The sequence below is a fragment of the Miscanthus floridulus genome, chromosome 13 (assembly GCF_019320115.1).
Source record: "Miscanthus floridulus cultivar M001 chromosome 13, ASM1932011v1, whole genome shotgun sequence".
Lineage (NCBI taxonomy): Eukaryota > Viridiplantae > Streptophyta > Magnoliopsida > Poales > Poaceae > Miscanthus > Miscanthus floridulus.
Window position 1 is genome coordinate 62,347,520 of NC_089592.1, and position 72,089 is coordinate 62,419,608.

The 72,089-nt window shown below is 44.5% G+C and overlaps 3 protein-coding genes and 1 long non-coding RNA gene across 4 annotated transcripts; 2 read left to right on the plus strand and 2 right to left on the minus strand.

Annotated features, from left to right (window-relative positions):
- Positions 1–22,017: 22,017 nt before the first annotated feature.
- LOC136499908 (NAC transcription factor NAM-B2-like) lies at positions 22,018–45,036 on the plus strand. Its single transcript, XM_066495400.1, has 7 exons — positions 22,018–22,090; positions 22,516–22,607; positions 23,683–23,832; positions 24,807–24,919; positions 43,537–43,723; positions 43,809–44,099; positions 44,226–45,036. The coding sequence occupies exons 1-7, from the start codon at positions 22,018–22,020 to the stop codon at positions 44,760–44,762; spliced, it is 1,443 nt and encodes a 480-aa protein (XP_066351497.1). The 3' UTR covers positions 44,763–45,036.
- An 86-nt stretch (positions 45,037–45,122) lies between these two features.
- On the plus strand, positions 45,123–51,487 carry LOC136501559 (transcription factor MYB106-like). The gene is made up of 3 exons (XM_066497079.1): positions 45,123–49,712; positions 49,789–49,918; positions 50,372–51,487. Exons 1-3 carry the CDS (start codon positions 49,424–49,426, stop codon positions 51,177–51,179), a joined length of 1,227 nt encoding a protein of 408 aa, XP_066353176.1. The 5' UTR covers positions 45,123–49,423; the 3' UTR covers positions 51,180–51,487.
- LOC136501560 (uncharacterized) lies at positions 49,563–54,312 on the minus strand. Its single transcript, XR_010770312.1, has 3 exons — positions 52,593–54,312; positions 49,836–50,119; positions 49,563–49,700 (listed from the first exon to the last, which is right to left on the minus strand). It is a non-coding gene; the product is annotated as an uncharacterized lncRNA (long non-coding RNA).
- Positions 54,313–55,886: 1,574 nt separating this feature from the next.
- On the minus strand, positions 55,887–57,451 carry LOC136501458 (uncharacterized). Its single transcript, XM_066496985.1, has one exon. It carries the CDS (start codon positions 57,366–57,368, stop codon positions 56,277–56,279), a length of 1,092 nt encoding a protein of 363 aa, XP_066353082.1. The 5' UTR covers positions 57,369–57,451; the 3' UTR covers positions 55,887–56,276.
- Between the last annotated feature and the right edge of the window lie 14,638 nt (positions 57,452–72,089).

Consider the following 72,089-nt stretch of genomic DNA (forward strand, 5'->3'; position numbering starts at 1 on the left):
CAAATGAATGCAAGTGGGTAAGGTTGGTCACTAAAACACCTTAGCTATACTTAGGTTAACAAAAGGAACCTTGTTCATGAAGGCCACATTTCATTGATCCAGCACTTAAGTGGTATTTCATGTGTTGACCTGAATAGCTATATGAGTGACTACTACATGAAATGCTTAAATGACCTTGCAAATTGTTTTAACATGCTTAGAGTATCATCATGAACAACTTTGGTATTTAGGACTAGGGCTAGTTTGGTCATTTAGCCATGGTTTGAATGTGCATCATGATTTCAAAGTGACATGTTTGACTAAAGTTGAACTAGGTGTTAGAGACCTTGCATGGAGGAGTTCACTAAAGCAAAGTTGTAGTGCTTGACATAAGGAACAACTTTTATTTTTATGTCATGGACTGATTTAGCTTCTAACATGTTTGAATTGGACTCACAAAAATTAGCTTTTCACTGTTTTCAACACTTCAAAAAAATTTCTAAGTGTTTGCTCACTAACGGTCTGACAGCCGGACTTTGGAACGAAATAACTCGAGTTTGGTTGAGTGTTGAAGCATGATCCTTTAATAACATTTGAAGCTGGTACATGGGTCTACAAATTCTATTCTGTATGTTTGCACGAAGGAGCCACCGATTAGCCGGTAAATCAACTTGAAAACTCGTCGTCAGGCACTGCACCGGTTCACTGACGAACTGAATCGCGAATGTACAGTGGCCGACCGGCTTCAGACACCGCGCGCCGCGTGGAGGTCGCCATGGCCGCGCGTCGCCAGCGCCCTGACCGCGCAGGCCACGCCGCGCCTGGGCGCGCCTTCTTCACGCCAGCGTGCGCCCGCTCCATTTCCACTCGCCCACGCCAGCTCTCTCCCTCTCCAGCGCCCTCCCTTGCTCTCGCCGCAGAACCAAGGTCACACCGCCGAGCACTAGCACCGCCTCCGCCGTCGCCTCGTGTGCGCTACGTCGGACCACCACCGCCTCCATCTCGCCCATAGCTGCGCCACACCTCCCTCCACCCCTCGTCTTGATTGCTGCGGCTGTCACGCTTCGGTGAGGGCGAATTCACCGTTTCCTTTCTCACCGGAGTTCACGGTCGCCATGGCCAGCCTCCACGGCAAGCTGGCCATAGCTCGGCTCATCGGCGCTTTTCCTTCGGTTTTGAGCGTTAGCATTGGGTCAGGACGTGTAGTAGCCGGTGCCAAGACGTTACCGTCGTTAGTGATCCCGCCGGCGTGGAACGCGACGACTAGCGCCACCGCATTCTAACCCCCGCACCACCGCGCCGTGGTCGAGAGTCGTCGGAGCTTTATGTGGAGCTTTTATTGTTGAAATAGAGTCGCTAGGTCACCGCGGTACCATTGCGCGCCTCGCCGGGCTTTCCCGTGGCCGGAGATGGCCGGCACAGCGTCGAGCAGCGCCGCCGTGCCGCCATCACCGACGACGAGCATGCTCCACCCACCCTCACCCGCCACCACCTAGGTCGTTTGACGCGCGCTACTCAGTGGTTGGTGTAGTAAAGACCTCACCGCCGGCAACCTCGCCGTCGGCGAGCTCTGGCCGCGCCAACACCGCGCAGCGCCGCTGCCCTGTTCCATGTCACTGACGCGTGGGGTCCCCTGACCAGCGGGTCCCACCTGTCAGCGACAGCAGTAGTGTAGGCTAACTCATTTTGAATCCAGTTTTTGATTTGTTTTGTTATTTTTGTATCTTTAGTTTGGTAGCTCCTAAAATGATGAAATAAATATGATTGTGTTGCTTAGGAAGTGTAGTATTTAGTAAAAATGTGTTCTTGACTTCAACAGTAGAAATTTCTGGAAATTTAAATAGGGATTTCAAATGTGCTTTTGAATGCATTCAAATTTGTTTATTTTATATCTAGAGTTCCTGTGCTCCAAAAATTATGAAATTTTTGTGGTAGGCTGTTCTTGTCATACCTGAGCTTGGATAAAAATTTGAGAACCAGTGCATTTGTAGATCTATAGTTATAGATTTTTCTTTTATAAATAGTTAATCCTTGCATGAATTTTTATAAATTAATTATAAGTCCAAAATTCATGAAATTTATTGGAGGTGATACTAGTACCATATGGATGTTAGGAAAAATAAGAAATCTATTGCTTGACACTTTTCAATAGGATTTTCCATTTATGCTATTTCAAGCCTTGCTTCCTTATCATTTTTGTATAGGATGTTCTACTTAGCAAAATGACATGAAATTTTTGTAGTAGTCCTTTGATAGCATTATTAAGGCTCTGTAAATTTTTGAGAATTTATTCAGCACATCTGATATATATTTATTATTTAACCTAGATATCTAAATAAAATAATAAAGGCAATTTAATAAATAGTTTGGGCTTTGCCATTATATCATCTTAACTGTATTTGGTATGCTTACACTGTTGGTAGGTTATATGTTGTCAAATTTTGAATGATTACCTGATGTAGAAATATTCTTACTTTATATTGCATGTTAACACATTTCCGGACTGATTCTAGAGTGTAATGAGTTACATGTTGAAACAAGTGTAGACTGTAAAAATGGTTAATAACAAAGTTGTAGAGAATTTGATAAGCTTTCCAGAAAGTCCAGGATCACTATTTTTGAATTTGTAGAACTCCAGTTATGAGTGAAACAAGTAGCTGCTGGTTATGGTGTAGTCGATGCATTGTAGAAATAGTTAAGTAGTAATCGAGAAGAGATATGCACCTACTCAAACAACGCGATGCACTTGTTAACATTATGCATTTGTAATACTCATACCATACTCATGCATCTAGGATCGGAGGAAGAGATCACGTTGCTGGAATTCGAAGAAGTAGAGGAAGGGAAACCGCAGGAGAATCCGCAAGCCGCAGCTCCCGAAGGCGTGGAGCAGAACCCTGAAGAGCTTCCAGAGTGCCCTGACCATCGCCCTACTTCCTTTCTGCGAGGCAAGCCCCGGAGCATTATAAGTCTCCCAGTAATTTACAAATGTTTACTTACGTATTTATGATTGATGCATTAGGTTATAAGAGTTGAATGAAACCACTTGATGCATGTACATTCCTTGTCCAGATATTAACCCTTTAACCGGTATAGGTCCAGGATCGAATATATGCTTAGCCATGCTTAGACCGGTAGAAGTCGGGTGATGTCCTGTCACCTGCGAGATATAGGTGGATACCGGAGCACGGTTGGCTATATCTGCTATCGTGGAACAGAACCATGAGGTAAAAGTAAATTGAGACCGGACGGGAAGTCGATAGGGAAGCAACAAGGCATGGAGGTCTTGGGTGTGGACCTATCCCCGTCTGTGTCGATTAAGGACCGTACCGTTGTTGGCGCTTCTGACAAGATTGAACGCATGCCTCTCACTTAGCTGGCCGGATAACTCGTTCCGATCGCGAAGCCGAGTAATTCAACTCAGGCCGGGACCCGTTTTGTTGTGCGCTCCTTCCGGGGAACGATCAGACTGAGCCCAAGGGCAGGCTTGGCCTGAGCATCCTGGCATCTGGTGTTCCAGATTGTGCGGCGCAGTACGGACCCGCGAAATGTGTACCTGAGTTGTACCAAAGGTGACCTAAGACTATCGTGGCTGATAGATCTGGGTTTGTGTTAGGAATAAATTCCCAGCTGGTTGAAATCGATTCGAATCACCGTCTCTCCCAGATAGTGAGAAACTTGGCTAGTCCCAACATCGTAGTAACTATATTATGAAACGTGATGGTTCAAATGAATATAGAATTACAATACCTGCTATGGTTACTATTGTATGATTCTAAATAATATACCGCATGTTTGGCATAGGATAGTTGCTAATCTAGAAATGGATAGTTATAATTAACTTGATAAAAGAATCACAACTGTACAACGGTTAATTGCCTTTTTCACAAAAATGTTGTCAAGTTACGTCCACTTATACAGCCTTGCATAATCCTTGGAGTCGTTTTATTTCTGGTTCATGACGGGTAAGTCTAGCTGAGTACCTTCTCGTACTCAGGGTTTATTTTCCCATTGTTGCAGATGGCACTGTGTATCATGGTTATTGCAAGAGTTGCTTCTATCCCGCTGTGGATGAGGAGTAAGCCTTGGGCAGGCTTCCCTAGTAATTCCTATCTTTGCTTTTGTGGACCGTGATCTGGTTTGGCACTGTATCAAACTACGTTGGAAACTTATCTTCAAACTTATTTGCTTCCGCTTTAATTATCAAACTCGGTTTGTAATAACTTTCTATTCGTACTCTGATGATGAAAAGTATCTGTGAACTTTATGTAATATGTGGCATGTATGTTGAATCCTGTACGATCTTGGTTGTTGTAAATCGTTTATCGAGACCCGTCGTGGTACTCGATGGACTACCGGGTTTATATGGATTCAAGTATGACAGTGCAACTACTTGCGGATTGCCATTGTACTTGTATTCTTATAAATTGGTCGGTTCTGCGACAAGGATGACGATAGCGAACCGTGATATTATTTATAGCTCTACAGTCAACACACATCCTCCAAGAATCATCCTTTTTTAGGCACTAATATCACAGGAACAACACAAGGACTTAAGCTTTCATGAACAAAACCTTTATCAAGAAGTTCTTGTACTTGCCTTTGTATTTCTTTTGTTTCTTCAGGATTGGTGCGGTATGGTGGACGGTTAGGGAGTGCAGCCCCTGGAATGAGATCAATTTGATGTTCAATTCCACAAATGGGAGGTAGTCTAGCCGGTGTTTCTTTTGGAAAAAAATGTCTTCATAGTCCTGCAAAAGATGAGACACAACACTAGGAAGAGAGGTGATATCATTAGGTGAAATTAAAATGTCTTTGCACATAAGTACAAAGAGCACTTGATCTGGGTTGTTCCTCACTTCTCTCAGCTCAGATTTTGTGGCTAGCATAACTAGATGCTCTCCCTCTCCTTTCTTTTTATCTCTCAAATTTGGCTTGTGGCACTCACTCACCGAATTGTGGATGGCACTCAATTTCTTTTGCTCTTCTCTTCCTTCACTTGCCGGACTAATTTCAGTTTGCTTTTGTAAGTGCTCAGCCATGATTTGTTGAGGCGCCATAGGCTTGAGTACAAACTTCTTTCCTTTCAAATCTAGTGTGTACTGATTTGTTCTCCCACAATGCTGAGTATATCGATCATATTGCCAAGGTCTTCCAAGCAGCAAGTGGCACACAGACATCGGTGCCACATCACACTCTACTGTGTCAACATATTCACCAATTTTGAATGGATCCTTTACTCTATAACCAATCTTAATATCTCCTGAATCATTCAACCATTGGACATGATATGGATGAGGGTGCCGCTGTAGTTTCAAACCAAGCTTATCAACCATCTCACGACTAGCAAGATTATGGCAGCTCCCACCATCAATTATCACCTTGACTACCTTATCTTGCACTTTAGCTCTGGTTTGAAAAAGATTATGTCGCTGTCCATTTTCAGCTTCCTTCATTTGAACGCTCAAAATTTGAGCCACCACAAGAGCAGCACCTTGCTCAAATTCACATCTAGTATGTTCCTCATCTTCATGAGCCTCATCATCATACTCTTCCTCAACTTCCTCTTCACTAGCTGATTCATATTCTCCATTGTCTTTCACAATGATCACACAATTATTCGGACACTCCTTAATTACATGCCCACGACCTCCACACTTGAAGCATTGAATCCCACTACTCTTGGTTGTAGAACCCACTGAAGTAGTGGTGGATGCTGATGGTTTAGAGCTCATGCCTTGGACAACAGCATTCTTCCCTCTAAAAGCACCCTGCACATTAGAACGTAAGTGTCCACTTGAGCTTTTCGCTGATGAGGGTGTAGCAGTAAACCTCGAGATTGACTTGCCTCCTCCTGACATAGTCCTCATGCCATATGACAAGGGCTTGCTATTCTTAGCATCTTGCTGCAATTGACGTTCAGCTTTAGTTGCTTGATGTACCAAATCAATAAGATGACGGTACGGCTGAAACTCAACAATGCACTGGATATTGCGATGTAACCCAGCCATGAAACATGCAATAGTTTGCTCTTCATCTTCATACACATTGGCTCTAATCATAGCCTTCTCCATCTCTTTATGATACTCCTCAATAGAGAGGCTTCCTTGCTTCAGATTCTGCAATTTATCAAAAAGATCACGCCGATAGTGCTTCGGCACAAAACGAATTCTCATTTCTTGCTTCATCTCATCCCATGTTGCAATAGGGTTTTCTCCATCTTCTTCTCGATCACACAGAAGTTGTTCCCACCATATCAGAGCATATCCATCAAACTCAAGAGATGCCATGGCTAATTTCTTCTCCTCTGAATAATTATGCAAGCAAAATATCTTGTCCACCTTCAACTCCCAAGTGAAGTAAGCTTTAGGATAAGATCCTCCATCAAATTTTGGCATGGTAAATTTTAGTTTGCCAAACCTCTCCTCATGGTTGCCTCTTCTATGACGTCGGTGACCACCATGATATTGGGAATGATTATCTTCATCCACATCTTCAGATTCATCATTGTCATCATTTCTTCGACCTCATCCTCTTCCTCTACCATGTGCAACACCTTGGTTTCTCCTTTCTTGTTCTCTTGCTCTTCTAGCAGCAGCTCTTCCATCACTGTCTTCTCCATCTTCACCAACGCCCTCTGATTTCAGTCAAAAGAGCTTGAAGATCTCGGGTCAACCGATCTTGATCTTGCTTCTCTTCCATGCTTTGCTAGAGTTCATTAAATTGTGCCATAGTAACACAATCTTCTATCTCAACATCACCCATCTCCTGTGTAAGGTTAGCTAAATACGAATAATAGGTATTTATGGAATATATAAAAAATTTGGTAGCTCTCACAACCTCACCTCTCGTACCAACCGAAGCTCTTATGAAGTCCCTGCGGGTTCAAGAAAAACAGCATGTGGTGGTAACAAAAGTGATGGCTAGGCGAATACAAGACTAGAGAGTACCGATTATGATGACTTGTATGTGAAGCTTGGTAGGGAGGATACACAAGGAATGCAATCTAAAATCTAGTTGTTGTAAAGTTAAAAAATAATCCAAATTAGAAGTTCTCTGCCTAGTGCTGACCACAGGATATGAATGATGTAAATAGATCAAACACACACGCAAAGAGTTTTTGGATTTGATGCAAACATGGAGTATGATTGGGATGCAAGTGTTGTGATCAGACCCAACCAAAATTTGCACCAAACAAAGATAGCAAACTGGTTACTCACTTGATATGAAAAACTTTCAGCACTTGTGCACATAAACCAACTGAGCTTCAACTTTTCTTTCACAACTTTTCTCAACTCTCTTTTTTTTGTTGCACCTTTTTTTATAGAACTAAACACAAGGATCAGATATAACACTTGCACACTTTATGATAGAAACAAAAGTAACTAGTAGCTATAATTTGACAGGATCAAAGTTTACGCGAAGTAGATGATATGGGTTTTACATTTTTTTGGGAATTTTCAGATATATGAAAGAGGCACAAAGGACACACGAAGGAAAAATATGATCAGCAACTAAAATAAGACTCTAATGGACTAAAACTTAACAAAACTCACTAAAATAACAGATTGAAACAAAGGGCTATGGCAAATAATTTTTTGGCTTTTTAGTGGATAGGACGAACACAAAATATATGTAGCTAAGGGTAAAGAATCCTACCATGGTAATGAAAGCTCTGATACCAGATGATATGATGTGAGGTCCCAATCTTTACGACGTAGGATCAATCACCAGATAACTAGCTGAAGAACAGTCGGATAACTTGCTACAGGCAGCGATAACTAGTGTAACCTAACAAATAAAACTCGAAGCCAACCATCGTCTTTAATCGGCAACCTGAATCAAGGATTCGCCCAACCACACTCTGTTTACACTGGAATTTGGAAGAAGGATCTCAGAAGCTCAGGATCATGATAGTAGGGGATCAGTTGCATGCAGATCAAAACCAGCTGATTCGGATGCAACGCTAGAATTGGCTTTCTTCAGATAGCGCCAGCAGATAACGACGGAGGCTATGATCGGCGCTGAGACAAGACATGTTGGACTCTACAAAAAGGGAAAGATTAGAGTCCAAGTTATCTTAAATTAAAATGTTTTCATTATGCCAAAGATTGTATTAAGTCATACTCAAGTAGGGTTCGTTTTAGGCTCCGGGTATAAATACCAAACCCCGGCTATTGTAAGAAAGCAATCAATCAATCAAATACAAGTCAATTACTTTTTTCGGCTCTGGCCACCCCTTAGGAGTAGGAGTAGAGTAGATCTCGATGAGTTCTTCGGCAAGTATGGCTGCATCGATCTGGTCAACCTCCACTGCTTGTTGTAAGTATCGTCATGGTTTATACCTCTGTTCGTATGGCTGCATTGATCCGATCGACCCCCACTGCGGCTCTAGTATAAGCTAGTTATTGACTCTTGACTAATTCAAGTATTGCCTATATGATTCTGCCTCACACCCCACTGCTTGAATTGGATCAAGGTCAAGTTATCGACTCTATCGTAGAGTGGCAGTCTTTGGTAGATTCATTAAGTTACCGATATTGCTTATCGCTTTCATTGTTTATCTAATTACAGCAATATCACTCTGCCCAATTGAGATTGATCTGGATCAACCTTATATCTTGTTTAACTCATCGTTTGCTAATCTAAAACTGATCTAATCTACATCTTAAGCGATGAGTTATGTTTTTATCAGTTGTTTTGCGTCAATCTTAATCGTGCATAGCGTGCGGTCAAGGCATGTTCGATCTTGAGTAGATCTATCAGTTAGCGAGAGCTGTTTCATGGCCCGTCATCATGGCCTATGGGATTCTGCCTCTCACCCCACTATTGGCACCATGGAGTGGGGATCATTGGTCGATAGATCCATTCCTGAGAAGACATGACCTTAACTGTGCGCTATGCCTGAATCGGCTGTTTAGCCGATATCGGATGCTTTCATGAACAGTTCACATCATGAGATCGTTGAAGTAGAGATAAGTTGAAAGATGTGTTAGCCCCATGATCTTGTTATTATATTACGGCCTACATGATTCTGCCTCATGTCCCACTGATATTAGTAATGAGTTAGGGTCATCGAGTCTATTGTTGTTTCTACGGCCTGCATGATTCTGCCTCATGCCCCACTGGTCATGGTGATAGATGAGATCTAACATGTTCATTAGATTTATCTTTATTAAATGATTAAGTGATGTTGAATTGTTTCTTTATATAAAAAGGAGTTCGATTACTCGTAATCATTGGCTCAGTATGGACCGATCGTCATTGATATCTTATTGCCATTGATTAATATTCGTTTAAATGATGTTTATCATGAATGATAACCAATTCTCCTCACACGACTCCTTGAGCTCTAACTGACTTATTCTCATGAATATACTGGAATCGGCTATTTAGCCGATTTCCTTTCATATCGGCTCTCATAGCTGTACATTCAGGACTGTCTGGCAACACCAGCAAGTTTTGCCCTTAATTACTAATGAACTTTCTCTCCTTGTCAATTGCAGGGTCAAATTGACTGATATGCCTCGGGAGGATTGCGTAGGATCGACCACCCCTGCGCTGAAGCTAGGCGGATCTGCTCCATCGAGTGGACCCTTCCAGCTTGCTGCGTGTGTCCTCGGCATGGGACGAAATTCTATGTCGACACATGTTTCTAGCATGCCCGGTGGGACACCACAATCATCATGGCGGTTCACAACAATGACAGCATCCTTATGGTACATTATGAAGACCTGCCTGATGAAGATAAGGATACCATCAACAAAGCTATGGAAGAATTTCAGAAGAAGTGTTTGTTGTCCTACACCAAAACACGTGATAGCACAATTATTCAGAAATTTCCACTACCAAGAATTCTACTACATGGGTAGACAGATACGGTCAAAGCTGAAGACAGGCGTTTCTTTACGGAAGCCATAGACAAGTCTGTTCGTGATGCCATATCAAGCCACAATGAAGCTTTCGTTGACGCATTTCACAACGCCATGAAAGAGGCGATTCATGGAATTCCAGTTGGTCAGGTTGGATCGACTTGTTATAATATTCTAGATCTGTCGACTCAAGGGACTAATCAAGTTGGTACTAGCCATCAAGAAGCAGCACCAGCTGGTAATGGTGACGTCCAAACACTTCAAGGTTCATCTAAACAAACTCCGGGTACTGCTACAAATCAGATATAGTACAATCTTGGACCGTCAGTACAGCATGTGCAGCAGCCAATGGGGCAAAGTCAAAACCAGATGATCAATTTTGGCACATCAGGCCACATACCATCATCAGCTCAGAAGATAGCACCATCAATTCAAAGGATCCGTAGAGATATAGATCCTTATGTCTATAATCAGAGACTTTAAGCAGCAAGCCAGCAAAGGACCCAACAGATTGAGATTCCATAAGGCTATCACTATGGCATAGATTATAACACCCTCCACATAATACCAAATCTAGGATATCAAGGCACGTGGGATTTTAATCCACAGATGGGTTAGCAAGTACCGAGAAATCCAAATCCGCAGGCTGATGAGTTGCTGCTCAAGGTGACCAAGATGATGAAGAATCAGTTTGGTCTGAAGCCAAAAGGAATGACTTTTTTGTACAAATACCCATATCCAGAATGGTATGATTTGGTCACTCTTCCTGCAAATTACAGGCTCCCAGAGTTCGCCAAGTTCACTAGTCAAGATGGTACAAGCCCAATAGAACATGTCAGTTGGTATCTTACACAATTGGGCGAAGCATCAGTTGAGGATGTCCATCGAGTTTGTTTCTTCTCCTTGTCCCTGTCAGGGCCGGCCGTCACTTGGTTCTCGTCATTACCAGTCAACTCCATTGCCAATTGGGCTGACCTGGAGAAGAGGTTTCATACATATTTTTACACTAGGACTGGAGAGAAGAAAATAACCGATTTGACAACCATGAGACAGAGGACTAATGAATCGAGCACTGAGTTTCTTCAGAGATTCTAAGAGACTAAGAATTTGTGTTTCTCATTGAGCTTGGCCGATGATCAGCTAGCTGCTTTAGCCATCCAAGGAATGTTGTCGATATGGAAAGAGAAACTACTAGGATAGGAATTTGACAACTTGGGTTAATTGGCTCAACCAGTGGCAGCACTTAATAGCTAATTCCAGAGCATACATAGAGATACCCGATTCTAGAAGAGTACCTCAGTGGCCGAAGCTTATGATCCATATTCAGTCGATGATGGCTGTGAAGATGAAGAAGAAGAGGTTGCTGTAGCTGAATAGAATTGGGGCAAGAAGACAGTGATGGTGCCAAATCCTTGGGGAAGAGGAGTTGAGAAGAGTTATGACTTTGATGTTACCAAATTGGACAAGCTCTTCGATTTCTTGCTTGAGAAGGGGCAGATCAAGTTGCCCGATGGTCATGTCATGTTGCTCCCTAATCAGTTGAAGAACAAGAAGTTCTGCAAATTCCATAACGCTACTTCTCATTCCACTAGTGAATGCAGAATCTTCAGGCAACATATACAGAGAGCTATTCAGCAAGGGAGGCTCAAATTCGATACACCTCGGAAGATGAAAGTCGATGATAATCCTTTCCTAGGAGATCAGAGCATGGTTGATGCTGGGCTATTCAAAGGAAAAACCAAGGTCCTAACATTGACCAAATCGAGAGAAGCTAGGACAGTTGATCCCAAAATACAAATATCGGTTGATGAGTACAGAGAGATTAGAAGATGTCGTGCTGAACAAAAGAGCTGATATGAGCAGAGGAAGACATCGAAAGCAGAGACATCAAAGCCACGGGTCACGTCTCAAATTCTATTGAATAAATGGCAGCGGCAGAAGGAAAAGGATTATCAACGTTGGCTAAAAGATCAAGCATACCAGCATCAATTAGAAGAAGAGAGGTGTGAAAGGGAACAAGCTAAATTACATTGGAATTGTCCATTCTTTAGGCATTGCTGGAATGAAGGTTTGAAGTTGCCTACCAGACACGACTGTCCAGAATGTAGCAATCAATATCGGGACTATAGGCAATCTCGAACCAACTGCTAGTCTATCCATGCTCAAGATGCATATCATCATAACAACATGGATCGGCGCTTAAAAAATGAAAGTGTTCATGATCGGTTGGGAAAAAGAGTCATTGGATAGGACTAGGCTAATAATGAAGAGGAAGGCACTGAAAAAAGATACACGTGGCAGGAAGGCCAGTGGTGCCCAGGAGATTTGATGAGAAGCCAAAAGTGGAGGGTGCAGCGCCTAAGGAACAGAGAGATGGAACAGGCTCAGGCACCCAGTAAAACTCAAGTATGGCGTACCAAGCAGATAGCTGATAAGAGGCAACCATCAGCTAATATCCAAATGGCTTTTTTGTTACCATCAGAATTCAGAGCTCTGGCAAATCAGGAAGTTTATTCAGACTTCGACGAGTCAGAGTATGAAGAGATGGTTGCCAAGTTAACAGTTGTGCAGCAAGCAATATTTGATAAGCCAGTCAAGCATCGACACTTAAAGGCTTTATATATGAAAGGTTTAGTTGATGGGAAGCTGATGAACAAGATGTTGGTGGACGGAGGTGCTTCTGTCAATCTTATGCCATACACCACTTTTCATAAGCTTGGCAAGGGACCAGGAGATTTACTTGAGACCGACATGATGCTTAGAGACTTTGGAGGAAATACATCCAAGACCCGGGGGGCAATAAATGTCGAACTAACAATTGAGAGTAAAACTCTGCTCACCACGTTCTTTGTCGTTGATGGGAAAGGATCATACAGTTTACTCCTCGGTCATGAATGGATTCATGCGAATTGCTGCATACCGTCAACCATGCATCAGTGTTTGATTCAATGGCATGGAGATGATGTCGAACTGGTTCGTGCTGATGAGTCCGTAAGCATCGTAATAGCCGATCTAGTCTTTTGGGAACTAGGAGATTTCGAGTGTTTTTCTAACAAGTCATGGGAAGGAGGCTTCATTAAGATCAGCAATGAAAGCCAACAGCCGATGCAAGCGATCGGCTCTGAGAGTTTATTTTAGTAAAAAAGGTTATGGCTTCATATCGGCCATTGGAATAAAGGAAAACAAGTAATAGTTATGAGGGTTAGGCCGATGCATGAATGCTAGATAAGGTGGCAAATTCGGAGTTAATGGATTTGAAGAAGTTATGTTTCACTTAACAGGATGTTCGACCTAGGTTGGTTGCTCGTTCAACTTTTGATGTGAAAGTTTCTATGGTACGTTATCCTAACACCCAAGCAACATTCGATAGTCGATTCATTCTCGGCTCTAATAGCCGGTACCATAAGGGTATCGCCTCTAGTAATAAAAATCTTTAAAAAACTGTAAAAGTTGATACGATATGTATCGCCTATAGAGCAAAAAAAAACAACAACAAAAGATAGAAATAGTCATACACAAGAGCATTGTACCGAGGTGCATCCACGGAAAGAACAGGAGTCTTTGTTCATCAGGGTTACCCTAAGTACAAGCTAATCAAAGACCTTGTTCACCACATCCCGCATGGATGTGATGTCCACTATGGCCTTCGCTGGCATGATGAATTCTTCGAGCAGGTCTTCATGCTCCTTAGGGCCATCACCAATCGGGAAACCAACCTCCATAGTATGAAGATCGTGCCCGATCTAGACTTGCGCTGTAGTTAGAGCCACTGATGCACCGTGGCGAACGCCGTGAAGGGCAACCTCCTGGATACATGCCGGGATATCTTGGAGACGAATGTCGATGGAGGAACCCCGAGCATTGATGACGTCCACGGCTACATTCGCCGCCAGTTGGAGAGATTCCAACTGTGCTATCAGGGCTAACAATCACAAAACAAGAAGAATATCAAAATAAGAGTAATAAAAATCAGAGTAAGAGGCCTTCATGGAATTCATCTTACCTACCACCATGGCGTCTAATTCAGCCAGTCATGCTCGGACGGCGCTGGCCTCCTCCTCGGCCACATGAAGGGTGGCCTGGGAAATCCTGAGGCGAATCTCCAATTGGCCGTTCTCCCAAATCGCCTTAGAATAATGATTCTGGGCCATCCTCCACTCATAAAGGTAGCACCGGGCGTCGTCTCCATTATAGGAGTCGGAAGAATCTGACGACGAAGCCAGGACAGAAGATGTGGTGTCAGAAGGCCCGCCAGCCCTTGAGAAAGGATGAAGGCTATCATTCACAACAAACCTATAGGCGAGTCAGAACTATTCATCATCATGAACAAGAAATGTTGATCTCACCTCATGCGTTAGAGACGCTGGTTCATTGGCATACTCTCCTCTGGGATTTCCTCCACCGTGCGCTTACCTCGGTTATTTTCGCTGGCCATGGAAGAATGATTGGATCTACGAAAGGGAGGAAGAGAACCACTATAGGGTTTTGACAGGTGGAGAAGAGCGGAGAAACAGTTGCGAGTAAGGATGTATTCGAGGCCAAAACCACCAACCAGTATTTGAAGACCTGAAGAGAAGGGATGGGTGCCTCGGGACATGTAAAAGGCAACAGCAATTAATGGAAGGCGAGGGGCCACTTCACTAATGCCAATGGAAATACAGCACTGAGCAACTAAAAGGCAGGAAATCAAAGGGTTCTCTTAATAAAAGCCGTGTTTTCAGACTTGGTTAAACCAAGGGCCTGGATCGGCTATATCAAATCGGCTCTTTAGCCGAAAAAGCAAGCATAAGCAAAAGTAATGCGCATGGTGCCAAGACAGGAAAATTATCTGCTAAATATCGCCTATTACAAACTATGGGCTTAGGAAAACCTTGCCTACTATGTCATCGGCCAAGGTATTAAAAGCTACAGAATTGGCAGCACTCATGAAATCCTCAACCAAGCGCTCCTGCTCCCTAGGGTATGCTGCGTCTAGAAAACCATGGGGAAGAAGCTAAAGATTTTAGCCCGAACGGGCTTGGGCGGTAGCCAACGCCATGGCAGCGCCATGACGAACACCATGGAGAGCAACCTCCCTGACATGATTCGGGATGTCATGCAAATGAACCACCGGAACGGCACCCCTGACATTGACAAATCCCACCGCATGATCCGCAGCTGATCGAAGGCTCTCCAGTTGGGCAGATAGATCTAAAAAATTCAAAGGGGAGGTGATTAGAGTCTCAGAGACAAAATTGAAAAGAAGCAGAGGTTACGACAAGTATCTCACCCACAATTTTGGCCTCGGCCTTGACCAACCTATCCTCCACCGAATCGACCATAGGAGGTGATCGGCATCGAACCATGGCTAGGGCCGATTCTACGAGGGATAAACACTCAGCGAGACTCTAGCCATGTCGATCAATGGAGGCAAGCAGATTGTCATTATCAATCCGCCTCATCTGATGGCAAGGGGGCTGGCGGCAAGCCATCAACGAGGAAGGCCCTGAAGGCTGAACAGAGTCGGCCCTGTTCCTCGAGGCAGCGAAGGCATCATGGGATATACCCTCCTGATGACGAAGGCTCTGACGCAATGATGTAGACCCGATGAAGACCTTCTCAAGAAGCCTCTTGCTGTTCTCCATGATCTCTGACCTATGGAAAAGTAGGGACTATGCTAAGGGTGCAGAAGGTTTGAGGCAAAGTGAGTTATCCTTAGATCAACTGCCGAGGCCCGTTTATATAGCCCAGGGAGGCTAGAAGATAGATTTCGCTAGGGGTGTGAGGTTGGAATCAAAAACAGAAGCGGAATGGTGCTCTAGAAGTTCAGGAGATGGATAACCGAGAGATAACATATTCGAACTTATCGTTTTCCTAAGTTACGAAGCATCATGGGACGGATGCAAAGAATTTGTGTGGATCAGAGATCAACCCCACCAAGGCTTCTTTTGGATTGAAGGGAGTCCGAGTCCCCATAAGGCTGAGGATTGTCATAAGCCAAGTTACATCGGCCCATTAGTAAGATTATGCCAAAGAAAAGGAAAAGCCGCCTGACTAGCAGATGCCCAGCTGATTTCTCTGGGAAACCGCTGGAAAGAAGCTTGTGTTTTTCCCAATAAGCATTTGATGGAACAAACAAGGGAAAAGTGTCCACACATTCTAGCCCTTGCAATCACTAGAACAGCTCTGCGAGCCTGGTAAAAAGACGCATGCAACATCACAAGACTTCTCCTAGCCGCAGCAGCTGATTCTCTTGCCCAACAAGGTGCTAGAATGAGCGACACAATCACCCTACGCACAAGAATTCTTCTAACCACTCAAGATCTTCATAGCAATGAGATGAACCATGGAGGGTCTGGTGAAGTCAGAGCTCGAGAGGGCAGGAAGAAGAGAAACATAGCTGAATAGTTGAGTTGCTCTCGCCGGGGTTGGATAGGCATTTTATAGCTAGCCTGGGAAGATGAATCCAAGTGCCCATGAAACAGTGATGCTCTTGTAAGAAGTTTTGAGGCATGGGCTCGTGAATGGACGCAAGCGGCGACAAACAGTGGACCCGGATCAAGGTTCTCTACCCATGACTATGGACCAATCAGGGATGCAGACATGATAATTTTGGAATAAAATTACTTTTATCCCAAAATTGGGGGGCAACTGTTTACACCGGAATTTGGAAGAAGGATCTTAGAAGCTCGGGAGCTCCCAAGATCATGACATTAGGGGATCAGTTGCGTGTAGATCAAAACCAGCTGATTTAGATGCAATGCTAGAATCAGCTTTCTTCAGATAGCGTCAGCAGATAACGACGGAGGCTATGATCGGCGCTGAGACGAGACATGCTGGACTCTACAAAAAGAGAAAGATTAGAGTTCAAGTTATCTTAAATTAGGAATGTTTTCATTATGCCAAAGATTGTATTAAGTCATACTCGAGTAGGGTTTGTTTTAGGCTCTAGGTATAAATACCAAACCCCAGCTATTGTAAGAAAGCAATCAATCAATCAAATACAAGTCAATTACTTTTTTCGGCTCTAGCCACCCCTTAGGAGTAGGAGTAGAGTAGATCTCGGCGAGTTCTTCGGCAAGTACGACTGCATAGATCTGGTCGACCTCCACTGCTTGTTGTAAGTACCGTCATGGTTTATACCTCTATTCGTATGGCTGCATCGATCCGGTCGACCCCCACTACGGCTCTGGTATAAGCTAGTTATCGACTCTTGCCAAATTCAAGTATGGCCTATGTGATTCTGCCTCACACCCCACTGCTTGAATTGGATCAAGGTCAAGTTATCGGCTCTATCTTAGAGTGGCAGTCTTTGGTAGATTCATTAAGTTACCGATATTGCTTATCGCTTTCATTGTTTATCTAATTACAGCAATATCACTCTGCCTGATTAAGATTGATCTGAATCAGCCTTATATCTTGTTTAACTCATCGTTTGCTAATCTAAAACTGATCTAATCTACATCTTAAGCGATGAGTTATGTTTTTATCGATTGTTTTGCATCAATCTTAATCGTGCATAGCGTGCGGTCAAGGCATATTCGATCTTGAGTAGATCTATCGGTTAGCGAGAGCCATTTCATGGCCCGTCATCATGTCCTGTGGGATTTTGCCTCTCACCCCACTGTTGGCACCATGGAGTGGGGATCGTTGGTCGATAGATCCGCTCCTAAGAAGACATGACCTTAATTGTGCGCTATGCCTAAATCGGTTGTTTAGCCAATATCGAATGCTTTCACAAACAGTTCACATCATGAGATCGTTGAAGTAGAGATAAGTTGAAAGATGTGTTAGCCCCATGATCTTGTTATTGTATTACGGCCTGCATGATTCTGCCTCATGCCCCACTGATATTAGTAATGAGTTAGGGTCATCGAGTCTATTGTTGTTTTATAGCCTGCATGATTCTGCCTCATGCCCCACTGGTCATGGCGATAGATGAGATCTAACATGTTCATTAGATTTATCTTTATTAAATGATTAAGTGATGTTGAATTGTTTCTTTATATAAAAAGGAGTTCGGTTACTCGTAATCATTGGCTCAGTATGGACCGATCATCATTGATATCTTATTGCTATTGATTAATATTCATTTAAATGATGTTTATCCTGAATGATAACCGATTCTCCTCACACGACCCCATGAGCTCTAACTGACTTATTCTCATGAATATACTGGAATCGGCTATTTAGCCGATTTCCTTACATATCGGCTCTCATAGCCGTACATTCGGGACTGTCTGGCAACACCAGCAAGTTTTGCCCTTAATTACTAATGAACTTTCTCTCCTTGTCAATTGTAGGGTCAAATTGACTAGCACGCCTCGGGAGGATTGCGTAGGATCAACCACCCCTGCGCTGAAGCTAGGCAGATCTGCTCCATCGAGCGGACCCTTCCGGCTTGCTGCGTGTGTCCTCGGCACGGGACGAAATCCTGTGTTGACACACTCTCAAGAAACCAACCAACTCAACCTACAATCAACAAGGTAAACCTCGAATGGAGTAGGAGCACCAATTGGGAGCGGATGAAACCGCCACTTCTGTAAATCCCGCAAAGGAAATCACAAGAGCAAATGGGTAGAGATCTCTCTCAATATTTGTTAGCACACAGCTGAACAAAGGGGGGTTCTGTATTTCGATTATCAAAAGTCTATTTTTTTGCTTAGGAGTACATGGATATTTATACTAGGAATAGCCCTCCTAGATAGGTATAAACACGAAAAGGAAAAGAATTGGTTGGCTATGTGAACAAGCTTCCACAAAATGAGTTTTTGAGTAGTTTATGTGTGTCTGTTGGTCTTCTACGCAGTCTTTAGTGTTTTGGCAATAACTCCATCTTGAAAAATCCAAATGATGTGTTGTAGGTTGCGTTGGAAAGCTAACTTGATAAGATTTCACACCATGTATAGCATGCACCACGAAACATTGTAGAATTGTATAGTTTAATATTAGAAGTTATACCAATATCTTGTCCCGAGAAGACTGTTAACCCTCTGAGCAGTCTACACTAAAACTGGTCAGATCTGCACTAAAACTGGTTGGATCTGGTTTGCCTTGAAGCATTAGAAACTAGATTTCACAAGCTTTCCAAAAAGTCCTCATTGACCTCCATAGCCTTCGGGAATAAAAAGTTATGATATTTTCTTCTTTACAGTTCTGTCAGTTTCAAAAGGTCTGACCAGTATGTACTAAGCTGGTCAGATTTCATTAGTTAGAAATCCAAACTAGTCAATGTTAGCATCATTGGAAAGTAGACTCGACAAGCTTTCGAAAATGTGCTCATTCACCTTCATAGCCTCTGGAAATCAAAAGTTATGAATATTTCTTTCCGACTGTTCTGTAGGACTGGTCTCGTTCAAATGTGGTTCTTCTCTGTGGTCATCATCTTATGTGTTCTTGCCATTCTCTTTAGTGAACCTGAGCAACAACAACGTGCATGACTTAGGCAGTATATAATTCTCATTAATATTAAATTGAACTTCATAAAGTAGTGCGTTCACCTCTTGTTGTAGCTTCTTTGCTCGACTACGTGTAATTGGCGATGTCATCGTCCTTCGATCTCAATGAAAAACCCTACTTCACCACCTAGACGTTCACCGCTACACCAATCTAAAGCTGGGCAGCAGCCTGCACCATGGTAGCCCCCTGATGAACGGCTTCAGTCACCATGGCTCGAAGGTGGACCGACAGAGCTCGGAGATGCTCGTCTGTGGTGACCAAATTGTCCATTGTTTCCATGGGGAAGGCCGCGTCACAGGTGGCTTGCACACATAGCTATAGGGTCTAGACCCACGTCCTCAGTTCCATAAGAAGGTTCATCATGTTATGCGCCTACTCCTTGACCATCACCTAGTCGGCTCGTGCCTGGGAGGCCTCATTCTAAAAAACTTGAAGTGCGTTGCTCGTGGCATCTAGCTCACCGCATAGCATCGTGGCGTTTAGCTTGGATGATGACAACAACGCTTGGACCTTGCGGTAATCCTTCAATAATTGATGATAGTTTGTGTCGTCTAAGTATTCATGCTCTTCTGATAATTCGCCCACTTCAGAACCAGAGGGTTGTGCAGGGACACATGGGCTCGGTGGCGGTGAGCGGCGATAGGACCACTCTCCGGCAACACCAGGGGAAAGCCCCACAATCGGGGATGGCGCTGTCATGGAGAAAGCGCTGCACAATACAAGCCTCATTCAAGCCCATATAGGATAAGGGGGAGAGCGATTGGATTGAGAATGCAAATGACTTATACCGAATAGACAAGCGCAGCATGGCATGGAATCACGGGTGGCTACCCCATCGATGGATGCCTCACGGGGACGCTTTCCAAACGTGACCATGGATGAAGAACCGGGCTTTAGGGCCAATGAGGCTTGGGATGTCGTCACACCCACGTTCACCTATTGAGAAAGTAGGCACATTCCAAATATTAGTTAAATTAAACAACATGAACACATACTAGCTAGTGTGAGCATTGCTCGCATATTCTAGTTAAATGAAGATAAGCAACATGAACAATGATACGATGATGATCCACCTTCAAAGGGGGATTTGGTGGTGGGTCAGAGACCATGCTGACGAGAGGTCCATCTGTCAGAGGAGGATTGCCGACGTGGAAGGTATCTAGGGCCTCCCCATCGCCATGATCCTACGTGGACACTCCAATAGCTATCATCATCAGATCGTATACCTTCGTCGTGCCCTAGAACTCCCACTGGGGGTGGCCCCTCATCTTCAAGGGGAGGACCCAATGGCTGAAGAAGGTATGGATCACCCTCGGTGCCGTCAGTCCCCAGTCCTTCAGATCCTCGATTGCATCCAGCAATAAGTGCAAATGCTATTGTTCCGATAGGGTTTGCGGCCTCGACCACAATTCCAGCATGTCAGGACGTAGCCGATCATGAGAAAAATTTGATAGCGGTGGCTGCTCATTATTGCGGACGTAGAGCCACCCATGCTCCCATTCTAGGTCTGTGGCATAGTGGCGGTCAAGGCTTAGGTAGCGCTCCTCCAATCTAGGACGAACTTCGATCGAGGCGCCCCCCATTGGACAATGACGATGCCAAGAGGATGCTAATGGAACCACATAGAAAGGAAACCACCATAGATCATAATGGGTAGGTATTCCCAGGAAGCCCTCACACAACATGATGAAGACCGAGAGGTGGAGGATCTCCTCTGGGGTCAAGTCGTGGAGGCGGAGCCCATAGTAGTAGAGCAACCACCTCAGTAAGGGGTGTGCCGGTAGCCCAAACCCAAGAAGGTGGAAAGGGATGAAAGAGATGACCTCATTTTCCTTAAGCCTTGGCTCCACTTCGCTTCTCACCAGGACTCTCCACCCGACCTCCTCGGTGGCCTCCAGGATCACCCCCCTCTCTCGCAACTGGTCGAACTCAGCCCGGTCAATAGACGACCTCATCCACTCCACCATGGTCCTAGCAGGAGGCATCGGTGGTGCAGTAGGGTGGAAGGCAAAAGCTTTGGGATGGAATTAGGAGCTCTGGAGAGAGTAGGCAGTAGGTATAACCTTTCCTCTCACGCCCTTGTCTCTACTGCTATAGTTTGGGGGCTATCGACCACCCCACGACCGAGACATTTGTGTGGGCGGGCGGTGGGGCTTCACCCCATCCCGTCAATGTGATGGGCCATGAGGCGACATCCCCTGCCATAACAAGCTGCTGACGCCACCCACGTGCGTGCGCCTATGTAGGAATGTAGGAGCACGTCGTCCGGGTAGTCAAGATTTCAGATGGTCAGACCTTGTGTGATCCTGTGAAGTAGACAGTGCGATCTAATCCACGCAGTGATGATAGTCAAGGGGCAAACTGAGGGATTATTTCAATTTCTCTTGGTTTGCAGAGGCACGCACTAGATTATAAAATCCAAATTCTAATTAAAATTATCTTTGATGCATGGTTCTTGCAAGTTCAACAAATCTTATCAAATAAACAAAAATAAGATGAGGTGGCTTCAACACAAATCAAAGCCACTCATGACTACAACTACTAATACAATGTTGTGACTGAGTACACTCCGTAGGCAATAGTTTTACTCATAACTCTATACTGTATATTGTCCGACGAGATGAAATGTGCCGCATTTGGACTTTCTTGCGAGTGCAGTAAAATATGAACAGTGCCCTTGCTGCTCCTTTTTGGTGGCTCGTTTCTCGACGTGTATTTCTTGGAAGGCATGCTCCTCAAAGATTGTGGAGATGTGGCCTCGCCTTACCTCCCGCTATTGCCCAACATCTGCTGGAATTCAGGTCCATCGGCTGTGCGCGTCCCTTGCTATAAAAATTGAGGAAAAATAGGGGAGTCATTATAGTTGCCTTATAACCTTGCGAACTCACCTTTCCTACTCGTCGCCTCCTCCCTAGCACCTCATTCTTCAAGCTTGAACCATGGCGGTGGAGAAGCATCCAAGGGAGGAGACGATGGTGCGACACCTGGACGTGACTAGGCAGGCTCTCCGCATGGAAAACTAGGAGGTGGAGCGGTTGCGGTCGTGCTTCTTCACTATGGAGACAACACTCGCCACAACCGATAGGGAGATGGCCATGACTAAAGCCTTAGCGGGTTAAGCGTAGGCGCCGCTCACTGATAAGGCATTGTCATTACCATATCATCTTGTTTTGTGTGGCACCGCACCTTATTAATTGGTACAGTTTTCTCGTTCTTGCTCTTTCAGTCATCATGGAGCAGTTGAATGTCGTGTCCGTGCTGCCGATGGGGCCGAACTTCCTTGAGCGCGTCCATGCTCTGCTGGCGCGGATCCAAGAGGTAGTGACACATGGCCTTCGCCATGGGGCTGCATCAGCCCTAGCCGCCGCCCACCTCCATTTAGACATGGACTTGCGTGCGATGGAACTGGGGTTCCCACCTGAGCTGTCGGTCTAAAGGGCTTCTTAGGATTTTTTTCTAAAGGATTTGGATCCTTCAAAATTCATGTTTCTCTTTTATTCCAAAGGAGCCATAAGTTTTTGAGTTTCTTTTGTCCATTTCTTCTGATTCCATTTTGTTGTGTTGGTGGCCCCAAACAGACAGGGAGATCTGCCGGCGAGAAAATTTGATTTTCGGTGAAAAAATCGCACTGCGCCGAGTAGTGCCGCCAACACGCAACGAAAATTAGACAAGGGCATTTGTGGTACTATGATGGCCACATAAAAGCATAAGGACTCGTCGTATCCACCTTCGTCTCTACCCTCTAGCCACCACTGTCACTCTTCCCACTCCAAATCCTAGCCCCATGGCCTTCCTCTCCACTCTCCAGCCACCCCTCTCCAAACCCTATGCGCCATCGGCATAGCAGCTCAACTCATCGATCTGCACTCTCCAACCGCACCCTCTCTCATAGCTTTCTAAACCCTAGCCAGAGCCAGATCCCCTTCAATTCATCGATAGCAGGTCAGCTGATGGTGGAAGGACCACCTCAACAATGGTATAGGCCGGATCTAGATCCCCAACTTCGGCACCTATCATGACTAGCCGGATTCAAACCCTAGCCGGTGTCAGATCTTGTACCCCTTCATCAACGTCGGCCGCATTAGTTCCGCAACCACGATGACAAGATGGTTGTGCCAACGACGAAGCGTAGCTAGGGTACATGGAGGAAGAGGAACCCAAATTCCTTTTATGATGTGTGCTGTATTGTGGTGTTTCAACCAGGGATATGTAGATAGCGATGGGGTTGTATATTTCTATAGTTGAGTGTAGCTGATATGTGCTTTATTGGATTAATGACTTCTGTATAAGCTGTAGTTACAAGTTAGGCGCTTATTTACATATTCTTGCTATGTTGTATTGACATTCGCTAGAAGCTTTAGTTAATAAATACCTTTGTAATCTACATGAATAGCCACTAAATGCCTTTGAAAGAGAGCGGGAGGCACAAGTCACAAAGAATCATAGGAAGATGGAAGAACCAGGGGTGGTTGTTGAGGGATTTGGTGATATAGATGAAACATATTTAGATTTACAAGATGAGCCAGTGGCCCTTGCAGTTGAGGTGCTTGTTCTACCTTGTATTGAGTTCGGGCAAGAGGGGCCCAGGGGGGTGCAGATATTAATGCAATGCTTTGCTGTCTGGATAGCAATGCAATTTGTACATGCTTCCTGCTTAAATTTGCTTCTCCAATTTCAGCGTCCGGTTCGAAGAAGCTGTAGAGGAGGCTCCGCCAACAGGACAAAAGACAGCGCTGATATCAGTCCTAGAGGAAGGTAGTCCAAGAGAGTGAAGTCAACATGACCTAGAGAGTTGACTCATGGATCTGAGAAGAACAAGCAAAACAGTGCAAAAGCGAAGTGCCACTAGGCTATAGGATCTCGCTCCTATGTTGTGCAGCTGCAATCATTTATAAGTGATGATTGTGTTTTATTATTACTCTAGCCTTTGTATAAAAAGAAACTCATGTGCACTGTTAATAGAAGCAATAGTGGTAGGAGCCTAAGGCTCCCTTTGGAACGCAGGATCGGAAAAATGTAGAAACAAAAAAAAATATAGGAATATGATTGGAATGCATGTGAAAAGCAGAGGAATTTTGTTAGAAGGGGTGTTTGGTTTTGTACAAGAAAAACATAGGAAACCAAGGCCTCTATGGTGCTGATTCCATAGGATGGTTTTTCTTCCCCCATTTCTTCCTATGAACCCAAGGCCTCTATGGTGCTGATTCCATAGGATTACTGATTTCTACATTTTTTCTTTGGAAATACTATGAACCAAAGGGGCCCTAAATTTGGCATCATCATTTAATTTTGAGTTCCAATACTTATGCATTGTGCTTATGTAATCCATATCTGTAACCTATTGTTTATTGCTTGAATTTCGTAGTATGTAATCCATATCAGTACATGTGTGTTGTGCTTATGTAATCCATATCGATATAAAACCTGTGTTACTTGTTATGAACTAATCTCTTGGGTTTTCAATTAAAGTCATCTTCCACTATCTGTAAGCTAATGTTTACTGCTTGAATTTCATAGGAAGCTATGGAAACTATACGAGCAGAACTTATTGCTGATGGGCATGAACCAATGACAAGTGCTGATGTTGTTCCCATGGTCTTTGCTTCTTCCATGGCCAGGTCCACTCCTAGGTCAGCAGCAATACCCTTTTTTGAAGAATGATGATATCCCAACAAGCTCCGCCAGAACAGAGACATCGACGGAGCGAATGCTTCAGGAACAACTTGTTGCTGAATAGGAAAGTTCCGCTAACCTCATCGATCAAGTGAATGAACTGAAGAGGAAGATAGAAAAGACTAAAAGGGAGTTTGAGGAGTTCAAGATACAGCAATAGGAGGAGTACAATAAGCTACATGAGGATATCATGTGCTTTAGCTCTTCTTTTGGTAACTCTCAGTCATCAACTCTGTTGGCTTGATGTAGTGAACATTTGTGGTTTGATGTGTGTACTCGTGTGCTAGTTTGATGTGGTGAAACTGTCAGCGGGCTGCTGATGTGTAAGTAGTAATTTATTGTATTTGATTATCATGCTAAAAATTATGTAGACATCGTCGAATAATTATGTAGTCAATCTGTGCAGCAGTGATGATCTTGAATTACTTTTATGATGAATTTATTGTTGGGCATGTAGTAGAACCTGGGTAGGCCATGTGATCAAATAAAAATGCAACACATGAATAACCAGTGCATGACACGTCAAATAGCCATGGCACGACACGTGGGCTAATAAAAATCTGATACGTGGAAGGAAGCCCTCAAGCCACATGGACAAATAAAAAAATGAAACATGGACGGACAGCACCGTGACACGTGGTTGAATACAAAATGGCCATGTGGACCAATAAAAATACGACACATGGTCCAATAAAGAAATGACATGTGACCCAACCGCAACATGACATGTGTGCCAATAGAAAATAGACATGTGGAACAACAGGGGCCTGACACGTGGTCCATTAAGAACCTGAAATGTGCAAGAACCAGAGATGGCCACATTATCCAATAGCAAGGTGACACATACCCGAACCATCCCAATGCAACCGGCTATAGCAGGTACACGTGGAAAGCATCTCCAACGGAAGCAACCGCCAGCATGGATGCCCCTACCACGCATGCCAAAATAGTTCTATAATGTTCTATTTTCACCATACATCTATCCACATCTATGACAAATTTCTAGAATCGTCATAGAAGTTAAGGAATGACGCTGTAACACCCTAGGTGTTAGCCTTGCATAACTTGACTTGCATAGCATGAGCATGATCATCAAGCATTCATATATAAGCATTTACACTTGAAACATTTGATTGAAACATATGCAACATTTCTTATTATTTCATGTTTCCATGTGTATATACATATGATCATGAATGAATACAGGTAATTGGTTGATATGAGCCACAGAAACATGTTAGCAACACTTAGGTTAGCAAATGGAACATTGTTCATGAATGTCACCTTTCATGATCAAGCACTTAAGGTTATGTGTTGACCTGGATAGCCCTATGAGTGACCAATACATAAAATGATGGTGTGACCTTGCAATTAGCTTAAACATGTCTAGAGTATCATTATGAACAACTTTGATATTCATGGTTAGGGGTAAATAGGTCATTAAGCCCTAGTTTGAAGGTATACCATCATTTAAATGTGGCATGTTTGACCAAGTTTGAACTATGTGCTAGAGACCTTGCATGGAGGTGGTCACTAAAGCGAAGTTGTAGTGTTTGGCAAGAGGAATAACTTTTATTTTTGGGTCATTGACTGATTTAGCTCCTAACATGCTTGAATTAGGCTCACAAAAATCAGCAAATCCACATTTTCCACACTTCGCAATTTTCGCTAAGTCTCTTGGAACTGACAGACTGACGAGCCGACTTTGGGGATGATGTAACTCGGTTTTGGTTGCGAATTAGCACATGATTCTTTAAGAACAAATGGAGCTGGTCCTTAGGGCTACGAGTTCTGTTTAGGTTGTTGCACTAACAAGCTACAGATTAGGAGATTTAATTGCTTCAAATTGCGTTGTCGGGCTCGGTTTGGGGCTCTGAAGGCCAACCCGTTCGGTCTTCAGTGGCCGACCGGCAACAGAGCATGGCCGCCGTGTGGGGGGGAATGAAGTCGTGCGTCACCACTAGTCTGAGCAGCCAGGCCACGTTGAGCCACAGCGCGGCTGTGTCGGGCCAGAGCTCACTTTATCATCCCCAGCACTCGCCCGCTCCGTCCCCGCGCTCTCATTTCGCTCTCTGCCTTTTTCCTTTGCCCACCCACAGCAACCGCAGCCGCTGTAGCAGTGGACAACACCGCCGTCACCATTGCTGGCCACCTCGTTTGCCTTGCGCCGCGTCACGTTGCTCCTTCGCCACCGCAGTAGTGCCATTGCACCTCTGCCGAGCACCGCGCCAACTCTGCCGAGCACCGTGCCACCTCTGCCGAGCACCACGTCAACTCCGCCGAGCACCGCAGCCACTCCACCGTCATCCCAAAGTCTCACCGCGCCCACATTTGCTTACTAACCGCGCCTGGTAAGTTGTCGTGGCCGCACCGCCTCTGACCGCCTTTCGCCATAATGGTTGGTATTCTAGAACCGCTGTCGCGTGCAACAACTCGTAGACTCATTAGATCCAGTCATAGCAGTCACCGATGGTGTGGCGCCGTCATCCTGCTCTGCCGCCACCAGAGAGGGTCACCGTCGGCGAACTTCAATTGTTCCGCGCCGAGCTCTGTATTGACGTGTGGGATCGACTGAACCAAGGGCTCCAGCTGTCTGTGACTCGATGGAGAATGCTAGTTCATCTGTTTTCAGTTTCGTTGCAAACTTTGAAAACAATGATAAGTAGGGTGTAGAGATCCAAATATTGTGAACCAAATTTTGTAGTATTCCTTAGGAAGTGTAGTATTTATGAACAATATAAAATCTGTTGCTTGACAACTTTTTGTAGGGTTTTCCGTTTCCACAAAAATAACCCTTGCTAGCTTGTCATTTTTGCCTAGGATGTTTTACTTTATCAAATGGCATGAAACTTTTATATAGTCTATCGGTAGCACTAGTAGGCCACTATAAATTTCTGAGAATTTATTATGTATATTTAGTATATGTTTATTATTTAACCTAAGTATCTAAATAAAATAATAAAGGCATTTAAATAAATAGTTTGGGCTTTACCATTATGTTTTCTTGAGTGTATTTGGTATGCTTGAACTGTTGATAGACTTTATGTTGTCAAAATTTGAATGCTTACATAAAGTAAAAGTATTATTGCTTTATAATTCGAGTTGGGAGGGTATTCGGATAGATTCTATAGTTTGGTGTGTTGAATAGTGAAAATGATGTTTTCTGTAAAAATGGTTAATAACAAAGTTGTAGATAACTTCTTCATATATCTTGTGTAAAAATTTCAGGACCATAGGCAAAAGGGTTTAGGAGTTATAGCTGTTTAAAGTTAGTATTTCCGAATTGCTTGCTCTCTGGAATTTCTGAACAGCATTGGGTTGCTTGTCTATTTTGGCTAAGATAAATTGTGAATTAGCTTTTGGTGATTAAATAAGAGTTGTAGGCAATTTTATAAGATTTCCAGAAAGTTCAAGATCACCACATTTGGATAAGTAGAACTGCAGTTATGAGTAAAATAAGTATCTGTTGTTTTGTAGTGTGGTACATGAAGTGTTGAAGTAGTTAATTAAATAATCAAGAAGAGATATGCACATGCTCAGCAAAACACAATGCACTTGTTATTACTTCAGCACCATGATGTTAAGAATACTTACAAGAGTGCATTCATCATGTATCATCATATTATACTTGTCGGCATGCATACATTCGCAATACCTTATGCCATATTCATGCATCTAGGACCGGAGGAAGAAATAACGTTGCTGGAGTTCGACGAAGTAGAGGAAGGGGACCAGCAGGAGAATCCTCAAGCCGCAGCTCCTAAAGGCGAGGAGCAAAACCCTGAAGAGCTTCCAGAGTGTCCTGATCACTGCCCCACGTCCTTTCTGAAAGGCAAGCCCCGGAGCATTTTAAGTCTCCCAGTATTTTACAAATGATTACTTAAGTCCTTATGATTGATGCATTAGATTATAAGAGTTGAATGGAACCACTTGATGCATATAAATTCCTTGTCCAGATATATACATTGCTAACCCTATGTAGGTCTAGAATCGAATATATGCTTAGCCATGCTTAGACCGGTAGAAGTCGGGTGATTTCCTGTCATCTACGAAATATAGGTGGGTACCGGAGCACGGTTGGCTATATTTGCTATCGTGGAACAGAACCATGGGGTGATGTAAATTGAGGCCGGGCGGATGAAAGGGTCGAGATGGTGACTAGAGGGGGGGTGAATAGTCTTTTCTAAAACTTAATCGCGTCGACTAACCGAAACAAGTGCGGAATTATAACTATCGGTCTAGCCAAGACTACACCCCTACTATATTCACTAGCACCTTTCAAAGATACTAATTAAGCAACAAAGGTGCTGGGCTTGCTAGAGCTCTCCTAACCAATTCTAGAAGCAAGGTCACACAAACCTATGCCACTAGTACTTTAAGCGACAAGGGAGCTCCTACACATGCTAGTAAGCAAAAGCACAAAGCCACCTAAGCTCACTAGCAATGCTCAATAACAAGGCAACTAATGCCAAATTAGAGAGCGCAATTACTTAGCTACACAAACTAAGCAATGTGACTAACAAGGTTACACAAACCAAATTAGCCACGCAAGGAGCTACTTCTATGCTACACAAGCAAGAAGGTAACTAGTAAGCTACACAAGCTAACTAATTACAAGAGCAACAACACAAGCTTAATGTATATGGAAGTAATCGCAAGCTTGTGTAACGGGGATGCAAACCAACAGGAAGAACAAGGTTGACACGATGATTTTTCTCCCAAGGTTCACGTGTTTGCCAACATGCTAGTCCCTGTTGTGTCAACCGCTCACTTGGTGGTTCGACGGCTAATTAGCATCACCCGCTAAGCCCGCACGTCGGGCGCCGCAAGAACCTACCCCTTCAGTGAAGATAGCTAAATGACATGCTTTACTAAAGTTGCTCTTCGTGACTCCCATGGGGCGAGCACAATGCCCCTCACAAAGCACTTCTCTGGAGCGCCGCACAAGCTTCTTGCGGGCTTCAACGGAGACCACCACCAAGCCGTCAAGGAGGTGGCAACCTCCAAGAGTAACAAGCACCACCAGCTTGCAACTCGATCACCTAGTGCCACTCGATACAACCTCATGATGCAATCGCACTAGAATCGCTCACTCACACAATCGGATGATCACTATCAAGTATGTGTGAGATGGAGGGCTCCTAAGCACTCTCAAGCATGGACACAAAGTCCCCCAAGGTGCTCAGCACTAGCCATGGCTGAAGGCCACTTCTATTTATAGCCCCAAGGGCTAAACTAGCCGTTACCCCTTCAATGGGCAACTGTCGGGTCGACCGGACGCTCCGGTCGTGTTGACCGGACGCTGGACCTCAGCGTTCGGTCACCCACAGACGGCCACGTATCCCGATTCCAATGGTCACTTGACCTGACCGGACGCAGCAGCTTCATTTGACCGGACGCTGGACCTCAGCGTCCGGTCGTTTATAGTACGGTACCGACCTTGGCCGGACGCATCCGGTCGCACTTGATCGGACGCAGCCTAGTGTCCGGTCACACTCCAGCTCCTGCGTCACCATGCGTCAGCCTGACCAGACACGCCCTGCCAGTGTCCGGTCACTTCTAGTGCCAGCGTCCGGTGTACCCAGTGAGACTCTGTCTTTTCTGTGTAGGGCGCCGGTGGCACCGTCGGACTGTCCGCACTCTACGGGCGGACACTCCACTGGTGGAGTTTCTTCACCAAGTTGATCCACATCAACTCCAACTCCATCTCCTTTGAAAATGTGCCAACACCACCATGTGTATGTGTGTTAGCTTTTCACAATCATTTCCCAAAGGATGTTAGCCACTCAACTTGCCATGCCACTCGATCCTAGCGACGATGCAAAGTTAGATCACTCAAGTGACACTAGATGACCGATATGCAAACAAGTTTGCCCCTCTTGATAGTACGGCCATCTATCCTAAATCCGGTCATAAACTTCTCTACACACCTATGACTGGTGAAATGAAATGCCCTAGGTTATACCTTTGCCTTGCGCATTCCATTCCATCTCCTCCAATGTTGATGCAACACATGCACCAACATGATCAACAATGATATGATCCACTTCATATCATCACGTGATCATATTGGTTCATCGATCCTGACATCACTTGCTTTTCACCGTTGCCTTCGTCCATCGGCGCCAAGTCTTGCTCAAGCTTCACCGCCACACGGTCCATCACTCCAAAGCCTTCGACTTGCCCTTCACGCTTGCAACCGGTCCATCAAGCCAAGTCTTGTCTTGATCTTCTCCACCTTGATCATATGACTCAATGTCATGTCTCATGTGCATTTAAGCTCCTTCATCATCACATGTGTGAGCTTTGCAACATCTCCAAGCCATTTTCACCTTCATGGCATATGTTGCTCACACACATGTACCTGTGGACTAATCACCTGTGTATCTCACATAAACACAATTAGTCCACTTAAGTTGTCACTCAATTACCAAAACCACACAAGGACCTTTCAATCTCCCCCTTTTTGGTAATTGATGACAACTCTACAAAGATATGGAAATTAAGCTCTTTTGGATTCATGTTGCTTGCCCAAGCAATTTTACCATGTGAAAATGATTTTGAACAAGTACCACAAACCTGAAATGGTAGTATTAGCTCCCCCTACATATGTGCTAGAGTGTTTGACTTTAAGTTTGCACATATGCATAGATTTAAATTATAGGAGAGTAATTACTACAAAATGATGCTGAGGTGTATAGAATAAACCTTTGAAGCGTGATACCAATCAGAGTTGCACCTTTAAGTTCATCCTTAGCACCATGGTTAGCTAGATATCACTTGGAAATGAAAGCACTAGATACCTCATGAGATCATCATTAAAAACAAGGTACTAGCATTACTTTGAAAAACATACCAAGTGTCTAGCTATCATCCTATGCATGCTAGTTATCAAATCATCATTCAAGTTCTATAACTAGCATACACCACACAAGCATGCATTTTGAATTTAAGAACTTATGCCATGCAAGCAAGCACATGAATATGTACATATCAATTGCAATCAATCAAAGTTCATGAGCTTGCTCCCCCTATTTGTGTGCTTCTCTTGCCCAAGAATTTTGATCCTTCTCTTTTCTCCAATGTTGCTCCCTCTTTGTTCATGTCCATGCCCTATCTCTTCCCTTTGTATTTATGTTTGTACAATCTCTCCCCCATATCTTTCATATCTTTGTACAATTTCTCCCCCTTTGTCATCAATTTTCATAAAAGGTATGCTTCTTATTGATGCAAAGGTATGCACTTTGGGGTAGATGGTTGAGACTTGAATCTTGCATTTTTTTATGGACATTACTTGATTGTTGGAATGACACTACTTGTAGATACCATTTACAACTTGTAACTTGCACTACTTGTATCTTATCATTATATGCATGGGTCATCCATTTTATTGCACTTAAGCTCTTGTAGGTGAGGGATGCATTCTTTATTTGAGGATCACTTAAAGTTGAAGATCACTTGTGGAACCATCTTTTGCATGATAGATATCACTTGTATAATTGATACTATATGTAGATGTGATATCATTTGAAATAACTTTCTATTTTGGAACCACTAGTTGGATTTATCAATTTTGATCATTTTCTTGAACATTTGTTATCTTTATGAGTACCACCTATAGGATATCACTTATGGGTTGATCTAGACATTACTTATGAATTCTTAATGAAATACTTAAGTCTAGATACCACTTGAAACATACAAATTAGATATCCATTTGCATTGTTGTCTTGTGCTTGTACTCTTATCATTATCATGAACTTCTTATGTGACTTGAACTAAATTGATTTGCTTAAGCTTTCAAGTCCGGTTTGAACCAATGACAAGCTTCTTCACACCTCATGTAAGGGTTATCTTGCCAATGTTGTACTTGTTACTTGTTTAGCAATTCAAATTGAGTCAAGTACTTGGGTTCACTCGCTCATGAACAAATTCTCATAGTAACCACTAGATCAAGTAATCATTCAAACAATAGTGGTAGGCTATGAATTTAAACATTTCATTTGTTATGCATGATCCTATGAAGCATGTACTATATGCACTAACCGCATACTAGTAAGGGATGAAATGATCATGCACATTACAATGATACCTTTGCAATGTTGGAGTAGAGGATAGTCATATAGATTCCAATTCATTTACTCCAATAGCAATGTGAAGTCCAATTTATAGGCTTGGTGAAGACCAATAGATACTAATTTGAATTTCATTCTTCACCCATATGACATGAATACCACTTATGATCAAGTGCACTTTCTTGTTGTGGTTGACTTGCTTCATCTTTTGATTCTTGCTTGCATGAGAGAACTATTTGGAATACCACTTGAAATAACTAGCTCTCTGTTGGGAGTTGCTTGCTTTTCTTGATCAATCCTTTTGATTGCTTCAACTAAGCATCTTAAATGTCCCTTGGATCACCACTTCCATGTTAGCCTTCCAAGTACCACACTTGGTTTACCTACACATAGGCGGCAAGCCCCTACACTAGGGAGAAGTGACCTCTTTCTAAGAACCATTATTGACACTCACTTGAAATAACTTGATTGATTGATCCAAGTGATGGACTTACTTGATGAGTAACCTTGATTCCTTCTTTAAGTCCTTTTCTTTCTTCTTGTTTAAGTTCTTTTTCTTTCTACCAAATGATTTCCAATAGTCACTAGAACTTAAACTTCAACTTCATCTTGAGTTTGATCTTGATCTTCCAATTTGAGTACCGAATGTGTGCAGAGTACACTCCACAATCAAATAGCCTTGTACTCATATCTTGTCATGCTTCTAGATCATTTCAAAACCAAACTTAGGTACCTCAAACACTTGTAAACATGTTTCCAACTTGAGGACCTTTCAATCAAAGTGACTCCAGATCAATCCAACATTTGTCACTTTTCTAACAGATTTTGTACCCTTCAACGAAATAAGCATATCTCCCAAAGTACAAATCCAAATACCACTAAATTTGGTGGAGATGTTATTTACTAAGTTATTTAGCAGATGTAAAAATTTGAGCTTCATTTGACTTCTAGATTGCTGCCATATTTCAATTCTTCCACCACTGCTACATGCTGAAAACTGCTGCACTATAGCTGACAAGATCCACTCCAAAACCGAAGCATTTCTTATCCAATTTTCATGAAATTTCTACAGCATCTTATACCATAAGTCTAGAGCATGTACACCAATTTTCATGCCAATCCAATAAGTTTTGATCACTCAAACATGGCTAAGATCACAGCTAGCTCAGATTTTGCAATATACGGCAGATTTCAACAATTGAGCTATACTTCATCAAATGTGACTCAAACTTGATACTAACTTGTTTGAATACTTCCATAAGACATATATCCATTCAAATCAGTTACTAAATGTCATCTCATGAATTTATCCAACACAAATAAATCCAAACTTGATTACTAAGCAATTATCCATTCAATCATCTTATAGCAAGCAACATTGCATATTTATCCAATTCAATCAACTCATATGCACCCAAATGAAATGATCAACAAGAGATATACCTTGGTTAGCTCATGATCATCCAACTAGCAGGCTTCAACTCAATTAATTGCAGGTCATCAAATATATCCAATGAATCACCAACAACTTGAATTATAGCACTTGTATATTGATAGCACTTGGACTTCACTCAATTTTTACTTGGCATTGGGTTTGTATGTGCACTAGGCTTCATAACTTGTTTCAACATATGATGAACAATGTGAGATCAATTGAATCAAGTTTCCAATGCTGATGGTACCTACAAACAATCATCCACTTTTTGATGGTACCCAAACAAGTTTGGGTCCTCTCAAGTTAGGAGCAACATACTTAGGCAATACCTTAGTATGAGTAGCGGGATGTTTTACAATTGCAACCAATGAGGTACCATTGCCATCCTTCCTAAGCATATCATTATTATCAATTGAAATAGGCTTAGAAATTTTACCTAGGGGACATGAATGTGCCATGTGTCCCCTTTCCCGGCATGAGTAGCACTTTCTCTTTGCTTGAGCCTTCTCTTCTTTGCTCATGTGGTGCTTCTCATTGCCTTTCCTCTCATGGATTGCTTGAGCCTTCTTCTCAAGCTTGGTAGGACACTTAGAGGCAAAGTGTCCCACACTACCACACTTGAAGCACTTGATGTGAGCATGATCTTTCTTCTCATCTTCATTCTTGCTCATCATCTTGGCATCTTGAGTTTGCATTGGATGCCTTTCCTTTCCACCCCTTCTTGTTTTCTTCTTCTTTATCATCAAATTACCACCATCTTCATGGTTGATCTTGATTTGAACTTGGGGTGTCTTCTCTTGCTCAACTTGTGGCTTTGGTTGAGGCTTCACTTGTTGCTTCACCAATTGCTTGGTTGGGCACATTGAGGTAAGATGACCCCAAGTGCGGCACTTGAAGCACTTGACATGCTTTAGCCTCTCTTCTTCTTTTATATTCTTGAGCTTCTCAATGTTAGGGCAACCACTTGCAAAGTGTCCCGCTTCATGACACCGGTAGCACATGGTATGAGAGAGCTTTCTTTGTTGTAGCTTCTTCATCTTTCTTTCTCTCTTTCTTTCGCCCTTTGTCATCTTCTTCTTGAAGCCAAGGCCACACTTGTCACCATAGTTTCTTTGAGTCTTCAACATGTGCTCAAAGGTGACTTTTGAGTTGTAGCACCTCTCTAACTTGTTGCTCAATTTCTTCACTTCACTTTTAAGCTCAATGTTCTCCTTCAAAATGTTAGTCTCACAAGACAGAAGTAGAACAAGCATCTATTTGTGAAGAACATGGCATTTCTAATAAATCATCACAAGAGGTGGATACATGCTTCTTGCCTACATCACAAGGGTTAGCAACATTTTGCAATTTATCATTTGATCCATGTGATGAGCTCTCATTATTTTTAAGTTTCTTTATAAATACTTTAATGAGAGAAGCATGTTGTTCTAATAATTCATCATGAGATGCAAGTAGTATCTCATGATTCAATTTTAGCTCATCATGTGAAGATTTATAAGCATCAAGTAATTTCTTATGTTCTTCACAAGAGTTCTTTAGAAATGAGTTTTCATTTTCTAATTTCAATGTTTTAGCTTTCTCATTTTCTAAAGACATGGTCATGCTAGCAAGTCTACTAATAAGCTCATCATATGAATCAACATGATCAACCACATTATCATTTGATACCTTGGTGTCACCTTGTAACATGAAGCAATGTGGTGATGTAGTCGGAGAGCTTGAAGTAGCATCTTCATCATGGCATGAGCATGAACCATCATCACCATCAAGTGTGCATGGGGTAGCATCATCACTTGCAACACTTGTGGCATCATCATCAACCTTGTCAAGTGAACTTGTGGTAGATCGATCGTCATCATCATCACTTGACCATGAGGTGGAGCAATCTTCCACAATCACGTAATTGTGGTTATGCTCAACACACTCATGCGCCTCCTTCTTTGGTTCATCCTCCTTCTTGAATTTACCATCATCCCATGTGGAGGAGTCACCGTAAAAGGCTTGGAGTGCTAGCCACATATCATGAGCACTCTCCAAGTCCCACACATGTCTAAAAATATCATCATGTATAGCACACATTAGATAATAAAGAGCACAATGATCAAGTTGTAAGCAATCCTCTTGCGCTTGGGTGAGGTTATCCTTATCCAAGGCATCACGAGAAAAACCAACAACAATGATCCACCATGCCTTGGGACCCAATTCACGGAAATGATCAAGCATATGACGTTTCCACCGTGCATAGTGTGTGCCATCAAAAATGTGTGTGTCACAAACAACTTCTAGCCCAAAGTTCGCCATCCTCTCGGGTCGGTGAAGACCACAAATGAGAGACCTAGCTCTGATACCAATTGAAAGGGTCGAGATGGCAACTAGAGGGGGTGAATAGTCTTTTCTAAAACTTAATCGCGTCGGCTAACCGAAACAAGTGCGGAATTATAACTATCGGTCTAGCCAAGACTACACACCTCTAACTATATTCACTAGCACCTTTCAAAGATACTAATTAAGCAACAAAGGTGTCGGGCTTGCTAGAGCTCTCCTAACCAATTCTGGAAGCAAGGTCACACAAACCTATGCCACTAGTACTTTAAGCGACAAGGGAGCTCCTACACATGCTAGTAAGCAAAAGCACAAAGCCACCTAAGCTCACTAGCAATGCTCAATAACAAGGCAACTAATGCCAAATTAGAGAGCGCAATTACTTAGCTACACAAACTAAGCAATGTGACTAATAAGGTTACACAAACCAAATTAGCCACGCAAGGAGCTACTTCTATGCTACACAAGCAAGAAGGTAACTAGTAAGCTACACAAGCTAACTAATTACAAGAGCAACAACACAAGCTTAATGTATATGGAAGTAATCGCAAGCTTGTGTAACGGGGATGCAAACCAATAGGAAGAACAAGGTTAACACGATGATTTTTCTCCTGAGGTTCACGTGATTGCCAACACGCTAGTCTCCGTTGTGTCGACCGCTCACTTGGTGGTTCGGTGGCTAATTAGCATCACCCGCTAAGCCCACACGTCGGGCGCCGCAAGAACCTACCCCTTGAGTGAGGGTAGCTCAATGACACGCTTTACTAAAGTTGCTATTCATGACTCCCGCGGGGCGAGCACAATGCCCCTCACAAAGCACTTCTCCAGAGCGCCGCACAAGCTTCTTGTGGGCTTCAACGGAGACCACCACCAAGCCATCAAGGAGGTGGCAACCTCCAAGAGTAACAAGCACCACCAGCTTGCAACTCGATCACCTAGTGCCACTCGATGCAACCTTACGATGCAATCGCACTAGAATCGCTCACTCACACAATCGGATGATCACTATCAAGTATGTGTGAGATGGAGGGCTCCTAAGCACTCTCAAGCATGGACACAAAGTCCCCCAAGGTGCTCAGCACCAGCCATGGCTGAAGGCCACTTCTATTTGTAGCCCCAAGGGCTAAACTAGTCGTTACCCCTTCAATGGGCAACTGTCGGGTCGATCGGACGCTGGACCTCAGCGTCCAGTCGCCCGTAGACAGCCACATATCCCGATTCCAACGGTCACTTGACCTGACTGGATGCAGCAGCTTCAACTAACCGGACGCTGGACCTCAGCGTCTAGTCGTTTACAGTAAGGTACTGACCTTGACCGGACACGTCCGGTCGCACTTGATCAGACGGAGCCCAGCGTCCGGTCACACTCCAGCTCCTGCGTCACCATGCGTCAGCCTGACCAGACGCGCCTTGCCAGCGTCCAGTCACTTCTAGTGCCAGCGTCCGGTGCACCCAGTGACACTCTATCTTTTCTGTGTAGGGCGTCGGTGGAGTTTCTTCACCAAGTTGATCCACATCAACTCCAACTCCATCTCCTTTGAAAATGTGCCAACACCACCATGTGTATGTGTGTTAGCTTTTCACAATCATTTCCCAAAGGATGTTAGCCACTCAACTTGCCACGCCACTCGATCCTAGCGACGATGCAAAGTTAGATCACTCAAGTGGCACTAGATGACCGATATGCAAACAAGTTTGCCCCTCTTGATAGTACGGCCATCTATCCTAAACCCGGTCATAAACTTCTCTACACACCTATGACCGGTGAAATGAAATGCCCTAGGTTATACCTTTGCCTTGCGCATTCCATTCCATCTCCTCCAATGTTGATGCAACACATGCACCAACATGATCAACAATGATATGATCCACTTCATATCATCACGTGATCATATTGGTTCATCGATCCTGACATCACTTGCTTTTCACCATTGCCTTCGTCCATCGGTGCCAAGTCTTTCTCAAGCTTCACCGCCACGCGGTCCATCACTCCAAAGCCTTCGACTTGCCCTTCACGCTTGCAACCGGTCCATCAAGCCAAGTCTTATCTTGATCTTCTCCACCTTGATCACATGACTCAATGTCATGTCTCATGTGCATTTAAGCTCCTTCATCATCACATGTGTGAGCTTTGCAACATCTCTAAGCCATTTTCACCTTCATGGCATATGTTGCTCACACACATGTACCTATGGACTAATCACCTGTGTATCTCACATAAACACAATTAGTCCACTTAAGTTGTCACTCAATTACCAAAACCACACAAGGACCTTTCAGCGGAGTCTATGCGTAGGTTGACTCATGTGATTCCGTCTGTGCCGATTAAGGACCGTACCGTTGTTGGTGCTTCTGACAAGATTGAACGCATGCCTATCACTTAGCTGGCCGGATAACTCGTTCTGACCGCGAAGCCAAGTAGCTCAACTTAGGCTGGGCCCCATTCTGTTGTGCGCTCCTTGTAGGGAACCAAACTGAGCCCAAGGGCAGGGTAGTCCTGAACGTCCTGGCATTTGGTGTTCCTGATTGTGCGGCGCGGTATGAACCCGCGAAATGTGTACCTGAGTTGTACCAAAGGTGACCTAAGGCGACTAATGATCTGGTCTGTCGGGGTTTGTGTTAGGAATAAATTCCCAGCTGGTTGAAATCGATTCGAATCGCCGTCTCTCCCGGATATTGAGAAACTTGGCTAGTCCCAGCATCATAGTAACTGTGTTATGGAACATGATGGTTCGAATGAATATGGAATTACAATACCGGCTATGGTTACTATTGTATGCTTCTAAAATGATATACCACATGTTTGGCATAGGTTAGTTGCTAATTTAGAGATGGATAGTATAATTAACTTGATAACAGAATCATAATTGTATAACTGAGTTAATCGCTTTTATGCAAAATGTGGTCAAGCTATCTCCACTTATACAGCCTTGCATGATCCTTAGAGTCGTTTTATTTCTGGTTTATGATGGGTAAGTCTAGCTGAGTACCTTCTCGTACTCAGGGTTTTATTTCCCATTGTTGCAGATGGCACTGTGTATCATGGTTATTGCAAGAGTTGCTTCTATCCCATTGTGGATGAGGAGTAAGCCTTGGGCAAGCTTCTTTATTAATCCCTCTACTTGCTTTTGTGGACTGTGATCCTATTTCGGCACTGTACTAAACTATGTTGGAAACTTTACTTTCAAACTTAATTGCTTCTGCTTTTATCTATCAAACTCGGTTTGTAATAACTTTGTTTCATACTCTGATGATGAAAAATGTATCTGTGAAATTTATATAATATGTGACATGTATGTTGAATCATGTACGGTCTTGGTTGTTGTAAATCGTTTATCGAGACCCATCGTGGTACTCGATGGACTACCGGGTTTATATGGGTTCAAGTATGACAGTGCGACCGCTTGTGGGCTGTCATTGTACTTGTACTCTTATAAATTGGTCGGTTCTACGACAGATGCGACTACTATGACGAACCGGTTTTCGTCATACAATTGAAATTATGACGAATTTGGCTCCTTGAGTGATGAAAGTTGATAGTCATAGAAGTGGATATTCCTAGTAGTGGAGCTTGCTATATAGATAGAAATCCTGCTTAGGTTTTGATAACTAGAATAGAGGCCAAGTAGCTTTTAGAAGCCTAATTCAACCCCCCTCTTAGGCATCTTGTCCCTTCACATCTATCCAAACACCAATTAATCCCTAAGCCAAACCAAAGCCAGAATGCCTTAATTCTTATTCTGTTCTGGTACTCGTAGAGAAGTTCTGCGCCATGGAACTTTGGTGTTTGAGTGTGGAAGTTCCGCACTTACAATTTTGACCGTTTGAAAGGGGGAGGGACATAAATACCCCTTCTATTTCTTATCCAACATTGATCTTCTGCATTAACTCACTCACCAGCCCAAGAACAACTCTCTCTCACATGCACACAGCCCATTGAAGGCTCCCCAATCTTTTCCTTTGATTCTTGGTGAAATTTCTTGAGAGAGATTGGGATTAGGAGTGAGTTAGAGAGCTTGAAGCATAGCGCTTGACTCCTAGATGGCTAGATGTCGCCCAGGAGCTCCCAACATTGTGGTTGAGCACCGAGAGGTTTGTATCACCCTCTTGAAGCTAATGGAACCCTCAAGCATGATCTTTGGTGACTCACTTGAGAAGAGGATATGGTTGTGTAACACCACACGTCCAAAATCTGCTAATGGCCTAGCTTCTCAAGTGGAACATGCCTGCATACGTGTAACACATCTCTTACATTTTTATCATCTATTCGTTTAAAAGGGTTAACGCAGAGGTATGGTGTTAGATGCGTCGATGGTAGAAAGCGGTAGGTAGCCATCGGCACACGCAGCAAGCTGAGAGAAATCACGTGGAGTAGATCCCGAGCTCTCTCCGGATTTAGGAAGGGCGTTAGACTGGATGGTCGTGACCGAGGATGTGCTAGTCAATTTGACCCTGCAATTGACAAGGAGAGAAAATTGATCAGTAATTTAAGGTGGAACATGCCGGTGTTTGTCCAGATAGTTCCAAATATATGGCCAAGTGGCCAGCACGATAAGGCTATCGACTAGAGAGTCGATATCCAGCATGTTCATGATGTAATATAGACAAAACAAGCATATTGGCAATTATTAATTACTCAACTACCTGAATCTAACTTAGTCGATGATCATAAAAACATGCGAAAGATGTAAGGGTAGACGTGTAAGCATACATGTGAGACATACTAGCTTTTAACCAGGATAAAAATAAGTAAAAGCATATAAATAGCCAATACATCCTCAACAAAGTGGGCTATCGGGTAAAACAACCGATTCTAGTGATCGTGTCGCACGACATACGATCACTCATCCGTTGGATACAAATAAATCTACAAACCACTAGACTAAATCTATTGTACCGCCAACAGGTCAAGTCATCTGATGCAGCATTGACAGTAGGACCCTAGATTAGAGACCAGCGGTCGATAGATCTACTTGTATCGCAAAGGAATCATGAAAGCATGTTATGCGCATGGAAGTTCAGACCATCGGCTAAATAGCCGATGGAGACATAGCGGGTGGCTGACGCCATGCTCTTCTTAATAGATAGATCTATTAACCGACAGTGTCCAATTTGACACGCTATCAACAAGTCGAGTCGGCTGATGCAACATTGATAGTGGAGTCATACCGGATACTGGCGATCAATGAATCTATCTCTTAATAGAACACGACTTTAAACACCCGCCATATGCGATCAAGGCTGAGATAGATTGGTCGTTAAAACATGATCTAATATCAAGAATTGAATTCAACTGTGATAGTAATCAGCAGACGATAGATCAAAATAGATAAGACCAATGAATCTCAATCTAGATTAGGCAATTGGTGATATTATATTAAATAGTAAACTATTTAACACAATACCGATAACTTTGATTAATATCAATGTTTACAAGAGATCAGTCGTCTGTTGCAGCCTTGTAAAAGAAGATACAAATCGATAACTAATCTATACCGCGATTTGTAAGAGATCAGTCATCTGTTGCAGCCTTACAAATAACGATATAGATCGATAACTAACTTATACCCCGACTCGCAAGAGATCCGTCGTCTGTTGCAGCCTTGCAAGTAACAATATAAGTCGTAACGGATACTCACAAACAAGCCGGAGGTCAGGTCGTCCGATGCAGTCCTGCTTGCCCAAAGAACTCGTTGAAATCTACTTTACTCCTACTCCTAAGGGGTGGCCTAAGCCGAAAAGTAAAGGTACTTGTTTTGGTTGATCGATGAGAGATGTCTATTACAATAACCGAGGTTCAATATTTATACCCAAGGCTTGACTACGAGTCCTGATCCAACAAGACCGATCACAAAATTTGGAAAAGAAATAAGAACTTCCTAATTTAGGATAACTTGGACTCCAATCTTTCCTTTCTACGGAGTCAGACGCGCCTTCTCGCTTTATGTCTTGCTGCTTCTGCCGAATAGGGTCCATCCCCTTGGAATGATGACACCATCCTGATCTTGCTGGCAATTCGGTTAGCCGACTTGTTTGAATATTTCGGCTTTCCTTGATAATTTCTTGTCCTTGGGAACTTTCCATCTCGAACCAAATTTCGGTGTCAACAAGATGCATGCGCATGGACACGTGTCATGAATCTACAGCAGGTGCCCATGGTTGCTCCATGGGGATCACCCCCACTGAATTTATTTTCATGTAATCAAGTATTCGAGTTTGATTGTATTTTTTAAAAAAAATCAGGAACAACTTCAGGGGGTAAATCGGACATTATTCTTAAAAAAACCGTAAGTATGCAAAATTATTCTGATGATTATGAAATATTTTACCCATCCATAGGAATGAGAGATGGTTGCACATGCGCAGGAGACGTCCCCGTCAACCCCAACTACCTGCACGCTCTAGGCAAAACACGCCTTCTGTCGCCACTATAAAACGAAGGGCATATAGCTTTGCTTCTGCTGGTCACATCTATCTCTGGTCAGCATCGCCAAATAACACCCCGCTGTGTGTGCGTCACCTTCGTGCACTACGTACGTTCCTGCAATTTCCCATCGCTCTCTCTTGCCACCAGTTCATGCTCATGCATGTGCGTACGTGCAAGATTGAAATGGTTGACCCGTGCTTATTGCATTGATCTTTGTGCGAGTGCGATCAAACACACGGAGGCGTGAGTCAGCGCGTGTTTCTTCCTGATGATGATCATCTAACTAGTTTATTGGTTGTTTGCGATGCATAACAGGATGCAAGGGGAGCAACAGCAGCGGATTGAGCTCGTCCTGCCGCCGGGCTTCCGCTTCTTCCCGACGGACGAGGAGCTCGTCACCTGCTACCTCGCCAGGAAGGCCATGGACGGCAGCTTCACCACGCCAGCCATCCGCGACGTGGACCTCTACAAGACAGAGCCATGGGACCTGCCATGTACGTGCGTTGCAGCATGCATATGCACGCCTGTTCATCATCGAGTGCGAGCTGCTTGCTCATGTCGCTGATGTTCACATGCATGCAGGCGAGCAGCAGGCGGCGGCGGCCGGAGGAGACCTGCAGGAGGGCTACTTCTTCTGCACGAGGGGCAGCAAGTCCCCGTCCGGCGTTCGCGCCCGCCGCGCGACACAGCTGGGCTACTGGAAGTCCACGGGGAAGGACAAGCCCGTGCACAGCAGGTCCGGCCGCCTCGTCGTCGGGACGAGGAAGACGCTGGTGTTCTACCGCGGCAGGGCCCCGAGAGGGGAGAAGACCGACTGGGTCATGCACGAGTACGCCATGGGCGAGAGGAGGAGCAGCGCCCTCCTCAGAGGAGCACAGGTACACGTATATACGTGCAATAGTCACATATGTCAGCATATATGCAGCCATATATGCTTCTGTAGTGTCTGATTAATTACATATGATGGGTGTGCTCCGTTTTGGTCACGTACTACGTATGTGCAGAGTGAGTGGGTCATTTGCAGGGTGTTCACGAGGAAGCAGCATCCGATGATCAGCGACGACAGGAAGCTGGAAACGGAGGACGCTGTCGTGCATGACCACCCATCTCCTGGTTATCATCTCCTTGCCATGGATCAGGCAGACGACGGTTTTGACAGCGAGCAGGAGGCGGCGCCACCGGTGGTCGTCGCCGAAACCCAGCATACAGCAGGAAGCCACCTCGGTGCCCAACAAGACATGGAGGGTGATCATCAGCAGCAGCACCGCCGTCAAATGGCCCATGAGGAGCTACTGACGATGCACCAACATGGTTCCAGTTGGCTCAGCCAGCATGACGACCAGCTGGGACTGGGAGCGCATTGCTCCGCGTTGCTGCCAATCATGCAGATGCAGTCCGGCGACGATGCAGATTATTATCTACCAGAGTTGCTGGACATCGGTGGTGAGGAGGACTGCCGTCGCCGTGCTGAGACTGAGTTCACCTGCGTTATTGGCTCCTCTGACGACCTCAACGGGCTCTACTGGGACAGTGGCTTCTGAAAGCATATATTCCTTGGATGTTGGCGACCTCACCTGCATGTGTGTATATCCCTAGACAGATAGATCAAATTGTCAATGCGTGTATGTTTCAAAAAAAAAGAGTGATGCGTGTAAGCAACACTAGGGTTGGCACAAATACAGTAGCTTATGCTAGAAACGGTGCTTGTACATACCATGGGCTTCTGATCTACTGTACACCTTTTTGTGATATGTACATACATATATATACCTTGGGTCAGTCAGTACAATACTCTGCTCCCCGTGAGTTCATATCAAATCTTTTTTTTTAAACTATATATAAGCAGGCATAAGTGAGACAGAAATGGTTACTGCCTTACCGGTGACACCATCAGTGATAGGCAGGTCTGTTTAGTCCATATGCTCCCTTCATTTCTGATTCAATCAATTCCTAGATGACTGAGAATTTGTCTCAGTGATAAGCAGGCCCTGTTCGTTTCGCTGAAATTTGGCTTATGCTGATTTGTCATGAGAGGAAAACACTGTTCGTTCGCTGAAAAATATCGCTCGAGTAGTGAAGCAGAACAGGAGCAATTGGTTAGCAATCAGCACAGTGATCCATTTTTCTTCAAAGCCACCATGAATTGGTCAGCAATCAGCACACTCCAGGAAGCCACACCGGCGTTAACTCCTGGAGCAAGTTTGAAGCACTTCGAGAAGAGAGGAAAAAAAAGTCAAGTTATAAAAGAATAAGAACTGGATTTAGCTACCAGGAATCTCGTCAGCAATCAGGATTGCATGAACCATTGTGTCATGGGGAAGAGATACGATCCACGTCACATGCTGATATGGCATTCCATGACTCATTCCAATCTCGCTAAGCTACGAGCTAGCTAGTGTATCGTGCAAGCAGCGTGTGGATCTCAACGACCATATGAGTAGTTAACATCTCCAATGATTGATGCCTAGTTGCTCCTAAACTGGAATTAAAAGGACAGCTCTTATGTTGTTAAAGCACATTAATTTTCCATTAATGATTGGGCCGGGCATGTCAACTTTTACTTATGACCCAGGGCAACTGACGTCAGGTTGGACATGCCGCCCTGTGGCTATATACTACTAGTTAATTCTGGACGTTATGGTATGCATGCAAGTGGCTACCTGCAACAACAAATAAACACTAGGTCTTGACCTTAAATGAATCAAGTGGCTACCTGCAACAACAAATATACTACTTTTTTTTATGTCTTGACCTTAAATGAATCAAGTGGCACACTTTGTTATGAGCCTAAGAAGATTAACCTTAGGAAACCAAGGTGTCAAAATGACTGAAATAAATTTGGTTCGCTTGATTCCATTTGAATATCCTAGAAAAAAGAATGGCATGCGAACTGTCCTGCGTTCAGTTTTAGTATAAAAGACTACAATGGAAAAGGAGTGCTGTGCGATCACAGACCTAGTCCAAAGCATATAGTAGTAGTAAAATAAACATTGTATACCTGTCATGCAAAACACACCAATTAATCAGTAGCATGCATGCATGGCTAAGATGGTTGTAGAAAAAGGACAGGCGATCGATCAGGCACATTGATATCTTCTTCATGACATGCTGACCAATTGCATTCGAACAAAAAAGACAACCATAGCAATCGAACGCTACATGACGAAGAAACAAAGCAAAAACAAGCATAGCATTGGAGCACTTCTTCTGTCAGCTTTTGCTTCTCCAAAAAGCTCAAAAAGCTAAAAGCTCTTCTAATCAGGATAGCTTCTTCAGAAAATAATTGTTTTTAGGCCTTCGGAAAGTAAACTTTTAAGTTGGTAAAAGCTTCAAAAGCTACACTTTGTACTAAATACAGAAAAACTCCCTCAGAGAAGCTTCCCGAGCTTTTCTAAAACGCTTCTGCAGGTAGTGCTTCCGGAGAAGCTACAGCTCCCCCCCAAACAGAGCCAAAACCATATTTACGGCTTTGACCCACATTTCATTCGCCTATCATGTGGAGAAGGCGAAAAGCCCAGCGGTTAATTTAGGAAAATGATTCAGCGCTGTACTTAGATGTGCTTAATCTCCTGTTGCTGACAGTGTGTAGGAATAATTTAGGAGAACGATGAGGACTAATCTTCATGTCGACGTTGCTTGAAGAGTGACGCCTTAAGGTTATTGGACCAAATGCCAGGATTCAACATTCCAAGTTAGGTCAGATTGATTGTGCCTGACAACAGTACAGTGGTATAACTTGCATGTGCAGGTTTTACTCTCTCTCTCTATGACTCGATATGTTATCTGACCCAAACTTTGTTGCCTCAAATTCGTAGAGAAGACTCAAGACAGGTTATATAATACATACCTAATGTATAGAGAAGTAATGAATCATATACCTACACGAGAACTTAGATCACTGAAAGGTACAAGGGTCTAAGCACAAGAAAAGAATCAAGTCTAGTAGTGAGCAATTAGGACAGGCAACTTCAAAGTGCAGGCTCTTTTGCATGATCAATCATAAACGAGTCAATGATACGTCTAGTATTTAAGTGGAACCAATCGATCATCGAGGAAGTACTGACTATTTTCAGGAGCTCACTATGGACAAATAACAAATTTTCCATTACCTATGGTTGTTCATCCAACTATGGGAGTAACACACATATTCTCACCTACCATCATACTCCAATCCATGGACAGCTCAAACATATTTGTTGCATTGTTAATTGAGCCTGACGCCATAGGGTAATTTTCAGTTCATCAGTGGGGATGCTGAACAGCTTGTGTAGTTTGGCCCACTTCCAATATAGGCCCAGAGTAATTATATGAGTGACTTAATGTGCTGTCTGAGTTGCACAAGAGGTACATAAAGTAAAGGAAATTAGAGGAGGCAATCCATTTTTGTGCCATTGAGAAGCTGTGAATCGTCATAATATAAGGGCTCAGGATATATTATCGGCCACTGCTCTGAGTTTGACTTTTGAGATATCTGCCAGTTAGTTTGTTCCTGCGTCTTCCATAGCCTTCCACATTTTCCTGCTGCAGTGCAGTGATGTGAGAAACTCTTACGCTTTCTGCAGTAAGATCCGTTAAATATGCTGTTAGAACCTTTGTCTAAGCACACAAGGATATCACAAACTAAAACAGTTACACTAGCCCCAAAGCATTATTAATCTCTCATTCCAGCCCTGTAATATCAACATAAGCTATTTTGACCTAATATTAGCTCCTTGTGCCACCAAATACTGTTTGTTTCAACATTGGCTAGGGACAAGTAATTCCAAATTATGTTGTTTTAGTTATTGTAGCACAATCAGTTTCTGAACTCTGTCGCTGCGGGTGTTTAGAACTTTGGAAAACACTCCTCGTTTTTTACTGCTCTGTTGAACACTACCTGCAAACAGTATCATTAGCACAGTTCTTCGGGAAAGGCTGCAATCATATTCATTTCTCTTCCTTTCCTTTATTCTGAAAAGTGATACTGTAATGATCTGACGCCTCCTGCAGTCCTGCATCCACAGAAGCAATGGCTTCGGTACCCTACTGCCCCGTTCGCTTCGCTGAAAAAACAAGCCGAAACACTATTTCGGCTGATTTGTTGTAAGAGAGAAACACTATTTCGGCTGATTTGTTGTAAGAGAGAAACAACAATCTGAAAAGTACGGATTATAAGACAAGCGAACAGGGCCGAGTTCTGAAGTTGTTCCCCACTCTAGGTTGGGTCATTTCGTCCATTCAGCTCAGCCTTAAACCAAGACAAGATGGCAAGCATATGCCACAGGCAAAATGGGATTAATGAAACGAAATGATTATATAGCTAAAAATACTTCGACCCCAACTATAGCTGCTCACCAAAACTGTACGAGTACATGACATTGTCATGATGAAATCCTCAGTCAGAATCATTTTTAGGCATTACACCTTGTCACACCAGACTCCAAATCGAAGCATAGCAGGAGAGTTGCTATATATTACCTCTCCACTAGACTAAATAACTGATCTTGAAAACATAAATACCACTATATGTACTGGAAACATTCAAGCCTAAGTCCAAATGACTTCAATATGGTGCGGTGCCTCAATCAAGCTACAGAGCATAGCCTTGACCCATCTCACCTCAAGAAAATGAATCATTTCTTTGCCTTACCCCAACACTAACCTGGACTTGGTGTCACCTGTGGGACCCAATCACCATGGAGTTATTGCAGTTTTAAATTCATGGGCCATAGCAAACTGGACCTCTGTGTTAGGGGGTGTTTGGATCCAGCTACTAAAATTTAGGTGTGTCGGGAGAATGTTGCATAAGGTGTTCGGATACTAATAAAAAAAAATTACATAATCCGTCAGTACTCCACGAGACGAATTTTTTAAGCCTAATTAATCTGTCATTAGCACATGTTTACTGTAGCAAACCGTTGTCAAATCATGGACTAATTAGGCTCAAAAGATTTGTCTCGCAAATTAGTCGTAAACTATATAATTAGTTTCGTAATTAGTCTATATTTAATACTCCATGCATGTGTCCAAACATCCGATGAGACAGCGCCTAAAATTTAGGAGGGGCAACCAAACACCCCCTTAAACTGACCCTCAAATGAAGACATTTGTTTGTTACTGTATTTTTACGTTCAGTAGATCAATGAGGAAATGTACGACTACTTGTACCTCGTAAACAAAACTGAAGCAACCCAACACAAGCGCATTTATGTCACGATAAGGCATGGAAAATTCAGAGCTCATACCTCCTGTCATGCTAATGATTTATTGCAGTGGCAGTGTAGCTTGTCGTCTTCTCATCCTGCTCTATTTATCCTTCAGCCCCTCTGGACTCAGCTGTCAGTTCGACTTAAGAAAAATAACACACCACACTGCTTTTATGGGGCGATCACCATGCTGTGAGAAGATTGGACTGAAGAAAGGTCCATGGACGCCGGAGGAGGATCAGAAGCTGCTTGCCTTCATTGAGGAGCACGGACATGGGAGTTGGCGAGCATTGCCTGCGAAGGCAGGTGAGTATGGACAAACCTGAATTCTACCATCTTCCAAATGAACAAAGTTTGTGAGATCTCAACCAACATCCTGCAGGCTTGCAGAGGTGTGGGAAGAGCTGCAGATTGAGGTGGACAAACTACCTGAGGCCGGACATCAAGAGGGGCATGTTCAGCTTGCAAGAAGAGCAGACCATCATCCAGCTTCATGCTCTTTTAGGCAACAGGTGAGTACCAGTGAAATTAGTCAACTCCAGATCGTTACAGTAGTGATATCCTCTGAAGTGCTCAGAGCTGATCCTTTGGCTTATGTATCTTATCTGGCATCTTTCTGCAAAGGCGAAGTGCACCGTCTGTTCCTGTCAGACTGCTGCCTGCCATTTAGTGACAATTCACAAAGCATATATATACGTGAGCTTCTGTCACACCTGAAACCAAAGAGAAGGATTGTCAGTGTATTTATACTGAATTAGAAAGGATTTTCTAGTGCATTTTCTGTATGCAGGCATCTAAGTGCATCAATCTATCCTTCTGCATGTACCGAGTTATGGCATGGTGTTTGTACTTTTTAATTTGCCATCTCATCTCTCCTTCCCTCAGAACATAGAATTTTGGCATACATGGTAGATGAAAACAAGATGTTAATTTTAAATCATAGGTTTGTTCATGGCACTGTTCAGGTGGTCGGCCATTGCAACACATCTACCAAATCGCACAGACAATGAGATCAAGAACTACTGGAACACACACCTCAAGAAAAGGCTGGCCAAGATGGGGATCGATCCTGTCACCCACAAATCTATCAGTGGCACTCTCACTGGCACCACAAACAACAAATCAGCCAAGGCCGCGGCAAGCCTCAGCCACATGGCACAATGGGAGAGTGCCCGCCTTGAGGCTGAGGCACGGCTGGCTCGAGAATCGAAGATTCGAACAGCAATGCCAACACCAACTGCACTACATGCGCAGCCAACGAATGTACCTGCCTCTGCTGCTTCTCCATGCCTTAACGTGCTGCATGCATGGCAGGGTGCAAAGATAGACCTGGAGTCACCTACCTCCACACTGACGTTTACAGGGAGCAATAGGGGCATGCTGCCAACCCCCAGGACCAACAGACTAGAGGTATCAGAAAGCAACTCTGTGATGTGGCATCAGAGGAGTGATGAGTTGGAGGGTGAAGAAAACGATTGGCAGATCTTCAGCAAGCACCAAGTGCTGGAACTGGACAGCAAGGAGAGGGAAGATGACTTCATTGGCTGTGAGGAACCGTGGTTCTCAGGGATGGCTGGGGTTGGATCTGGCTTCACTGGCATGCTGTTTGATGTATCCAATGAGCATGACGCATCAGAATGCTGGGGTGAGTCCAACAATGGCCAAACTGAGCACAGCAATCAAGCATCAGATGAGGAGGATAAGAATTATTGGAATGGTGTCCTTGACATGGTAAACTCAGAGCTGACACCCCAGTCACCTCCATTGGTCTAGAATAAAGTCCCCTCCAGTTTTTTCAAGGACTTCTGAGCAAAATCTATTGGATCATCTTAAGTCAAAAGAGAAACAGAACGAGCACTACAAATAAACGCTACAACTGCTACAGCAGTATGTATTTTTTTGTCCATGCATGTGAAAGTGAAACAATTAGCTGTTGTGAGGATGTAGTAATAATTTTTTTTTCTCAGTTTCTTTTCTGTTGGCCTAGTGCTAGAAATAACTGTATGTTAAGCCACCAGGACCACAGCAGGAGCACTACATTAATGATCCAAGGACTTTACAGTTGTTAGTTCAATGCTCAAGTTGTCTTGTCTCCCTCTCTTTGGAATCCAACCCAGAATGATTAAGCAGCACTATTCCGATCAAGTAAGAATATCACAAATTCAAAACTGAAATTTACATGTGCAAATAAGTCCATTTTGGTATTTATGTTCCTTCATTCGAATAAAGAAAAGAAAATAGCAAAACCCACCCCATATGTCACTTAGATTTGATATTCAACCCATAAGGTGTTTTGTTGCAAATGCCCACCCCTTAGTTGGCTCTATTGCAAAAAAACACCCCACCGAGCATGTGCTCCACCGATTCCACCCATTCTCTCAAGTCTGGAGCCACTGCAGGCCATGCTAGACGAGCAATACTTGTTCCGATGCTTGTATGTTTATTCATCATGTTGCGGTGAAGAAATATTGTAGATAGCAAAAACCAGTGTGACCAAGCTTAAGTGTTTTTTTTTTCTCAAATATACAGGACACGGGAGCATGTTTAAGCTTTTCATCAGTGATTGTTTTGCTGCAAGCTCTAAAAAATGTTGGATTCTTTTAGAGTATCTAACTTTAATAATGAATACACCAATTGCTCTAGGATGGCAAAAATGGGTGAAATCAGTTCAGTGCATATACGGTGGGGTGGTTTTTAGCAACAAAAGGTGTTATGGGGTGGAATCTCAAAACCAAAGTGACACATGGGGTGATTTTGCAATTTTTCCATAAAGAAATTTATAAAGTGACTCAACAGCAGATACAAAACATATCCTCCATTTAGAATGTCAACAAAGATGTAGATAGTGTCCACTAGACTGTCGAGAAAATTTAAAAATATTATGATCTTTAGTTACTACAAACCAGTCCAGGTTACCAGAAGCATGTCAGGGAAAAAACAGATAAAGGTAAACATTATTCGAGAGAACAGGTTACCAGAAAACTAGTGACCAAACAATTATATGACACAGAAGTACCGCGGTTACTGGGGCACGAAAAAAAGATACTGGAACTGTTTCATGAGAGGCTGGGAAGAAACATTGTGGTATATTCAGTATTGACACTGTCGATTTATTATGGGGTCGTGTAAAATTCAAAACATGTGGACGCACCAACTGGACAGGAAGGCAAAAGACAAAACACTGACCTCTCAACGAAGGAAGAAAGGACAACCATGACCCAATGAAATAACTATGATTGCATTATTGGACCATAGTACAGATTCTTCCCTCTGCACATGGCCTTTCAAAACAGATCAACCTCTTGTGCCAGTGGAAGACACTACCACTTTCTTTGACAGCTTGTTGCATCTGAAAAGAAAACTTTGGTAGCCATCATAATTCTGCAAAACTGCCTTTTATCTCAGGAACCATTATGTTTAGAATTCCACATTCCAGATTTCAAGCAGTGTTTTTAATTGGGATAATTTATCTTACCTTTGTTTCAAAGAAATTGCCATCTGTACTTCTAAGTTTGTAAACTGGTTATCTGTAATTTTGAAGCAAGTGAAAATATACTAATGTAGCCACAATGAAATCACAAATTACATAAGACATGAAACTCAGTACAGTGCAGGTCTTCTATGATCAATCAGACACTCCGCATGCCTATTGCTTTGTAAACGTGAGCAACTTTATAGAAGCACACAGATTAATTATCAATAGTATCAAATGTGTTTAAGTGGCAATTTGCATGAATTTGGAAGTACATGTCCTACAGTGTTGAAACAGAAGGGCAGGATTATACCAACATATATAAGTATGCTAAGAAAAATTCAAATTATAAAATTAGGTTCCTTTAATAATCATCATGCAATCTACTTTTTCAAAGGAAATACACTTGGCTGAAAGATAAATTGTCAGCTAATAGTCCATGCAAAATAGAAGACATAAGCAAACAAACAAATAGCTAACAAAAACTCTAAGACAAAGGTGAATAAGATGAGAAATGACAAAAGACACCTAACACATGAATACCACTGTGCACACAACCATATTAGATGTTGGTACAATTCTACCAAAATATGTTGAGTGCGCCAGGAGGAATTAAAATTACATTACAAAATAGACATTGGTGCACCAAAATTAGCTGCCATAACCACTGTATTTTATATTAGAAAAAACTGTTACCAAACTTTGAGTATAGACTAAGACACTTTTAGTGGAACCAACTGCTACCCATCGTTGATGGTATAATCAGTAATAGACACTACTCACGAGAAATCCATGATACTCAACAGTCCTAACTCCTACCCATAACTGCTTGCATATGCGACAAGTTCACATGATTAAAACTTTGTTTTTCCCTTTCTCAGGAATTCAAGGTGGAAAATCACCATTGCTAATGTGAAAAAACATCAGCTATGAACTATTGGATTTGGTGCTAAAGAGCCAGCAAAAACTACTTAATAGAAAACTAATAAGGGTACAACCTGTTGATACAAGCAGTGCTGCTACGGAAACCATACATACATCACCCTGCCAGATTAGATACATAAGAGTCCTAGCAGGTTAGATTTGTTTAGAAAGTCCAGATATTGTCACTCCAGTCAAAAAAAATGTTGCATTTGACTTTACAGGATCTTCAATGCATATCTTTGACACTAATTTCTTTTAGAATATATTCTTAAAAAGTTAAATTCTTCAATCTTATGAGATTTTGCAGATATTTTTCAATACAATGCTACAAATTTAACTTACATATTATAAACTAAATAATTTAAAAGTTTTTTATGTTTGTAGTTTTTACGGTTTGACTAAATCTTATCATAAACATGTTTATCTGACTGGAGGGAGTATTATATTATTGGTATGTCATCTCTTGCTATCTTTAGGGCTAATTTGGAAGCAAGGGAAGCCACACCCAGGGATGGAAAAACCCTCCATGATGAACTAAATAATTATTCAAATTATTTCCCCATGGATTTCCCACCCTGGGAAAAGTCAGGGATCCCAAGGGGATTTGAGTTTCCAAATTAGCCCTTAGGAAGTCTAGGGTTCCTAGACTCCTAGTCAGTTTGTTAGTCCATGATGTGTTAGCCAGCTGGTGCCTAAAAACTATTAAGGCATTCCGAGGGTTCATGCACAGGAATCAATGTAGTAAAGGGCTTTCGGCTTTGCCCACCAAACTTTGGCTAAGATCAAAGCATCTTCTCAATAGGACATGACTGGATCTATGCCAAGACAATGGCACACGGCTGCCAAGTTTATTGGCAAATTTGTGCAGGAGATGCTTTAGTACAGTAATTATGCAGGATGACGTGTATCACATAAACTAAAAGGATAGCTACCATATTGTAGCTATGAGCATATGACACTATTAAAAGCTTCCTATTTTGTACATAACAAACTTAATTGAATACAAAATTTGACACTAGATTTGGTGGGCAAGAAGAGATAAATTTTAAACATATACATGGCGTGGAGATGAGAGTTAGAAAGTAACGCATGCACATATCTTGGCTCATGGAGTTTTAGATTAAGATGAACGGAGGCCAGTTAATTCAAAATTCATGCTCGAAATAAAAACAGATATAATGGAGACATATATAAAAGAGCATATAAAAAGTAACTTGAAGAGATAGAGCCATATGTAGAGGCTGAAACACAGAATATGACTGAGCTAAAGTTGTCAAACAAAAACCAAATTCATACATATGTAGCATAGATAGGGATAAGAGAGTTCTGAATTTAAGACAGACAGCAGATCAAATACAACTTTAAGTACAGAAGTACAAATGCAGCTAAATCAAATCATATAGTTTGTGAATAAGCATCTCCTTGTTACACAAATGCAGCAACATATGTATTTATGAATAAGAAAACCAGATCTTGGCAGGGCAGATGACCTGACAAGATCATTATCCGTTTCTAGCCATGAACCTATACATCTAGTGACAAAGACAGAAAAACTCATAAGGAAAACAATGGCATACAGCTATTCCAATCTCTGCATCTGATTCATGCTAAGTTCTGATTACTTCATGCTTCATGGACCTGACTACACTAAAAGGTAGCAACCAAGCGTGATTTTTCAGGATATTCATATCCAGGGAGGCAGAAAAGTAATTCATTTATTTGATTTTGTTATATGATGTTCAGACATACTGGAACTCTTGGTCCATTATGTTTGCTGCACATGCTACAGTATGTGCCTTTTTGCATTACTACTCTAGAAACTCTATGACAAGTGGCAGATACACCCCCGAGTAATATTTCTAGATCCACTTGTGATTATCATCATGGAACCAAATATCATCATACTCCCTCCGTCCACAAAAGAATACAATTCTAGCACGGCACCAAATTAAAGTATCTTGAGTTTGTCTAACTACATATAAAAAAGTATCAATATTTATGATATTAAATAAGTATCATTAGATCTGTCATGAGATATATTTTCATAGTATAACTATTTTATGTCATAAATATTAATATTTTTATCTATATATTTGGTCAAACTTTAGATACTTAAACAAAGAATGTGCCTACAGTTGCATTCTTTTTGGGACGGAGGTAGTAAAACTTCATGAGTCAGAATCTACATTCAGTAGTCATACAGTTTTCATTTGTTCTCCCTAACAAACTTACTGATCCAAAGATTTTTTTTTATAACCACCATTTATCAACTAATGGACTTCAACAGGACCACCTTTTTATGAAAGATGCAAATATAGCAAATAAGAACAGTACAATACTAATTCAATAAGCTGAGGTAAAAGTTTTTAAATCTTAACATTTTGTTTTGTCTCAAGTGAATTGAACACCCCGAGAAAGGCCAGAACAAATCCACATGTACATCCCCTAAAACTACTAAGATCTCACCTTACATCTTACATGAGAACAGCATCACACTTCTCGAATTTCAGAAGAGCCTGACCCTCTGAATACGCCATCCCAATGGAAGCCTCCCCGTCCCCCCCAACACCCATGTAATACAGCCTCCAATCATAGGCCCCATCCATCTGTACCAAGCACGGTGAACCAACCCCAGCACCATCCCACCCATCATCATCGTCAGAAGGGCACAGCACTGGCATCTCGCTGGACCGCCTCCAGTCTTTCAGCCCGTCCTCTGATACGGCCATTCCAATGCTCACTCTCCCATCTGCATCGACACCCTCAAACACCATGACATACCGCCCGGCAGCACGGTCACGGACCACATGTCCATGTCGTACCCCACATTCGTCAAAGGATCCAGCACGCCCCGCCTCAAGCACCTTCCCCGTCTTCTTCCACCGGATGCCATCCCTGGACCTGGCCAAACCGATCGCATGCCTCTGCGATGTTTCGTCGAACGAGTGGTAGTACATCCGCAGATCCCCGTCTGCGTGCGTCACCACCTTGGGTGCGACAATGCCGCGCGCCTCCCACCCTCGGGGTTCCTCCCCATCCTCCGCGACGCTGAACAGCGCGCCGGTGTGGTGGTCCCCCTCGATGCGCGCCCAGTGGCGGCCGTCCTGGCTGATAGCGAGGCCGGGAAGAGCGGGGACGTCCGCGTCCGGAAACGGGGAGCCGAACCGCTCGTCGGTGGAGCCCGTGTAGTAGAGCCAGTACACGGCGGAGGACGGGAAGCGGCGGGATGACGCCGCGGGGCCGGAGATGAGGAGGACGTCGGAGGGGCGAACAAAGGCGGTGTCGAACGCCCACCAGTCCTCTGAGGGCAGCAGTGGGTCGGGAGATACGGGGGCGCTCCAGCGGAGGCCGTCCATAGAGGTGGAGAGCGCGATGCGGGGACCGGACTGGTGCCAGAGGAGCCACCCGCCACCGTCCGGGACGCGCTTGACGACCGGGGAGCGCGCGCCGCGGAGGAGGCCGCGGGCGGCGGCGGTAGAGGGCTGCTGGGTCGGAGCGTGGCAGCGGAGAGGGATGGAAGCGCGGAGGCACCCCGGCGGAGAGGGTAGGAGGACGGCGGGGAGCATGGCGGCGAGTGTACCGTGCCGGATTGGGACGGGGGTTCTTCGCGTGGTGTTGAGCACTTCTTCTTTGAAACTGGAGTGTTGAGCACTTCTGCACTTGGCACTTGGGGGCCAATTTTGGGGAGATTTAACTTTTTACTATTATAGTAAATGGCACATTTTTAAATAGCACTTTAACATATACTGATACATTTTCATCAGCACAGAGAGAAAATAGCTACAAATTTACTACTTTTTCTTGAGTGGCAGACCAGCTCCTTGTGCCAGCGTGGATTCGAGTCTGCAGGACTTGTGAAATGTCCCTCCTGCCCTTTTTCTCTCCACCCACGCGGCTGGCATTTTCGTACAGTGCTCCTGGCAGCCGCGGCAACTCGCGCGCCGAGCGTTGGCCACGCTGGTAGCCCCAGGCACCTGCAGTGCGACACCTCATGCCCGGCGGTGGCGGTGCTCCGGCTAGGTGGTGGCGCGCTGTTGCCCGCGCCCTGGCCTAGCGACGGTGCGCGCTCTCGCGCCGTGCCTCAGCAGCTCATGCCCTGGCGGTGCCTGCGCTCGCAGCCCAGAACACGGCAGCTCGTGCCCGGCGGCGGCAGCGCTTCGGCCAGGCGGCGGTGCCCGCGCCCTGGCCCGACGACGCCCGCACCTGGCACGACGCCTACAACAAGCAGCTCTCCGGGCGGGTGCCCGACGCCATGCGCGCCATGTTCGGCCTTGCCTCCTTCGCCGGCAACACTAGCTTCCAGAGGTTGGCGAGGTCTGCGAGACTGCGACCAAGCGCCAGAGCGCGTACTCGTGCGCGTAGAAGGAGCCGCGAGTGACGCGCACGCCGCGAATGGCCCTAGGGTGCATGGCCACGCAGCACGCGAGCGCGCACACTACGGGGACGTCGGAGGTCCCACCGGCGTCGTAAATCAACCTACTGTCGGCTTTGCCGCGGTCACGGTCGCAACACGTGAGCGTTGTAGTAGTTGGGCATCAGCTTCGTCGTGGTCACGGTCGCAGCCACGGCGAGGAGGAAGAGCGGCAACGAGCGCGTGCCTCGTGCGCAGGCCGTACGGCGACGACCAAATCACCATACTAGTAGGTTTGCTGCTTGCCACCCAGGCACAATGGATGAGTGCCTTGCCTACGGCCGCAACAAAGGATGCAAGGAGAAACTGACCACGGTTACCTGTGCGGGAGCAGCAAGCGGCCGACGAACACACAGGTGTGTGGGGAGGTGGGGTGGAAGTGGCACGCGGTGCCCGCGGCCGGCTAGCACCAGGACGGTCACCGCCGCTGAGCACAAGTGCGGGGGCAACACGCGGCCAGCGATTGCGGCACCGTTCGAGTGTCCCGCCTGCACACCGCGCTCCCGCACGCGGCCACGGCCCACGGCGCCCCGCACAACCTCAACATCTCCATCTCGGCGCGGGACCTAGTGGCATCGGCGCCGCCCGTGCTAGACGCGCTGACATCCGCATTACGGTCCGGCGACGCCGTGCAACACGCGATGGCCGTGGTCCACAGCCTCCTCTGTGGGGAGGAGGCGCACCGCATGGTCGTGGGCGACTTGCGGCCACTCCTGGCGGCGCTGGTGGCGCTCCTCCGTGCGTCGGCCAGGGCCAGCACGCACGCCGCCAGGGACACGCTCAGCCGCGCGCGCTGGGCACCGTGCAGGCGCTCTTCGCAGTACGGATGCGCACAGGCTGCCGCGGCGCTCGTCGCTCTCACCGCTGCTCCGCTCGCGCGCAGGCCGCCTTGGGCGCTCGTGGCGCTCTCCGCTGCTCCGCTCACACGCAGGCCGCCACGAGCGAGCGTTAGCGACCTCAAGCCGCGTGGGCAGAGAGGAAGAGGCGGAGAAGGAGAGAGCAGGGGCAGGAGAGACATTTGACGTTCGTACGCTGACTTGGCTGGCGTGAGAGTTGGCGTGCCGCGTGAGCAAAAGTGGTATTTTGTATCTATTTTCCGTCTTGGCTTGTAAAAATGTAGCGGCAACCATTGAGATGCTATCTGAGGAGTGGTCGATCTTTATAATGATAAAAAGTTAAATCTCCCCCAATTTTGTAAACCAGAAGGCCACACGGTTGCTGCATATAATTTAGGTAAGTTATTTAAGATTACTTATATTTATTTACTATATATGAATGGATAACTAACGTGATGTCTAGTTAGCAAATAAACCATCAGTCATCTTCTCCCTACAGTGCCTTCTCCGTGGTCGACGGCCCACCTCCCACGCCGTTGCCGTTGCCGCCGGTTAGCTCGCGTATCGTCCGCCCTGCCTCGTCGACCCCGCCCTCTCCTAAAGAGAAGGAAGTTCACCATAGCTCCGCCATCTTCCTCACGCCCTGCCCCCGCCCCCTCGACCCCACCCACCCTAACCCTACGGCAGCGCACAGGCAAAGCTCGCTGTGACACCCGCGCCCCCTGGCCAGGCCACCTCCACTGCCGCCAGGGCCCCTAATCGCCCGACTACTGCCCCTACCGCCTGGTCGGCCTGCCTCCTCCCGAGCCTCTTCTTCTAAGCCCATTGGAGTTAGAGATTTACTAACCCTAGTCATCGTCGCCGCTTCTTCTCCGTCTCCGGTAGCCGCTACCGTCTCTTCTTCTCCGTTTGGCGGTGGATGCGGGCGAATCGAACGGTTGGGGATTAGGCACGCACGAATCGGACGGACGAGGCAGTTGCCTGACGGATTTGCAGCGCAGCGGGCGACTGTGAACGGGCAGATCTGTGTTTTTTAAGATGGGATGATTTTGGTATCTGTTTGACTGACGAAATATGACCACTCCTTGTTCTGTGTTTGATATGTGGGGCGAAAACAATGACGATGCATATCATTTTCGGTAATGCTCCCACGTGGGCATCCGTCCGTCCAGACGCCGCGCCCCCACACCGCATTGCTGCTGCCGCCTCTTCCCCGCCGCGTGCGCCTAGCTTGCACCGCTCGTTTCTCTCTCCTACCCATCAAGCGCGCCCATTCTGTGCTAGTCGGGACGCACGCTAATCGGGCGCGCCATAAGCTCCCGCACCGCCCGCCTTTGCTGGTGTTGCTGTTGCGCGCGCCTAGCCAGCGCCGCTCGCTCCTCTCTCTTGCTCGTCGTGCGCACCCTCCTCTACTAGCCGGGTCACTTGCCTCCACTCACGTCGGGTGCGTCGCCCACCTCTATTGGTGTCGGTGGTGCTGCTGTTGCACGCCTCAGGTCATTTCTGGCCGAGCCAAAGGCACCCACGAGTGTGGCCCGTGGTGGTGGTGCTCGCATGCCGCCACTCGCCGTCGGCTCCCACCCCAAGGCCGGAATCAACCGGCCTCAGGCCCCTCCCCTATGTTGTAAATGTATATTTCAAGTCTTTCCGATGTTTCAGAGGTATGTTCAAGTGTTTTGTATGGACGTTGTAAAAGTAGCTCTGAATGATGTATATGTGCAAGTGTTTTAGAGGCATGTCGGAAGTGTGTTTTGAGGCATGTTGTAAGCGTTTGTTCAAAATATTTCATCTATTTCAAACGTATGTTGCAATCATTTTGATCTGGATGTTGCATATGTTTTATACATATGTTGCAAGAGTATGTTCAAAATGTTTCAGCCATTTCAGTCTTATATTGCAATAAGTGTTTTCATATTGGAAGTTGCAAGTGTTTTATCTGATGTTGCATATGTTTCACACACATGTTTCAAATGCATATTCTAAATGTTTCATCTGCTTCAGACGTATGTTGCATCTATGTGTTTCATATTTAAGAGGTAGAGAGTCATGGGGGCACACCTTGGGTGTCAGGGGATGGGCGCGACGGGCCAAGGCCCGCAAATGGGGCATGCCGAGGGCCGGCGGGCAGAGTGCGCGGTGCACCTAGGGTCATGCGAATGGGGCGCGATCGTCCTTGTTCCAGCTCCCGGGTCCCACCCGTGCGGAGAGAGAAGAGGGAGTCAGGGGGAAGGAATGGCGAGCGCGGGGAGGAGACGCGGGCGTCCGGACTCACAGAGAGAGGAGGGTCAATGGGAAGGAGCGGCGGGCTCAGTGTTTTCCATGGACGCGCGTGACAGAGGAGGCACGGCCGTCTGAATGCGCGTTTTGTCCGGCGCGCTAGTATCTCCCTATCATTTTTCATTTGTAATTAGATAGCCGACAAGTGAGGCCTAGATGTCAGCCTCTTCCACGTTCTTCTTCCTCCTCTTCCACACCAGGTCGTGGCCTTCTACTAGTGCGATTGGCGTAGTTTGGGGTCGTCTCGTCTGGTCGTAGAAGGTCGTGAAAGATGTGAGCTGCTGCATGTTCGAGCTGGCCTAAATGCCTGATTGAAGACCATCGTGTTGTTGCTGATGTGCACGATACAGACTGCTGTGGGCGCGGCTGCTGCAGCAAGTGCACCAGCACATCGCTAAGTACCTACTAGTAGTTTACAGTTCTAAAGTTCGCAGCACAGTAAAAAGAATCTGCAGCAAGCACATTCAGGAGGATTCAGAGGCTGTTTTTCAATTTTTAAAAGTAACACCTAAATTTTGCAATTATTTTTTTAAATATATTATCTATATATCTTATATTTTAATCCCTACTAGCACTGTATCTCACCATGTAAATTGTTCACGTCACATGATTATAACAGTCTATTAGCATATACAATTATATCTTCATTTAAACTAACACTTTTTGCCGTGCCTATTGCCCTGGCGCAGCTAAATACTTGTGCCGCGCCATGCATGGTGGCGCGACAGAGGGCTGACATGGCGGCGACCGGAATCGCTGACAGCTGACGGGGCAGGGCCTGCCGCGCCACCGATCTTGGCGCGGCAGAGCCGAATAAAACCCCCGCCGCGGCCCGCGTCCGCCAGTGGCCGAGCAGCCGCCGTTGCCCGAGCAGTGCATCAAGGCCACCTGGCCGCCGAGCACGCCGGTCGCCGCGGCCGCGTCCGCCCGCGCCAGCCAGCCCGCCGCCGAGCACGGCACGGCCGTCGGCTGCCCGGTGCGGCCGCCGAGCCCGCACGCCGGCGCACCACCCCCTCTGGCCATGCATGGCGGCTGCCCGCCGAGGACTGCGCTCGTGCCTCCCGGTCCGGTCTAGCGCGCTGCAGTGAGGTACTCCCCTAATAAAGTTAGTAAAATTATTAAAGTATAGTTAGTATAATTAGTAAAGTTAGTTAGTTTAGTTAGTATAGGTAATATAGTAAGTTAGTATAGGTAGTAAAGTTAGGTAGTTTAGTTAGTACAGTTATTGAGTCTAGTTATACATTAGATTTAGTCTAATTAGTTGTTGTATTTAGCCTTGTATAGATGTTAATATTAGATTAGTTAGTATAGTTATAGTTAGAATATGTATTAATATTACTATGGACATTACGTACGACGATTTCGACGATTTGATGAAGTTTCTTGAAATGCTTTTGCAGATGGATTGCTGTGTTAGAGTTTTGTATGGAGGAAGTGTTAGGAGAAAAGATGGTATGTTTGAGGATATGGAAGAAGAATTGGAATGGTTTGATGAACCTCCTAGCTTCAACGACCTTTGTGTCCATTTGAATGTAAAGTTTGGTGGTGATTTCACACTGAAGGGGAGGTTTGATACTGGAAAGACTAGGGCACACTATGTCCTCATGCCCTTGCACGACCCTGCTCACTGGTCCTGCTATACTAGGGTTCTCTAAGGTTCCAATGTGCCCATGGCTGAGGTGGTGGTGGAGAATGGGTACAGGATACAGGGTGTTTAGGACGGCCCGTCCATTAATGGTGTTGGATGCAATGAGCAAGAATTGAGGGTCGAAGGGGAAGCAACTCAGGGTAACATGAATTTGGATGGTTAGTTGACGCAGGAGCAGTTTCATTCAACTGCAGTAGGTTGTATAAGCAATGACTTCAATGTGAATGATTTCGAACAAGAAGAGGAGGAGGACAGAATCGGTGATGTAGCTAGCAGTGATTAAGACAATTCTGATGATGACTAAGGAGGTACAGATGCTATGCCAACACCGGCTGATGTCATGCCAGTACCGGTTCATACTATGCCATTACCAGTACCAACTGAGGTTTTGCATGGTGTCCAGGCTCAAGGTAGACTAGTCATAGATTTGGCTGCAGATGATACCCCTATGATTCATGGGCCAGAATTAGTGAAGCGCAGCAGTATGTTCCACCACCACCTTACACAGCGACTGAGCTTGAGCAACTAAGGTCTAAGAACGTACCTTTCATGGGCGTTCCGAACTATAGGGATGTCAGCATGACGGATATGGCAGTTTGTGACACCGGTCTCCAGATGTGTAGGAATTCATTGTATAACCATGAGAGAGAAACCCTTAGGAAGGGGATGATATTCAACACAATGTCAGAGATGAAACTCTTCCTTCAGGACTATGTTGTGTACCACCATAGGTCGTACACCGTCACTCATTCGGACCAGGAGTTGAGGTACCACGTGATATACAAAAACGGTTGTATGTGGAGATTAAATGCACAAAAGAGACAAAGTGATGACAAGTAGAGGATAACTAAAGTTGTCAAACCCCACACTTGCCTAGACAATAGGGGGAAGGAAAATCATCAGCAGCTCACTGCACGTTACCTTGCCCGTCGTATATTGGGGCTCGTTGATGATAATAACGACATCTTGGTGTCTTCTTTACAACAGTCCCTATATGGATTCATTAGGTATGATGTGACATACGGAAAGGCTTGGTGTGCTAAGCAAATTGCTCTGGTGATTCGATAGGGTACTTGGGAGGAAGCGTACAACAGGGTGCCCCGCATCTTATGTGCAATGCATTACTACAACCCTGGCTTAAAATGGTTTGTGGACACCGGAGGGATGTTTTTTTGGGATCCATTGAGGCATGTCCTCTATCGTGTGTTCTGGTCGTTCGCGCAAACGAAACATGCATTCCAGTTTTATTGGCTAGTCGTACTTGTTGATGGCACTTTTCTAACAGGAAAGTACAGGGGCACCTTGATGATGGCTGCTGCTATTGATCCTGAGGACCAGATAGTACCCATGGCTTTTGCTTTGGTAGAGGGAGAGAACAATGAATCGTGGTCATGGTTCATGCGGCTTCTACGTGTGCAAGTGCTTGGCCCAACTCGCACTATATGTTTGATCTCGGACCGTCACGCAGGGCTTCTTAATGCTGTAGCTGAGTATATAGATAGGTTCCCGCCTCTAGTACATAGATGGTGCATGAGACACTTTGCCACTAATTTCTAGCGGTGTCAACGGAAGCAGGAGGTATGTGACAAGGTAAAGGCTCTATGTTGTGTACGTATAGAGCACCAGTTCAAGGAGACAAAGAGAGAACTAGACAAGATGGTAAATACAGTGGGAAAGGCCTGGTTAGAGACGCAGATGGAACAAAAGGCTCAGTGGGTGTTAGCATATGACAAGGGGGGTTTCAGGTATGGCATCATGACCACTAACTCCTCGGAGTCCTTCAACCGTGTATTCACCGGAGTTCGATCGTTGCCTATGTCTAGAATTGTTGAGTTCTCGTTTCATAAGTGCAACGAATATTTTGTGAAGAGGTGGGAACTTACGCAAAGGAATATAGCTGAGCAGGGGCATTTTGGAAAGGCCAGAGCTGAACATTTGAAGGAGGTCGAGGAATTGGCCAAGCAGCACACCGCCAAGCCATATGGACTCCGTCGCCATATCTTTAGTGTACGGGGCAAGGGTGGCACAAGCTTGGGCGGCGAATGTTATGGTGGATGAAACTACCGAGTTGATCTTGAAAAGGTTGAGTGCAGTTGCAACGTCCCTCAGATCATGCATGCCCCTTGCTCTCATATGATCACGGCCTGCAGGGTTCGCGGGTACAACTATGAGGATCTGCCATATATGTCACCCTTGTATCTTCGTTCGAACACCGTTAATATTTGGGAGATGAGCTTCGAGCCATACCTTATAATGGTTATGACTACGTGCCGCATCTGGATCTAATGAAGGTAGGGAAGGGTGGGAGGAAGAAGAAGCGACTCAAGGGGGACATGGACGCTATGAGAGGGTACGACGAAGACATGTACGGCGGGGGAGACTTCAACGAGATCCGTGCAAAGAATCTTTGCTCCATTTGCAAACAATCTGGTCACAAGGCTAGCCAGCATAGAAGACGAGGGCAGCAGGTGATTTCATATTGTGTTCGTACTGCATAACAAGTAGTTCAAATTTTGCAATGCTACATAATGTTAATCTGAATATTGTTAATTTGAATACTCTAACCCTTTTTTATCAATTTGTAACAGGATGGCCCCTTCCACGCCGCACCAGCTGTACCCCCTTCTTGAGGTAGAGTACGATGACCCCCTTCTTCCACCGAATGACGAGGTTTCCAAGAGACGTTCGAGGGATCCTTACATTCCTAGGACTTAGTTCATTACGTCGAACTTATGTCGAACAAATATTATCATCAAAGACTTGCAGACTCATAAACCAATGAAAATATTATGTGGTAACTTGTCATCCATTTATTTGCTTCATGTTCATTTCAACTTGTGCACGGTCGCGGCACCACTTGTAGTTTTGTACAGCACCGACAACAACTCAATTGAAGCTGGATGTTGTCTGTCTACGTCACTACCACGTCGTCGTCTATGGTGCAGCACTGACATGTCGTGTAGTATAGCGTGGCACTGATGCTCCGTGGACTCTGGCACGGCCGAACCTGGGCTATGGCGCGGCCGAACAGTGGGCTACGACGCTATATTCGAGATGATTTCACCCGATTACGTTCATTTTAGAAATTTTGAACGCATGATACAAACAGATGTGATCACTTAAGATCGATCATAGGTAATCCCAGTACATGACACATGGGTACAATACATCAGTAGTTCAAATGGAATATAAGACAACACAATGAAATTTCTACTACATAGCTACATTGATCAATAATAAAGCATGGAACTAACAGTCGGCGCAATTAAAAACTCTCAGTCAGAAACATACTGAGTAAGCAACTCGTCATCCGAGTACCAATCCTCAACCACAACCTTATTGTTGTGGCTAGGCTCACCTGCATTGCTCTGATCTGCCTTTTGCCTGTAGTAAGCGGCCTCCGTTTCATCTACGGCCTCTGCGGCCCGAGTGAAGAACGCGTCGTCATCCTCCTCCGCCTGCAAGCCTGCCTTTGCTAGAGCGATGAGCTCGCTCGGTCTGTCAGTGTTGTCCTCAGCCTCCTCCGCCTGCAAGCCCGCCTCTGCTAGAGCGATGAGCTCGCTCAGTCTACCAGTGTCGTCTTTAGCCTCATCCACCTATAAGCCCACCTTTGCTAGAGCGATGAGCTCGCTGAGTCTGGCAGTGTCGTCCTCATCCTCGTCCCCCTCATTAGACAACACAATCGGTGATTCAACGGTGCGACCAGCTCGCTTTCTGTGCTCATCTAACTTCTTTTCCTCATACCTTGCATGAGCCACCTCTGCAACATGGTCCTCACTGCATCCAATCCCTTCATGTATAAAATGCAATCAGTTAGCAACGCGACTATATTACATTTAAAATCAGGCAACAAAAAAAGGCGTCGAAGTACTCACTGGCACATAATGAAACAACATGCTCATTCAAGACCTGCATCTATACTCTTGTCTCCTTCCTTGCCTTCTTCCTTGCCCTCTCCTCCTCTAATGTCATCCGTCTCTCCAATCCCCATTTGACAAGCCCAACGTCGATCGGGTTACAAATACCGCGATGTCTAGCAAACTCACGCATCTTGTCTTTGTGATGTTTAACGAAAAGGTTGACATAGTCAGGTCCATATCTCCTCTTTCATGCAATTACTTGCTTCCCCTTCAGTTCATCTAAGAACTTAGCTTGACCATTATAACATTCCCACCTGCATTTCCTAGTGCTCTGTTCAAACGATGAATTATATCATATATGTCTTAGCAAAAGAAACAAAATACGATTTCATGGTTACCACAAAAATAACCAACCTCATCATAGTCAATCATATGGCCGCAATAATGGCCTATTCCAAGCTCCGAAGGGATTAGACCGTAGTTGGATTTAACACCACATTCACACTTGACTGGCGGTGCTTTGTAAATTAACCTTTTTTCTTCTTTTGCTTTGCTTTTGGAGGTTCTTCGGGCCATTTATTCTTAGGACCATACAACCACTCCTTGAAACGACACTTCACCATTGAATACACCTAAATAACATGACATTAGTACATAACACATATAGCTCAACAGGTCAACACATACACTTTGCACTTACTTTATGCTTGTTTGGACACACAAACTCCAACATATTGTTAGGGTTTATCACGGCTCCATCTCCGTAATGGCACAGAGGAGGTTCCTCGAGTCATCTAACTATGCCTAAGTGCTTCTCCTTAGCCGTCATTGGAGGGGGGTTAGGGGGAGGTGGAACCCACCGCTCGAAGTGCTCTCGTGGATGTCACCCTCTCCACCAATCATTGAAAAGGAGGTACCTGGGGTCAAACTTGTCTGCACTGTCGATCCACTGAAACAAAAAGCACCTCTCATGGTCCTACACAACAAAAATTCAACAAAATATTAGTAACCTAGTAATACAAATAAAGAAGAAAAATATATGGAAACAATTACTTACATTAAAATGACTGCACGTGTAGAAGCAACGAGCCGCTGTGTCTGGATGTCTCGATTGAAACACATCAGCGGGACAACCACAATCATAGTTAGGGACAGGGAGTTCAGGAGAGACGGAGGTATCTTTGCTAGACTCGTCTAGGTATAATTCTTTACGACAACCCTGTTTTCGCCATAACTGCTCCCAAAACATGTCTTTCATCTAATAAAATAGTTCAAATTAAACATCAATCAAAACAACATAAATTAATATAAAATATAATCATTTGCAATGCAACTAAAATAATATAACCGACAATTATAGCAACAAAAATATACATGGTAAACATACTTCTAACTAAATAATTAACCTTAACATTGACAAAATAAAACTAATATCTTCCTTGAAACCGTAGACCATAGTTCCTAAATATAAGGAAAATGGACCCTTGGCCCATTTACTTTGGATTTTGATGTTTGATGACCAACACAACCAAATTGGACTAATGAATTTGCAAGTCTATGTTTTGTAGTTCAAAAGGGTGCAAGACGTAACTTGGACGAAGGCAGCGTGATGATCCGATGATCAACACCTCAAGCAAGACCTTAGGAGCACAAGAAAAGACCCAAGATATCAAGCAAAGTCCAAGCATGAAGATAGGAACCAAGCCGTACGTAAGATCACGAAGAAACGAGCTCGCAGATGCGATCGGACGCAAGGACCGGACGTTGGAAGCGCGACCGAACGCTGAACCGGTGGCTCGGCAGACAGGCGACCGAACACGAGGACCGGACGCTGACGGCAACCGACCGGACGTAGGAACGCAGCGTCTGATCGAGTACAGAAAGGTTCTAGAGCGGCATATCTGCGACCGGACGCGTCCGGTGGTAGGCGACCGGATGCTAGCCAGCGTCCAATCAGTGTTTTGTCGGCTCAACGGTCGGGACGACTGGACACGTCCAGTTAGGACGATTCAGCGTCCGGTCAGTAGCAGTTTCACGGAAATTCGACCCCAACGACTACTTTCTCAGTGGGGCTTATAAATAAAACCCCCAACCGGCCATTTGAGGTGAGTGGAGCTGAGGAAACATATCAAGGGTGTTGATACACCATTTTAGTGATCTCCACATGCATAGTGCTTAGTGTTTTATTAGGTGATTAGCATAAGTGCTTTGCGAAGTGCTTAGGTTGATTAGACCACGCTTATGCGCTTGCTCTAGGTTTATGCCTAGTGTTTAGTAAGGTTTGCATACCTTTTGCCACCCCGTGCTTGAGAGCACAAGTGTTGTCCATCGGAGGGCTTGAAGTTTTGCGAGATCACACCAACCGTGTTTGTGGTGTGGCCGCCACCATGTACCGGAGGGAACAAGGCCCGCGGTGTTTTGGCCGAAAGCTTGACAGTGAAGACGGCGGGGAGCATCCGGGAGAGGCTTGCCGAGAGGCACGTCGGAGACCCACTTGCGCGTGGGGAAGGCCCGAGGCTATCCACGGAGTTACCTGACCGGGAGCTTGGCCCTTGCGAGGGGCTCCAACAAGGACTAGGGGGAAGCTTGCGCGCTTCTCGATACCTCGGTAAAAATACCAGAGTCGTCGATGGAAGTTTGCATATCTCTACCTTGCTCTTTAGCTTCCGCATTTACATTTATTACCTTACTACGTTTATGGTAGAGATAGCAACACACTAGCAAAACCATAGTTACACATCTAGATAGTTTATCTATTGCATAGGTTTTGCTAGAGTTAGAAAAAGAGGCCATAGTTTAGAGTTAGAATTTTAAGTTGCCTAATTCACCCCCCCCTCTTAGGCATCACGGTCCCGTCAATTGGTATCAGAGCCGGTTGGCTCATATTTGGACCTTTGGCTTAACCGTCGTTGAGCCGATGCTATTATAGAGTGGTTGGGATGGATATCGCTAGACCTCCACAATTTGATGGCACTAACTTCCTTTACTATAAAGCAAGAATGGCTTGCCACCTTGAGGCGGTTGATTTAGGTGTATGGAGAGTCACTCGTGACGGGATGAAGCCCATTAAGAATCCTGAAAAGCCCACAAAGAGTAACAAAAAAGAAATGCATTTCAATGCTAGAGCTAAGAATTGCTTGTTTGAATCTTTTAGCATGGATGTGTTTAACCAAGTGTTCACCTTAAATACGGCACATGAAATTTGGTTAAAACTCCAAGAGCTCCATGACGGCACAAGTAATGTCCATGAGCAAAAACATTGTCTAGCCAAGCAAAATTATGATTATTTTGCTATGAATGATGATGAGCTTGTTCGTGATATGTATTCTCGATTGAATCTAATCATAAATGAGCTTCATTCAATAGGATTATTAACGCTAGATGATGCGGACATCATAAGGAAGATCATCTCTGTTCTACCACAAAAGAAATGTGCAAGCATCATCACCATCCTTCACAACATGGAGAACTTGAGCACCATGCCCCCGGGCATTGTCATTGGAAAGCTTGTGGCATTTGAAATGTCACGTAAGATGGGTCAAGGAGAAGCATCTTCATCAAGCAAAGGCAAAGCTCTCGCTTGTAGCGAGAAGAAAAAGATGAAGGGTAAGAAAGTTGAGTCAAGCTCAAGCTCAAGCTCCTCAAGTGAAGAAGAACAAGATGAGGGTGATGATGATGATGAACAAGAATCAAGTGATGATGATCAATCTTCCTCCTCCACCTCTGACCTTGATGAAGAATCAATCAAATTTATCAAAAAGGTGGAGAAGATGATCGTAAGGCTCAATGTCAAGGGTGTGCGCATCCAAATTCAAGACCTCGTTTTCACTAATCAAAGAAACGAGCAAAGAAAGAGAGGATGCTATGAATGCGGCGAGTTGGGGCACTTTGTGGAAGTTTGTCCAAATAAGCCCACACCCAAGGCAAAGAAGAAGGTGTGCAAGAACAAAGCCCTCACATCAATAAGGTCATGGGATGATTCTTCAAGTGAAGAAGATCATCACAAGAGGCGAGGGCACAAGCACTCATCATCAAACTCTTCTCGTGTGTGCCTTATGGCACGAGGTAATGAAAGCTCATCCTCTAGTGAGAGCGATAGTGATGATGATTTGCCTTCTTATAATACAATTGTGCAACAAAATCGTAAATATGCTAAAGTTTGCACTAGTCAACAAAAGAAGCTCAAAAATTTAAAAGAAGAGCTAGGTAGTTCACAAAAGCATACAAAACCTTACTTGAACAATATGAGAACTTTGCTAATCTCAATGTTGAACTATCTACTAAAATTGAGAAACTTGAGACTGGTGCAACAACAAATGCATGCACAATCAATGATGAGCAACTCTTAAAGAAAAATGAAAAATTAAAAGAAAAGTTAGCTAGCTCACAAGAAGCATATAATAGTTTGCTTGCTAAAATGAAAACCATGTGCAAACATTGTGATGAGCTAACTAATAAAGTTGCTAACCTTGAAGCCGTTAACACAACCCCCACCAAGGCATCTAAAAAGAAAAGTTCTATCTTCAACATGTCCAAAAAGGATGCCTATACTTCTTGTAATGATTTATGTTTAGACTCACCTTTGTGCAACCAAGTTTGTGTTGAGAAAGTTGTTGTAGATACATGCACACAAGAGGTTGCAAAGGAAAATGAGCAACTCAAGCAAAAGTAGCTCGCCTCACCAAGGACTTGACTCAAGTGAAAGGCAAGGCGAAGCAAACCCAATTTTATCAAGATAACACCGTCAAGGGAGTGAAGAAGCTTGATGAAGGACAAACCGTGGTTTGTTATGTGTGCCACAAGGAAGGTCACAAGTCCTATGAGTGCAAGGTGAAGAATGGGGGAGGAGCAAAGAAGGAGAAAAAGCAAACAAGCAAGCTCTCCAACACCTACACCAACAAGGTGGACAGAAGGCCTCCACACCTTATCTCTTGAAGAAGAAGAAAAATGACAAGGTGGTGGCCATCAAGGTGAACAAGCAAGCCAACAATAGGGTCAAACGCTTTGGGTGCCAAAGGAAATCATTTCAAACATGAAGAACACCAAGAAGGTTTGGATCCCGAAAGGGAAGTGAGAAGTCTGTCAGAACTCGGGGAATTTAGAGACTTGGCAAAGTTTGGGTGCATTACATGGGGTGCATCATGATAGACAAAGTCATTGCCAAGTAGATTAGTGAATACTATGGACCCAAATTCCCCTTCCATGTTAGGTAACTAGATGTCATTACTTTCAATTAGCATTTATTTCAATTGGTA

What these genes read in the sequence shown, in the direction of transcription:
- LOC136501559 (XM_066497079.1), top strand. Translation starts at nt 49,424, where the DNA reads ATGGAAAATTCAGAGCTCATACCTCCTGTCATGCTAATGATTTATTGC. An exon ending in AGCATTGCCTGCGAAGGCAG is followed by an intron (nt 49,713 to 49,788) that starts GTGAGTATGGAC and finishes AACATCCTGCAG; the next exon opens with GCTTGCAGAGGTGTGGGAAG. An exon ending in CATGCTCTTTTAGGCAACAG is followed by an intron (nt 49,919 to 50,371) that starts GTGAGTACCAGT and finishes GGCACTGTTCAG; the next exon opens with GTGGTCGGCCATTGCAACAC.
- LOC136499908 (XM_066495400.1), top strand. Translation starts at nt 22,018, where the DNA reads ATGCTCCTCAAAGATTGTGGAGATGTGGCCTCGCCTTACCTCCCGCTA. An exon ending in GGGACCTGCCATGTACGTGC is followed by an intron (nt 43,724 to 43,808) that starts GTTGCAGCATGC and finishes CATGCAGGCGAG; the next exon opens with CAGCAGGCGGCGGCGGCCGG. An exon ending in CCCTCCTCAGAGGAGCACAG is followed by an intron (nt 44,100 to 44,225) that starts GTACACGTATAT and finishes ACGTATGTGCAG; the next exon opens with AGTGAGTGGGTCATTTGCAG.
- LOC136501458 (XM_066496985.1), bottom strand. Translation starts at nt 57,368, where the DNA reads ATGCTCCCCGCCGTCCTCCTACCCTCTCCGCCGGGGTGCCTCCGCGCT.